We start from the raw sequence: 56929 nt of genomic DNA on the forward strand, positions 1-56929 counted from the left end.
CGCAGCAGCCCCAGAGCAACCAGCCCACCGGTATTTCCCCGAGTGGGCTCAATGGCCAGTCAGCCCCTGGGTCCATCCCTACCAAGGAAGACATGGAGCGTTACGTATCACGTCTAGAACAATCCTACAGTGCCGAAATAACTGTGCCAAGAGAAAAAGTCCAACAGCTACATGATAGAGCTGAGGTTGCAGATGCAGCACAAATTGTGATGCGAGATCAACTGGATTTCCACTTTGCCATGCTTTCTACTCATTCCTTTCAGCTTCAATACCTAACTGATCAATTTGATGATGCAGAAAATAGGGGCACAAGAAATAATATCCGAATCCGTAGTCTCCCTGAATCTGGAGGTTCCTGTAGATTCCCCAATGGACATGGATAGAGCACACAGAGCCCTTCAGGCCCGCCCTGAAGCAAATGGACCTCCTTGAGAGTCCACCGCTACCAGTTGAAAGAGGCTATTATGAATAAAGCCAGGTCCATGGAACAGATTGTTTACCAGGGAACTACTCTACAACTTCCTGATTTATCCAGATTGACTCTTCTTAAGCGGAAAGCTCTGCTCCACCAACAAAACATACCCTACACCTGATTCCTCTTCCGTCTCAAAATCAGTCAAGATGGTAATGCATACTTCATTCGACATCCTACTGACGTCCCATCTGTTGTGGTTGCCCTGGATATCCCCCCTCCGAAACCTGCCGGGCCCAACGGATCTAGCTCACCCCTTTTGTCAGCTGCGTCCGGGTTCTCAGTGCGAAGTGTGGGAGCTGCCGGTCGGAACAGAAACATCACAGCATAGACTGCTACCAGGTAGTGGGCCGGACACATCGGTGGTGCGAAACGGGTGCAGCGGGATACCTCCGAAGAGCGTGTGCAGGTGGCCGAAGGAAGACGGAGCTCCAGGTTTTCATGTGGTTCTGCTGGTTATGTCTACATATTTATTTTGTGCTGGACTCTGCCTATTGAGATGTGACACCCTGCAAGCTGTGATCCATAGATTGTGTGCTCTTCTCTGGGGGCTCGCCTGAGCTTATTGACCGTTACTGTGAGCCCTCCCAGAAAAGGAGCTTCTCTGCTAGTGTTCAAAGTACACTAAAATGCATCATCGAAACTCACAATGACTAGTCCAGGGTCTCAAAAAAAGAAAAGGAGGTGGCCGAAATACTCCCGCTAAACAAAGTGGAGAAGTCTCTGTTGCCCGAGAATATATTTATGACTACATCCACATGGGTGCGCAATCCCCCACAGCAGAAGAACCATTGCCGCAGTGCCAAAAAAAGATTTCTGAGACTCCTCTGCAGCCAGCAACAGTTGTGGAAACAGCAAATTCTCTACAGGCACCTGAAGAACCCACGCTTAAAGAAGTGTTCAGGGCAGTGGCACACTGTGGTAGTGCGATGTTAACCATGAGCACACACATTGGGGTCTCACACAGGACATCAATTAAATTTGACACGACAATAAGAAAGCCAATGACTGTTTTCAAGCAGTGGAAGACAGATTGAGTGAGGTGGAAGATCAGATACCATTAGATCAGGAGGTGAAGAGACTAAGCCATAATGTATCCCTACCTAAATCCAAATCTGATGACCTGGAAAACAGACTTGAGAGTGGTGGGGATACAGGAGAAGGCACAGGGTCAGGACCCTATGGGATTTTTGAAAAGCTGGCTGGGAGAAGAAAGGGTCAGGACACTCTTACCCCCCTTTTGGCCATAGGGTGCACAGTGTCCTGTCCAGATCGTTGCCACCGGTCGCACGGCTGAGAACGCTGCTACACAAGTTGCTCTACTATCATGTTCGAGACCAGATCTTGAGAAAGGCAAGGGATCATCCATAGAAGATAAAACAGTGCCCATTTATCCTGACTTCCTCATGGAGGTGCAGAAGAGGCCTGCCAGGTTCATGGACATAAAGCAACAACTGCGGAGACTACAGGTCCCATATTCCATCCTCTACCCAGCAAAGCTAAGAATGGTGGCCTTCAATACTACTTATTTTTTGGACACCCCAGGCGACAAGGTGCACTGGTTGGATGAGAGTGGCGGGCATCTACGTGGATGCAATATAGAGGAACTGTACAACATATCTACTTATCGGTGATATGCTATTTGACAGTTGATATACCCTGTTGCATTGTTATATTCATTGTGTTATGCTGGCATATATATCTTAACTCTTGCCCCCTAGTGTCAGGGCAATTGGGGACATGAAGGGGCAGAAGCTCTGATACTGTACAAGTCAGATGAAACTGTAGAGAAAAAGTGATTATATACTAGGCTAGTGACCTGTTTATACTATTTTATTTTTGGGGGGGGGGGGCGAGAGAGGGGGTGAGCCAGCTCCTAGATGGGGTACCAGATATGTGGTCTAAACATACTGAGGTATATAAGGTGTGAAGTAAATACAAGTACCCTATTTTTCGGCCTATAAGGCGCATCGGACTATAAGACGCGCCTCTAATAAATGCCTGCTAAGACATCTAGGTTCATATATAAGGCGCACTGGAGTATAAGGCGCAGGATCAAATGCAATACCTAAAAATGACCAGCAGGTGGCAGACCTGTGCACAGTTTAAGCCAGCTACACTTCCCGGGAAACTTGTCTTCAGCGTGTCAGAGAGCTCCGATCTCAGAGGTATGGGCTGCTGGGGGTTAATGCAGGGTGATGCAGCATGGGGTTAAGTGGACTCCCTCTGCCCCTTCTTCTTCCCTCCTCAGCCAGGGTGTTATTCCTGTGGGGTTCCCTGTGGCTCCTTCTCTTTCCCCTGTTACAGGGCTGGCAGGTATGGGGGATTTCTTACTGATGATGATGATGATGATTGACTCGTGGTCAGCACTATGGCGGCTCCGGTCTCTCCGTGCTAGGGGAGGGCAGGATGGGCACAATGTTAGTTGTGGTGCCAGGGCACTTCAGGAGCCAGGGACCCTGTATACTGTGTGGAAAGGTGCAGGAAATTTCTGGGGATGGAGCTATTAAACACTGGTAAATGTACAGTACATCTTGTCTGTAGTACATTTCTGTATAAGTTCATATATAAGGCGCACCTTTGATTTCTGAGAAAATTAAAGGATTTTTGGTGCGCCTTATAGGCCAAAAAATACGGTAAATGGTTAGTAAATACAATATAACATTCTGTAATACCAGAGGGCTGGGAAATACTAGTAAGTATTAGCAGTCTTCTCCATACTACAACAATATAGCGCGTCTTTTCTGGAGGAGGTGGGCTGGTATGACTTCTGGAGGAGACTATATTGAGAGGTCAGGCAGTATTCCTGCTTCTCCAGTTCTCATGGAAGACTTTCAAAAATAAACATGGTTGTAATATCACCGCATATGCACACCTATGTACAGGAAGTGAGGTACCTAACCCGTAGTATTTCAGCTCATTCTCCTATCCTAGTTGAACTATCTATTCCAACATTGCTTATCAGACCAGTGGGATCCTGAAAGTTAAACCCCTTCTGGCTGCAGTTAGCTGATAAGGGGAATGAGTTTCACAACGAAATAGAGGAATTTTTTAAAACAAAGGAGCTAGAAGTTATAGTGGGCGCTCTGTTAAATGTATATAAAAGGAGTGTACAAAGCATGCATCAGTACGCATAAATCTAAATCCAGGGCACTCGCTATACAATTACAAAAGAGGGTGTTGGAAACGGAGCAAGAATTTCTTAACTCCCCATCACCTGCTAAGGAAGTTAGTTGGAAGGAAGCCCAAGCCATGTTAAAGAGATCTGTGCCTCGGCTGATTACTTAGTAAACTCCGTCAGAGATATACTGAGTTTTCTACAACTTCTATCGCAACTTTTACACAGTAAGCTGGCTATGGATAAAGACAATGGGGCACATTTACTTACCCGTTCGTCGGAGTTCCCCAAAAGTGCATTGTCCGACGATAATGCACTGTGCCACGATTCACTAAGATCATGCACCCGATATCCAGCCCAATGGAGTTCACCATCATCTTCTTCCTGCTGCATGTAAGTGCTTGATCTTGCGACACAATTTTAAAGTTAAACCCGTGCTCGGTCCGATTCAGTCAGATCGTTCGAAATCACGCCCCCGATTTCTGTCGCATGAAAGCCAGCGCAGCCGCGACAGAACCTGATCGCGTGCAACACAATCCAGTTAAATATTTGTCACAGCCGCGCAAAACGTGAAAACGGCAGAAACCGGGGACCCTTCATAAATAAGCCCCAATATTACGCATTATATCTCTAATAATGATTTACTCAACCTTAGTCAGGAGCAGAGGAACCAGCTGAAAGCCCCGCTTTCGGTAGAGAAACTTGGTCTTTGTGTGAGGCTATGATTATCCTGCTTCCAAACCAGGCAAGGATCATAAGTATCCAGACTCCTACCTGCTGATATAGTTGCTACCAGCAGACGTCAAAATTATGGTCAAGGTTTTGGCACATTGTCCATTAAAATGGTACTGATGCCACAGTTGCTCTACAGGTTACCTAATTCACCAGTATGGTTGTAGCAGAAGTATTTCCATAGGATTCATGGATTATTTAGAAAACTGGTCTGGGTACGGCAGCAAGTTAAACACACTACAAAGGAGTAAGGTAAATGGAGGTCTAGCAATACCAAACTAATGGCTCTACTTCTTGGTATCACAGTTGCAGCATTTTAAAGGCTGGCGAGAGAACATAGAAGGGGGGGGGGGCAGTGAGTTCATGCTCTAGGGGGGCTATGGGCAGTAAACCAACACCATCTCTCATGTTAAAGGTGTGGTCTAAGGCCAAGAGTATTATCGGAATCCCTAAATTCACCTCCGACACTCCTCTCTGGCGAAATCCAGCCTTGCCAGAAATATTTAGTCTGAAAGGTTTTACTTCTTGGGAGTTGAAAGGGGTGAAGACATTGAAACATCTGCGCACAGATGGTTTGTGTAATACATACAATAAGTTAAAAGCTATTTCAGTTGCCGCATGCATGGTTTTACCAGTATTTAAAAATACATTTGATACACAGGTTCAGGTGGAACATATTGAGGTGGACTCCAGTGGGGCGCTGAACAGGTATAACAAGAAAACTGTACCAGAGGGTTAATTTCTTATTCTCATACTGTAGTGCTCAGCAACAGAGTAAAAGATATTCAGCTGAAAAGTCACGTTAAATGGGATCGACTTGGGTCCCATTGCGGATGAGCAATGGACTAATGCCTTAGAGATGGTTCTCTCTCCTACCAAAGCTTGTAGGATGTCCCATTTCTTTCTACTGCACATAGCATACAACTCTCTCCAGGTATTGTTCCAGATAGGATACTCGGAATAGGGTCTGATACCTAGGTGTGTAACTGAAGCAACTGATTAACTCACCATAATGTGGGAATATATAATATATATAAATTGACAGAACCTAACCAACATTGCAATTCAGCAATCTCTGTATCAAGCCACAAAGGTCATATCTGCTCACTGGATACAAGCCTGGCCGCCAGGTAAGCAGAAGTATGTTGACCGTATGATTGCGGTTAAACGCTTAGAATATTGCAAAGAAGAATTGTAATTTGCCAACTGGCATATTGAACCCATTTGTCAATGTTAAAAAGCAAATTTTATTTATGTATTTTAAATAATATAAAAGTTACTTTTATTAATGTATGATAAATATACATAAATAAAAGTTGCGTTTTAACATTGACAAATGGGTTCAGTATGCCTGTTTGCAAATTTTGGTCTGTTGAAGTTAAAATAAACCCAGTCATTGCATTAGATGTTTAGCACCTTTGTCTTGTAGCTTAATTTCTGATAGAGCTAATATTGCATTGAAATACAGGCAGTCCCCAGCCCAATTTTTTTTTGGTCTTTGTGACAATTGGTTATAAAAAAAAATTGTAAGAACTAGGATTAACAATAAAGCTTAATTGCAGATACCTTTAACAACTGTTATATCTGTTTATTGTAGCCTAAGGTACAGTAAATTACCAACATTCAGAGGTCCATTTGTAACCAGGGGTTGTCTGTAAGTCGGATGTTTTTAAGTAGGGGACAGGCTGTAATATTAACATATATACCCGATGATGTAATGTACATATGCTGCCTGCGGCAGTCTTCCTTTGTTTGTATTTGTTGGATAGAAAGGGGGAGATCTTCAATTAAAAAAACACCTGATTTTAAAGAATAAATAAAACTTTTAAAACTCTTATAAAGATGAATTGTCCTCTAAAATAATTGAACCTGAAATTTACTGCGATATCGCTGTTTGAACTGTAAGCCTTCTAACGACCTAATAAAATGGCATATTAAAAATTATGTCAACATAAAGCAGACATATAGTTAATGTTAGTTAGCAAATAATTTGGGTGGTTAGACTAACTGAATGATGAGCATAACATCTAGAAATCAGAAAAGTGCAAATTTTTTTTTCAGCAAATTTCCATTTTTTTTTTTTATAAATAAGTGAAAAAATTCTACTAAAATATAGCATCAGTGTGAAGTACAACATGTCATGAAAAAAAGTCTGAAAATTGTGTCAATAAGATAAAGTGTTGCAAAATTATAACTGCATATCATGACACATGGCAAATTAGAGAAATCATGGTGTGTCCTTAACCCCTTAAAGGGAACCTGTCACCAGGAGACCCATTTTTAGCACTCCCCCAGTCCCCACAGAACATAGTACATACGCTGCCAAATATATTTTGTATTAAAAATTGGTTTTACAGAAAAAAAAAATATGTTATATTGTACCTTTCATTAGCATCTGCTGTGTGACTAGGCAGTTGCCAATTGGGGGGGGCTGGAAAGGATCAGTCCCCCCCAACCCTGGGGAACATGTGACCTTTTCAAATATATGAATAAGTCCCCTCACTCGGGATTGGCTGTAGAGGAGCAGGGGGAGTCGCTAAGCCCAGTGATAGGTGTTTTCATATATTTGAAAAGGTCACATGGAGAAGCTGTTCCCCAAGGGTGGGGGGGGGGGGGAAACAGCTCCTTTCCAGACCCTCCCAAAAGGCAACTGCCTAGTCACACAGCAGATGCTAATGAAAGGTACAATTTAACATATCTTTTTTTCTGTAAAACCAATTTTTTATACAAAAACACTTTGGCAGTGTATGTACTATGTTCTGTGGGGACTGAGGGAGTGCTAAAAATGGGTCTCCTGGTGACAGGTTCCCTTTAACGACTTGGACTTTTTTAGTTTTTTCACTTCCATTTTTCACTCACCAACTTCAAAAATCTATAACTTTTTTATTTTTCCACATAAAGAGCTGTGTTATGGCTTATTTTCTGCGTAACAAATTGCACTTCATAGTGACGGTATTTAATATTCCATGGAGTGTACTGGGAAGCGGGAAAATGGTGAAAAACCACATTTGCGACGTTTTCTTTTGGGCTTGGATTTTACAGCTTTCACTCTGTGTCCCAAATGACATGTCTACTTTATTCTTTGGGTCGGTACGATCACGGGGATACCAAATTTGTATAATGTTTTCATACATTTAAAAAAATTAAAACCACCTGTACAAAATATTTTTTTTTTATTTTGCCATCTTCTGGCGCCAATAACTTTTTCATACTTTGTTGTACGGAGCTGTGGGTAGTGTCATTTTTTGCGAATTTTAATGGAGTTTTCATTGCTATAATTTTTGGGACTGTGAGACCTTTTGATCACTTTTTATGAATTTTTTTATATTTTTCAAAATGGCCAAAAAATGCCATTTTCGACTTTGGACGCTATTTTCCGTTACGGGGTTAAACGCAGTGAAAAAACTTTATTATATTTTGATAGATCAGGCATTTTCAGACGCGGCAATACCTAATGTGTTTATGATTTTTACTGTTTTGAAGGTGGGTGATTTGAATTTTTAGGTTTTTTTATTATAATTTTTTTAAAAACTTTTTTTTATTTTTACTTTTACTATTTTTCAGACTCCCTAGGGTACTCTAACCCTAGGTAGTCTGATTCATCCTATCATATACTGCCATACTACTGTATGGCAGTATATGTGGATTTTACTCCCCATGCATTACAATGTGCAATTAGCACATTGTAATTCATGGGTTAAAACGAAGTAGCCACGGGTATTCGGAACACCCGAGGCTACCATCTCTTTGAAGCCGTCGGCAGCATTGCCGGGGCGATCGAGGTGAAAACACCCGCGATCGGTTCTAGCACCGATCGCGGGTGTTACCAGTAAGACTTTGCTGCAATATGCAGCAAAGATTTACCGGCTATGGAGAGGGCTTGGCCCGCGAGCCCTCTCCATGCACTAGTACGGCGCGCGTCGGGAAGGGGTTAAAGAGGAGCTGTCACCCTGAAAAACTGCACTAGGAGCTGGTTACTGAAGTAAGCAGTTCCTAGTGCTAAAACAGTGTTACAGCAGTGTTACAATGTTAGCGTTATCGGAAACACTGCTGCGCTGTACACTGGAAACTACTTTAGTAAGCAGCTCTTAGTGACTTTTTCAGGGTGACAGGTCCTTTTTAAGCTGAAATGAGCTGTGTCCTTAAGGGGTTAAGATACTGAAGTAATTTTGTTCTGAAATTTTTTTGAATATGAATATTAAAAGCACTGTACGATTCTGGTATCCCATTGATCGTACGGATTTATAAAAAAAAGTTAATTATATTTTCAACGCATGGTGAAGACAATGACAAACTAGTAAGGAAATTGCACAACTACTTTTTTTCCATTCCTAACTTTTATGTGGTGCAATTAAAAAATACATAAAAAAGCCCTTATACAACTAACAAAAACATATGGCTCAAAACACCCTGTAAAACTGTACAACAACAAAAAAAAGAAATGGGCTGTTCTGAGAAACAGTTAAATTAACAGAGTTTTCTAATGTGAAAGATAGTTTTTATTTTTAATACATGATGGTACTTAATGTAGTAACCAGCTAATAAGTCATCCTGGGATGGGTCATGATGAGGCATGTGTGTCAAAATAGGAATTGGGGCAATAGTGAACTTTTCCTTCTACACATGTATGCAGGTTTCACAGAGTTAGACACAAGTTTCCATTCAACAACATTATGTAAAAGAAACAATTTATTCTTTTCCAAGAAAATAAATCATGGTGGAAAAAGAATATACAAACAATAAAGGCGTTCTCTTGATGGCTGGCATTGCACTTACATGTCACTTTCTGCTTTCAGTAACAAGCTAAGAAGGAACCGTATATTTACCACATCATTTAAAAAATAAAAAAAGGACCTTAGGAATGTAGGGGACTTTACAAAAAAATCACAATTCCGCTGCACTGCTCTAATACTGAATTACAAGTACAACTGGGTACACAATAGATACTGGCAGGAGGAGATCTTCCTTCCTTATTTCAGGAGTGGTTTGGGCTTTGCTGGCCAGAGAAGTGAAGTAGTGTTCATGGATACAGCTGTCAGGAGAGAAGACACAGGAGATGGTTAGATCACTATGGTAGACATTCCTGGACAAGCACAATAATCTTACAATTTTATTTTACCAAAAAGTAAATGAGACCACTGGGGTTATTAGAAGTACAGAATGACAATCGTAATCCTTATGCCGAAGCTTAAATAATTTACAAGTTACTGCTATTGGTATTCCAAGCAATGCTCTACAAAGTTACCTAGAGTCATGACATACCTTCTTAATTATATATAGTGGAATTACACCAAATATTGTATTTATTATGTGACAGACAACATAACTGGCCTTGATACGCACATAGTACTGGATGCAAATACACCTTTAGCTAAGCGCACTTTTTATTTTACTATTTCCCAAGGTAAAGTAAGGAAATAGATCCTCCTATTTTAATAACTATTCTGACCTTATATAATATTCAGCGCAGTAGTAGTTGTGGCAATATTGGGTTTATATGAATTATCTACTTAGGTAGATCATTTACTCGTCTTTTGTAAAACACAACAGACTGAACCAAAAGTTGATGCATGAACATAAGAGGAATTTATGTTCATGCACAGAACATTGCTATCATTTACATTTCTGAAACTCAAGAACAACATTAACATGCCTATATAGTATATACCCACAACATTATGTGCACATATGGCATTCATATGGCTGAAGTGTCAAAAAGCCCATTAAAGGAATTGTTCTTTAACCCCTTCACGCTCCGTGGCGGATATATCCGCCACGGAGCGCAGTGACTTAGCGCTCAGTGGCGGATATATCCGCCACGGCGCTTATGCCGGCCCGGCTCTGGATCAGAGCCGAACCGGCATGGGGAAACACGGGGTGCCGGCTGTAACTAATAGCCGGCACCCCAGTGTAACACCCGCGATCGGAGTCGGCTCCGATCGCGGGTGTGTAACCCGTTAAATGCCGCGGTCAGCACGACCGCGGCATCTAACATGTCTCTGGGGTGTCTTTCCCCCACGATCGGCCCCCCCGAACCGTTTTCGGGGGGCACCGATCGCTGCTATGGATGTGCTGGGGTCCGATCTGGTCCCCAGCACAGCCTGCAGGCACTGCCAGTAAGATGGCGTCTGTGACGTCATCTTACTGGCATAGTGCCAGCCTATGCAAGTGCATAGGCTGACACTGATAATACTCTGCAATACATGATTATTGCAGAGTATTATCATGAACAAGCAATCAGATGATTGCTTGGTCATTTCCCATGGTGGAAAAAGTGAAAAAGTTAAAAAAAAATGTTATTCAATAAAAAATAAAGTAATAAATCAATAAAAATGCCCATAAGCCCCATAACACATAAAGAGACATATAACCCCAAAAAAGTCTAAATCATAACAAAAACCCCACATATATAGTATCACCGCGTCCGTAACAACCCGTAGAATACAAGTAAATCATTATTGAACCCCCACGATAAACGCCGTAAAAAAAAACTGCTATAAACCTTCCAAAAATTATGATTTTTAGCTATTCAATCCCACAAAAAATGCTATAAAATGTGATCAAAAAACCATGTGTACTCCGACATGATACTGGTGCAAAGTACAACATGTCCCGCAAAAAATAAGCCATCAACCAGCTCCGTAGCCAAAAAAGTAACAATGTTATGCCACTTGGAAGACGGCAATACATAAATGATAGATTTTTCCCCACATTAGGGTTTTGTTTGACAAATTTAGTAAAACGTAAGAAAATATATTCATGTCTGGTATCCCCGTAATCGTATCGACCCATAGAATGAAGATAACAGGATTATTAGTCTATACGGTGAACACAAAAAAAAAAAAAAGTAAAAAATCCAGTACAGAATTGATGCTTTTCTACTCCTGCCCTCAAAAAAAGTTCCTAAATTTTCAACAATAGGTGATACTAACCCCAAAATGGTAACAATGGAAAAAGCATCTCATCGCGCAAAAAAAATGGCATCACATGGCCCAAATAACGAAAAAGCGAAAATTTTATAGCCTTCAAAAGGGGCCAATGAGGAAACTAAAATCCTGGCAGCTGCAGGGTGCTCCTTCCCTTCTGCGCCTCGCTGTGCCCCCATAACACAAGTAACGGCCACATGTGGGGGGTCTTTGTACTCAGGAGAAATTGTAGAACAAATTGTATGGTGGGTTTTCTCTTTTTATATTTTGGAAATGTGTAAATTTTAGTGCTAAATGAACGTATAAGGGAACAATTTGACCATTCTAAATTTCACCTCCATTTTGATTCAATTACTATGAAGATCTCAAGGGGTTAACAATCTTCGTAAAAGCGGTTTCTGATAGCTTGAGGGGTGCAGATTTGAAAATGGGTTGGTTATATAGGGGGTTTTGATGCTAAATATGTAAAATTTCATTCAAAACTGTATTTATCCCCAAAATAGTCAATTCTGAAAATCCGGAAAAGCGATATTCTTTTTGTAAGCCGCGTGACATCAAAATAAATTATCCAGACATTTCAGAAATTATGAAAATGTAAAGTAGACAAATGGGAAATGTTATTCAGCAAGTTATTTAGGTGGTAAATCTGTCTGCCTGAAAACGCAATGATTTTGAATTTCGAAAATGGCAAATTTTTCAAAAAATTTATCATATTTGCTTTTTTTTTGTAAGTAAACGCAAAACTTATCAGCCAAAATTTACCACTAAAATGAAGTACAACATGTGGGGAAAAAACAATCTCAGAATCGTTTTGATAAGTAACAGTGTTCAAAAGTTATAACCATATAAAGCGACGCAGGTCAGAATCCAAAAAATCGGGCTGAGCCTTAAGCTACAAAATGGCTGCGTCCTTAAGGGGTTAAGGCATCAGTGACAAATCACTGAAGCCAGGAAGAGAAAACCAATGTGTTCATACAGCCAAAATGGGTTCAGTGAACAAACAGTGATGTGAAATCACCGTAATGGCGTTGCATCAATTATGGTTAGTTGTATCTGCAACTTTGAGCACTTCAGAAGGAGGACAGACAGATCTAACGCTCTCATCTCCGGCCTGAACAAGGTAAAGATTACAAATGCACCATTAGCGGTATGTGTGACTACTCCCATAAAGCCTCCCCCAGAAAGGGAGCATTAAAGCAAAGAATCATTGTGACATGCAAAACATTCTGAAAACAGTGAAGGCAAGATTATTTTCTTTACTTTTGTCTTCCATGTCTCCATTTAGGGACGCTTTCCTTGAGGAATAGAACTATAGACACGGTGTCATTGTCTCTAAACACTTACGCGGAGTTGGTAGGAGACCAGGTTTGTCCCCCAACAATGGACGCTTTGCAGGTGAGTGAGATGGAAAACCAAGGAGTGGTGGTCTTTTAGGAGGCATTGCCAAAAGAGGTGGAGGTTTACCTTTGGCAGCAGAGATACCTAAACAGAGAGAAGACAATGCCATAAAACTAAAAAAGATGAGTAGATATTTGACATAATAAAGACAGATAAGAACATCAATTCTGCTACTGTTTGTCTGCCTTAGGCTGCATTCACACACATGTATGGGGGACGTATATACGGCCGATACACGTCCCCCATACACTTCTATGGGCTCATGGCGCCCTACGGCACCGTAACGCTCCGTAGCCCAGGAAAAGATAGGACATGTCCTATCTTTTCCCGTATTACAGCGCCGCGGCCTTATATCGCTATGGAGAGGGGCGGGGGTGAGCGGCGCTCACCTCCTCCTCCTCTCCCCGCGCTGCCGTGTGCCCGCCGTGCTACGGTGCGGCGGGCACACGGCAGTGTGCATGTAGCCTTAGGCTAAATTCAGCTCAACATGTGCCCGCCGTACTGTAGCACGGCAGACACACGTTGGCGCCTGGGAGAGGAGGAGGGGGTGAGCGTTCCATAGCGATGTATAGCACACCGCACCATATTCTGTGTAAAGATAGGAGATGTCCTATCTTTCTTCCGGGAACTGAACTGCTCCATACGGTGCGCCCATTGCAGGACTATGGGGGATGTAAATCCGACATATATACGTCCCTCACTGCAGTCGGAATGTAGTCTTAGAATGTTTGCTGTTGACCATGGAAAAATAATTTTGATAGCAAATATGCAAATAAGTTTTCCAAGATGCCTCTTATCTACCTTGTAAGGCAGCCCCATTAACATCGGGATTTTCATTATTACATCCTGGAAAACTTATTTGCACATTTACCAAAATCCCCTAGAGGAGCATCAAAGTCTCCACATGCCCACAAGGCGGTTTTACTTGGCAAAGTCTCCATAAGGAATGCTCTTACTACCTGACCTTAGTCAAAAGCCTCTCACTCAGCTAAAGAAGTTCCCCACACTGTACTGAAGAGATGCAACCACATCATTGCTGTCTACAGTTTGGAATACGGTCCTTCTAGAAAAGATTTACTGGTTTTGTTTAAATCCCGCATCATATCATGGGTGGTTGTGGCGCATTTGTAATCGGTGATCAGTGGGGTTCCTCACCTTGTTCTGCGCTATAGTGTGGATAGGGGCCAACTTCAAAACTTGGGACAAACCCTTTAACATAGGAATATCTTATGCCCGCATAGCAGGAGACATCAGGCAGCAATAAGATGAGGTAAATGGGGACCATATGGAGGAATTACACTGTTTGGCTATACACTATGGGGGAGGGTTATCAGAAGTGTCTAAGGTGTTCTTCAATCTAAGCACAGCTGTAATTTTATAAACAGCAGTTGGGAAAATGAAAGCTGAGCTCTGATTGGTTATCATGGGCAACTAGAACAGTTCTGCTCTCAGACACTGATAAATCTCCCCCTATATTCAGAATCCAATGCATTTGCAGGCTATATTTGGGGGAATCTATTACAACATCTATTCACATAATAATATGAATACATAGAATGGAAAGTGTGATCAGTGTCTAATAATCCACTAGCAAATATTCTATAGATAAAAAAAGCCAACCTGGTGTAGGTAAAAGTCCGGCTGAGGGTCTATCACGCAGCAGAGGTGGTTTTCCAATTGCCATTAGCGGTGTCCTGCCTGGAGTTGGAAGGAGTGGTGGAGGCTTGGCAAGTGCATCAGGAGAGACAACTGTTGGTATATTAGCTTCATACACAGCAGTGACACTGTCTTCTGTGTGATCTGCCTTCTTAAAGCCTATATAAAGACATTTAAAATGATTTATTCCCACAATGGCATCCGCAGAAATAATTTACATGTCACTTATTTACTACATATTAAAATAAAAATCACTCCAGATGTTTTCTACGATCTGTATGGGAATGTCAAATCTCATACACTACAATGTTACTGTATATTGTTGTGAATAATGTTGTATATTACTGTATAATGTTGTGAATATACCATGCAGCATCTCTGCAACTAATACATAGGTGATTTGTATTATAAAAAGTAGAGATCCAACAACCTTGACAGTCTACCAGCAAATGAATCTGATATTTAGTAATCAATACAAAGCCTAGAATATAAAATACAGAAAAAAAAAAGATTTGTCAATGCTCCCCTCATATTTATATTCAAGCCATAGACTTTCACCATGAACATTTGAATCATGAACTTATACATCATATTGTTTAAAAGAGAACAAGGTTTTACCTTCCTAAACTACTACATCTCTAAGGTAGGGTATGAAAACTCCTTTCTAGAATTCCCTCTTATGCGAAAGCTCTCCCATTTACACATAAAAAAATCTCCTCCAAAGTTATGGGAAAATTAGCGGATCAGGCCTGATGAAAATGTATGTGTGCCGAAAAAGGCTGCATAATGGGGAAATTTTGTGTCCTGTTGCAGTAGGGTGACAAAAGGAGGGGTGAGCTCCACTTAGCTCTACAATCTACTTTGGTGGCGGGTGGCTTTGCCGCAATCCATAATCCATAATTTTACAGCACAAATAAGTTTCACTTGTTAAAGGTGTGTTTTCAATTTCTAAGTTCAAACAAATATTTCAAATAAATGATAAAAAACAGGTAAAACAAGAGAGATACTACTTACCTGGTGTTGGAAGGAGACCAGCCCCTGAAGGTCTGTCACCAAGCAGAGAAGGTTTAGCCTGTGCTATATAGGAATTCCTGGCAGGAGTAGGAAGGAGAGGAGGTGGTTTCTCTAAAAGATGTGTTTTTGTGTTGGAGTGACTTGCCTTTGCCTGTTCAGTGGTATCTGCTTCTTCATAACCTGGAGTTTAATAATCATATTAAGCAGAGGAAAAAAAACATAACTTATCAGAAATATAAAGACATGGGGAAATTGTTGCCAGATAGCACACTGTAGCCTTCTTCAGCCACAACCAATATATCAGTAGCCCAAGTGTCATCGGTGTGTGCAGTCCACTCACGTGTCGATGACAGCAAAAAAGACTGACAGAGCTCAGGAGGGAAAAGGACTGGCCCTAATTTTACAGTCCAGAAACCACGGCCATCGGTTTGAGCCCACTGGAATGCATTAGGCCGCGTGCTGTTCATTGAAGCAAATGTCAAAAAACAACATTCCTATACAAGGGGCCTTGCATATCCAAAATCACAAGCAGTGACCAAACCACAACACTTGTAAACAAAAAAAAATTAAATATATCAATCATAATCCCTGAAATCTAAATTTTAATGTACAATGTATTTTTTCAATGATTTATAGTTTATTCATATGAAATAAAGCATTCCTACGTTCTGAACGGATTACAATCATCTTTTCTATTTTTTCCAGTGATAAACCCACAGGGTTCACATTAATCGCAGGAAACAGCATAACTTACACTGACCAGAACAGTGAAATTTTAAATTAATGTGTGGATTAGCTGAAATTCATTGTGTGATATGGGGATATATAACCATTGTTTTATTCAACATATTTACTTTTAAGCTGAGGGGCTAGGCCACTGAAGGGCGTCAGACCATATAGCTTTTTTTTTTTTATATGTGTGTCGGCGTGGGTAAATGAGGCTTTGTTTTTTTAACAATTTTGTTGCAACAATTTTTGATTTATTAACTTTATATATATATATATTTTTTTTTTTACAATTTGGGGGTATGCATACAATGAGAAAAAGTGAATATACTATAAGTATATGTTGTCACACAGTCAGTTATACCAAATAAGTGTTTTTTATTCAATGTATTATATGAAACATAATACTTTTTATTTTTAAAATGTGCTTTGTGTGCGCTTTTAATTTAAACTCAACTTATTTTTATTTACGGTACATTTATTTTTAATAACCATTATGCTGATATAATACTGCATATCTGCTTATTCATTAAATTCACTTTCATATCTGTGCTCAAAAATATGTACACGGGACAGTGAGCACCTCAGTGATCACATGTAGGAATGCTTAATTGTTGTATGGCAATTCACAGCAAATTAAGATGAGTTCAATCAGGTCAATTTTAGTTTTTCTGGTAAAGAATTTTATGATTTTTAATAAGCAGATTTTTTTATCATTTTTTTTTTCAGATGACTAATTTGATATGTCTCTGCTGTGTCTGAAACAAACTCAATACATTTGAATTCCACAGGTTTATACTTGGGGCACATAAGGGCAACGTGGAAGACGTAGAAAAATGGTGGCATGAAGAACACAGGTAAGAGCCGAGTTCCCGAGTAAAAGCAATTAGTTGAACAAACGTTGACAAGTGATTTGGTAGGACACGAGTGAGTTAGAAGAAATGTGGTTCCAGTGCAGGTGGTGGGAAAGAAGGAGTAGGGACAGGGCGTGTATGTGTGGTGGGGTCAAGATGGCAAACATTGAGTATACCTTCCAGCTCAGTAATCCTGGTCTTCAGGTAGTCACTGATTGCGTTCAGCTCTTCAGAATATAAATATTTGCCATCGCTTAAGAGGAAGAGAAGGTGTCTAATGTCCAGAGGGACATTGTAAGATTGATAGAGTTCCCTCTCCAGGTAGTCATCCGCCAGATCAGCCGCTTTGTGTGAAATCTCATTACGTTCCTGCTGTTCACGCTCGCCAAAAATTTTCCCAAATGCCTTAACTACCAGAGCCAGGGCATCCTCCATGGGCATATTACGGTGTACTACAGAGGAGAGACATAACTTACTGTGTCAGTCGGGAGCTCACATCTATTAAAAGCATTAAAAATCATGTAATGTGTTGACGCAATAATGTGATATGTGGAAGATATGCGGGTGTATTTAAAGTGTCATTTTTTTTCCCTTTACTTTGTGTACAGAGAAATTACTGCCATAAAAGCTTAGGAGTAAGCACTGTCAAAAAAAGGAATGTGAAGGGTATTTTTTTTTTTTGTAAATATAAAAAATAGTATTGCATTTTAGCAAATGTATTCTGTAGAATATTTTTTATCAATATTAGAGACAATAGTGATGTGTACAATAGGAGATATTAAGAGAGACTTTTACAAGCAATTACAATTAAGAAGCAACAATGTTACTTTCAACCATTATAGCGTTGGGCACGATAGTCTAGTGATGGCTTTTTATTCTAAGAATGGCTGGTAATTTAGAAATATCACATTGTGGTACAGAAAAATAAGGTCTTTACAACTCCAGCTGTGTATTGACAAAAAATGTAATTGTGAATTTGAGAGAATCAGGCATCCTTCTTGAGCCTCCTTGTTCCCACAGACGATAAATAGTATATTCCCAAACTATTTTTATAAAACCTCTGGCATTCGTGGTTAAAACCATAATTTATATTAAAGTTTACCTGGTTCACTGCCAGTTTATGTCCTGTGCCCCTGGAGAGCGTTTAGCACAATGCAAAATGCTCACAGTAAGAGTCCCTTGTTATCCATGTTTGAGTTTGATGGTAAGTTTCTGTTAATATTTAGGGGATATATGGCTGAGAAGTACCATAAATGCCTCAAAAGAGGTCAATCCCACACCGTGTTGTAAAGTGATGCCATGAGCATGCTAAAGGCCTTATCTCATGGTCAACTAGAGAGATAGATGCAATAGTTACTTAAATCTGGACATCAGTCTGCTCTGTAGATTAACAAGTATTTTGGAAGACATGGTAGGAATTAAATGGCTTTATAATTTTTAGCTAGGCATGGATGAATGGAACATATCACTGCATACTCTGTAATGATTTACAAGTCTGATAAAACAAAAAGAAACTTGTAATAGCCACCATATTAATCATCACCAGTATTGGAGTCAGACATTATTCATAAAAAATATGGAACCTAAAGGATTTTATTTTTTCACATTATGTCATTAAACCACAGCTGGAGTGTTGAAGACCAGTGATGCATTCATGAATGTGTTTTTATATGTTTTAGAATCTTGTGCAGCAAGGTGAACAGCGTTGAAGATCTTGCAGTGGGTCTTTATGTACAGCTACACTTACTTTTGATAGAGTCATGAAGAATGATTGCAGTGCAAGAGGACAGAGCTACATTTGACTGTTCAACTAGAATGCAAAACGGGGAGCCATCATTTTTAACCTCCTGGAGGGCGCGTGTGAGACCAGACTCTGATGTCAAGTATATCATCTCCACCACAAGGCCATGATCCTGTAATCGATGGCCTATGGCAGTGGCGTACTCCCTTTAAAAAGAGAAAATGATTGTTATTGGTAGAAGACAGACGATTTGTTGTAAGCAGTGAGAGCAGGTTGTGTGATGTACAGGGGTTGTGTTCATTGTGTTCTTTTATGATCATATAAAGAGATAAGAAATCTATATATTTTTATTTCTATCTGACCGGAGCTCCAGATATTCACAGAGGTTTTCACTCCAAACGTTCACAATAATTGTTCTCGTTTGTCCTCCGTTCTGCTCACAGCACAAATCCACAGATTCTCCAGATAAGAATAGCCCACTGTGGATGCAGTTTTCGTTGCTCCTATTGTTACCACCGTTCACCACAGCGGACCACTACCAAGAAACACGCACTCCAATCATTTAGAATGTCTTCATAAAATGCTTTAATAAAATTAAATACTACTCACAAACGTTTAGTAAAACTGCACATATCTATAGAAAGGGCACCAGCCTCACACAACCGCCCGACTCTGGGTTTCGCCGACACAGCTTCTTCCGGGGCGTAGCTGGTGTCTAACTCCCGTCCTCTCTTATGTGAGGTAATTAGACGGGAGTTAGACACCAGCTACGCCCCGGAAGAAGCTGTGTCAGCGAAACCCAGGGACGGGCGGTCGTGTGAGGCTGGTGTCCTTTTTATAGATATGCACATTTTTACTAAACGTTTGTGAGTAGTATTTAATTTTATTAAAGCATTTTATGAAGACATTCTACACGATTGGAGAGCGTGTTTCTGTGGTGAACAGTGGTAACAATATGAGCAACGAAAACTGCATCCACGTGGGTCTGAACAGTGGGCTATTCTTATCTGGAGAATCTGTGGATTTGTGCTGTGAGCAGAACGGAGGACAAACGAGAACAATTATTGTGAACGTTTGGAGTGAAATCCTCTGTGAACATCTGGAGCTCCGGTCAGATAAGAAATCTATATATTTTTATTTCTATCTCTTTATATTTTAACATTGGGACTTCTGGATCAGTCCTGGACCGTTGTTTTAGCTCCAAGAGGGTTAAAGTTAAGAGTGCAGCACTACACCCAAAGACTTTTATGATCATGTTCCTTTAATGTGTGTAAATCTATATATACACACAATGTCACCTACAGTGTAGTGTTTTTAATGGTTCTATTATTATGTTTGTATTCTGTGCCTGCTGTGTACCCATGCTTACAGGAAAAATAAAAAAAACAAAGTTATAAATAATGTGAAACAAAACTATAATTGGATAACCCAACTACTTTTTCCAGTAATTATTTTAAACGGTACCACCCTGTAAAATATACCAATAGCTACAAGCCGGTCATTGTAGCCATCCTGAGTAATCCTGAGTTGTTACTTGCGATGGAGCAGAAGATGAGATCATTTTAACTTTTCAGTTGAAATTTCATCTCATTCTCTTGTCCATGAAAATCTTGAAAAAAATCTTGATTTACTTTAACCAGATTCATCCTGGAAAATCCTCAAGGAGTGCAGCAGCCAAGAACATACACATAATAAAACTTGCATCTTCAGTTGTGCCAAATTGCACAACTATAAAAACGATTTTCCTTAATTCCATTACCAATTCACCCAAATAAATTTACGCATGAGGCTCCAACCTGGTCCTCCCTCTCAATCTTTTAAACATTGGAAGGCTGTATTCACACAAACGTGTGCCAATTGGCTATGACCGGGCGGGCGCAAGTCTGGCGCGCTGGAGAAGAGGAGAGAGCGCTGCTCACCCCTCCCCTCTCCATAGAAAATAGAGCCACATGGCTGTTCCTTTTATCTTTTTTTGTGGCCACAACTCGGAACAGTGAGTACTCATTCTGCTCACAGTACCGAGCCTGGGCGCCATAAACGACTATGGGGGACATTTATCCGGCGACAAGTTTGCGGCCATATATATGTCCCCCATACGTTCGTGTGAATGCAGCCCAATACTAGGTTTCATATGCATTTACTTTTTTGGTAAGTAAAAAAAAAATTATCAATTGTGGTCAATATATCGAATCAGTATTTGAAAGACAAACTCAGAAATGGATGCTACATACAGAAGATCTTTTCTCTGTAAGATCTACGTCTGATTTTGGGTTCAATTTACTGAAACAAAATGCTGACCAAAAAAACTCCTCCGCGAAACTGGGTTAATAGGTAAAGATACATGTAGTGAAAAAACTGCTAAAAGATCGTAAGGACAAACAGCATGATTTTCCACCTGAAAATTGCAGTTTGCTCTGAAGATACCTGCAGTTCAGTTATATTGTCGTGTTTTTGTCATGCGGCATTTGGATGGGATTTGTAAATCAGTGGCCTCTTTGGACCAGGAGGCGTCACTTGTGACGGAAAGAGGATAAGAGGAAATGACATCATGTGGTCAGTGTAAGTGTGAAGCAACAATCCATTGACTGCACTGGCCTACTGGAAGGAATCCTACAAAAAAAGGGAGCTTATTCTTTGTACAGCTAGTTGGCAAGATGCTCAGATTTGCATTTTCCACTATGATGTACTTTTCAACCTTTGTTTGTTCTGCTTGAATACATTTCCACCTTTTAAATCCATTTGGGTCTTGCATGAAACAATCAAAAAATGTTGTATTATGTTTCAAGAAAGGAAGAAAACTTGAGATCCTCAAATCAAAAGTAAGTTTTTACAATACAGTTAGATACAAGGCGTCTGTTAACATCTGCACTGTTACAATATTAACTCTATTCGGACCGCCACTTTAGATGTCAGCGTGCGCAGGTCAGTTTTCTACTGCTCCCGCGCGAGCAGGACCCGGTCTCTGGGTGTCAGAGACACTAGGGAGAGGAGAGATGCGGCTCGTTACCGATTCTCCCTTCTCATATCCTCATAGCATCTCGCTGAATGAGCACAATGCATAGAGGCACAGGCTCCATAGACTCGGCGGTCACATGACTACCAGGTCTAAAGGGGTTAAACAGAGCTGCTGGGTCTAAATAGACCTAGTTCAGCTCTATTCAGAATCCCCAGTCACAGGTGGTCATTTCCCTTGTAACTGAGGCTCTTATAGATACCTCAGTTACAAGGGAAAACTTATGGGGGGACATATAAAGTAAAAACACACACACACACAATAATATTCATAAAAATACTGACCTTTCCCCATATAATAAAAAAAAATCCCCCAATAAATTAGAAAAAAAACAGCCTTATTCCACTTTTAACCCGAAATGAAAAAAAAAAAAGTTTAAAAACTTTTATTACCTTTTTAACTAACTCTATATGTCCCGAAAAAAAACACTGCAAAAAATAAGGTAGCATGCAATAATAATAAAAAAAAAAAGTTATGGGCCTTAAACCACCGCTTACGAAAATCACCGCTTACGAAAATTTGCTAAAAATGCCTGGTCATTACAGCCTTTTCAGGCCGTGTCACTAAAGAGATAAAAAAAAACTATAAATATAAATTACTATCAATTTTAAGCCATTATTTTGAGGTATTTTTTACTTGGGAAAATGTATAAAATACCCAAACGATGATTTTTATAATACCACTGTTGGCCACTATAATGAACATCAACTGCTTACTGTTTCAATCCAAGGCACAGAACACAGATCCTTTTTTAATGTTAAACTTTTAATGTAATTACTGGGGGCGGAGAGGAGGGAGTGGGACCCTGCTCTTGTTTTCCTGAAGACAAATTTTGAAATCTGATTAGACCATACATGGAACTTTCCACCATGGCTTCTGTCCCTTTTCTTTATGCAAAAAACACAGTACACAGCTGAAGCACCCTCTGGTGGCCAACAGTAGGTAATCTTAAAAATTATTCATATTTAATGTTTCTTCAATTGAGCAATAAGCAATAAAAAGTCGTAAACAAAATGACAATTCACAATAAAAATTAGGTTTTTTTGGCGATACAGTTCCAAGATAGTAATTCAGATTTCTAGTCACTCCCTGTATCTACGTTCCAAATAAAATATACAATTCAAAGTGGTCATTCTATGCCTTTTTGTTACCTCAACTACTGCATATAATCTAAGCGTAACACATGAATTAAAAACTAGAAAAAGGGTCAGCAATGAGGCAAGCTGTTATTTCTCTAGTCTGCATTGTGCGCAGGGGTTAACTTCTCTTGGGTAGATGAAAGTCCCATTAGCTCACGGTTATGAGAAATGCCAGCACCCTGGTTTTATAAACACACAAGTGCCCCCAAAATGTAATGTCTGGCTGAGTGATACCATCACAGAGGCAAATAAAAATAGCTCAATATATGGTTTTAAGGAAATATACTACAGGATTGTAATTTAACAATTAAAAAAAACATTTTGTTCATTGGAACATGTCACTTGGTTTGAGAGCCCTAAAACGCCAGTATGCCTTTATCAAGCTGGGCTTTGGGGCCCCAAACCTGTTTAGCAGGTTTAGTCGTCTGAATCCACTGGAAAATTTGCAGTGATTTGAGTGCACTTTAGAATGTGCATTGCACGTGGTGAAGACCTTAAACTTTTCCAGACGCAATGTTCATATATGTTGAAGTTCATCAGACCCCCTGGCAGCTTTTTCCTGAATTATTTATGGATTTGGGTGAGGGGTTAGGGGTAAGCCAAATGATAACTGCATGCTAGTTGCTTAGGGTCCCCAAGGTAGGCAAGAAGTTGCAGATTGTCAAACGTTAAATCTTTTTCCCCCAATTGCACATAATTACAAACAACAATCTGCATCAAACTCACATCATGATGTGGATTTGATGCAGATTTTCACAAGACCATTGACTTCAATGTAAAAAAAAAATGCACACAAAAAGCAGAAGAAAAAGGGAAATTATCACTTTCTGTTTCACACAACTATTTTGGCACAAAAAAAAATATATTGCCTACAATGCTTGCAGATAATCCCCAATGTGTGCAGAAAGCCCAAAGGTTTCACTTTAAGAAACAATTCAAGCGTAATAAACAGCCGTTTCTGATGAATGGAAAAATTCAACAACTTATTTTAACAATGGTTCCCGATTAGTAATTTTATCAACCATTTTGTCAAAGGAAATGTACCACCAGGATCAAGGATTGTATACCAAGCACACTGACATACTGGTGTTTGCATCCTATGCAGCATCCCCTCTTCATTTAGCTTCTTATTCCCTTGTTTTAACAAAAAAAAAATTATATATATACAGTATGTATATATATATATATATATATATATATATATATATATATACAAATTTGCCTAATAAACATAATTTTTAAAGCCTTTTAAAAAAAACAAAACAAGGGCATACGAAGAAGATAAAAGAAAGGGATACTGGCAGAGGGGACACACATCTGGATGTAAGTGTTCTTGGTTTACAATCCTTTATCCTGGTTGTGGATTTCCTTTAATGATATATTATAATTCACCATAAATTGCACTGAACAATGAACAGTGACTAGAGTTAAATAAGAATGCTGCATCATACTTATATATTTAATTGCCAAGAAAATAAGCCTGAAATAGTACATTAAAACATAAAACTCTTACCTAAGGCCTGTATTTCTTATCATAAATCAAACTTGCTACATTCATAGCCCATGGCATACTCTAATACACTTACATCTGATCCTTGCTGATGGCAACAATCACACAGTCTGAAGGTCTCTCTTTGTGATATTCATCTTGAATCTGCTGATAAAACTTCAGATAAAGCTTCTCTCTGCGGTCATCAGAATTGTACTGATTGCCTGTGTAAAAAAAAAACATGTGAATACAACAAGAGCATAAAGAAATATATAGAAAAAATGGTATGGCTAAAGTGTCAAAGGAAATAATATAAGCACTGCTCTAGAAGAGGTGGAGATCTGCTATGATGTTTGCTCGTTCTGAGGAGCTCCTTCAGGTACTAGCAGTAGGTCCAGCAACCCATATTCTCTGCTCCTGCTTGAGATCGGAGACTAACATGTCAGATGTTTCCCCCAAACTGGTGGATCAAGCAAGATCAATGCGGACTGCAATATTAGGTACAAGTGACTACATGAGCCTTGTTTTCCTGCAAACTTTCCGGCCCTCTCTTCAACTCAATACCGTCTAAGCTGTTGGGTGGAACGGTCAGTAAGCACTGGCTTTAGCAATGCACTTTGATAGATAGTGCCAATTGGTGGGACAGTGAAGAAAAAGAAATGCATTTCTCTCAAAGATTCATTACGGAGTTTCTTAAATGAAACTGTATTATTGATTTATGCAAACCTCAAAACTAAATGTCCACTGACTTACTGTTTTGTGAATATTGGTATCTCTCACAGTATTCTTCTGTTCCTGTTGTAAAGTTATGTTTCTCCCCAAACAGTTCCTCAAAGCTGTTGAAACATAGTAAGTTACCATATTACACGCTATACAATTATATTCCTTTGAATACTACATACTAATACGCATGTATGTAGAATTGACTACTACATTCAAAGTACAATAATGCCTATCCAAGTACACCATGGTTTAGTTTGTATTCTAAGGGTCTTAGATTTTCTTCTCTAATATGCCTTGCACCCCTGTGAGATATATTACTAACTAACTTGTCCCCTCCTTCCTGGCTGCTACATGGTTATAACGCTCATATGGTTTGAAGGAACAGGAAGCCGTGCCTTTACACTGTCTTGCAATGACCCTCCTACTCAGGGTCACAGTCAGCACTTAATTTCATCATCCGACTGGATTCATGATGTTTTAATGAAAACATTCGGGACCCTCATTTCACAACGGGGGGTGCTTGGTTGCCAAATGTCTGACAGTCGCTGTGATTGAGGGGCTGGTATTCCTTTAACAGCAGCATGCATCCATCCTCCAGTCACAAGATACTATGACACGACTCTGGGAAGGGGAAGGGTCAGATCTTCATTGACAGGCAGTGTAAAGTCACTGCTTCCTGGTCCATCAAAAGAGCCGATACGTTGTCGAGTTCTATATACTCTGGATAACGCCATCAAAGATTTAGAACAAGCAGCCACGACAATCAGTATGCCTTTACAGCCAGGTGGTGGTCTATTGCAATGTGCGAAGCGTGGTTTACTACAATCTAACTTATCTATTTAACCACCAGTGACAGTCCAGATAAAAGAAAGCACACACTGGATGTCACATCATGTCAACAGCTGCATGTATTTAGAATACTCCCAACAAGTCGTACATTGCTGAAGCCTGGAAATCTACTGACTAATGTAGAAAGGAAGGGGAGCCGCTACTGTAATGGATAGTGAAAAAAGTCAAGGCCAGTTGACTTACTGGCTAGGTGGTGGGGGTTCTGTGTAATTGCTTATGAAGCAAAATTCTTACTATTAGAAGGGGAAGAATTAAGGACAATGCTGGTATCAGTAATAGTTTTTTTCTGGGTAAAAAAAAACAATGGTGACCGGGAAACAGCGTCTGCCTGCGCTACAGCACAGAATACTTATCCCTGGCGGACGTACCCCCAGTCCGGTCTGTTCACTTCACTTCCCTGGGCGGCCCCGCCTCTACACCGGGGCGAGGGGGAGGCCCCGCCTCTACACCGGGGCGAGGGGGAGGCCCCGCCTCTACACCGGGGCGAGGGGGAGGCCCCGCCTCTACACCGGGGCGAGGGGGAGGCCCCGCCTCTACACCGGGGCGAGGGGGAGGCCCCGCCTCTACACCGGGGCGAGGGGGAGGCCCCGCCTCTACACCGGGGCGAGGGGGAGGCCCCGCCTCTACACCGGGGCGAGGGGGAGGCCCCGCCTCTACACCGGGGCGAGGGGGAGGCCCCGCCTCTACACCGGGGCGAGGGGGAGGCCCCGCCTCTACACCGGGGCGAGGGGGAGGCCCCGCCTCTACACATGGAGCCACAGTACACAGCCATACATGATGCTATGGCCAATATATATTATACACAAAGGATTTTAAAATCAGAAAATTTACCAATTTGGTCACAACATGAACACATTACCTGTTTTGTTCTTCCAGGTCTCTACTATACTGTTCAGTAAATGTTTCTTTCTGCCTTGGCTTGTAGGGATTAATGCTGAAAAATAACAAATTTTTAACAATCCCATTATTTTCTGTAAATTATCTCCTTTCAAAGTTCTTCAACCTCACAAGTTTGTTTTCCCCTTTAACTTTAATTTGCTGTAGCAGTAATCTACCAAATATTCACATGACTACTGCAATCAATCACTGGCCTCATCAGTAATACTAGTAAATGACCTCTAAGGCCAGTGACCACACATTAACACTATAGATGGACATTAAAAACTGGTGCTAGAATGGAGTGTAAAAAAACAAAAATTTTATTTTAGAACTTTTATGCTGGCAGTGTAAAACTCCAAGTTAACCCGTACAATTCTACAGTAATTATTAGGAGCCCACAGAGCAGCTACAAACAACACCATCAGGGTAACTTCATTTTCAGCAGCTCTGTTCCATTCTAAAGTACTCTTAGAGTTAATTTGCACAATGCTATAAGTTTATTAATCTTTTCCAAACACACAGAGGATGAAAACTTACTCGAGAAGACGTGGAATCCAGCTTGGCTTCCTGAGGAAACAAAAACGCAATTAATGTGTTGCCCGAATTGATGGTTACTTAACAATGAGTGAATTGTAAGCCTGAGCAAACAGCAGCTATACAGTGGTGGCCAAAAGTATTGGCACCCCTGCAATTCTGTCAGATAATACTCGTTTTCTTCCAGAAAATGATTGCAATCACAAATTGTATGGTATTAATATTTTCAATTATTTTGCTTGCAACAAAAAAAAACACAAAAGAGAATGAAAAAAAGTCAAATCATTGATCATTTTACACAAAACTCTTACAATGCTCTGCTGGAATTTTAGACCATTGTTTTTTGGCAAACTGCTCCAGGTCCCTGAGATGTGAAGGCGCCTTCTCCAAACTGCCATTGTGAGATCTCTCCACAGCTGTTCTATGGGATTCTGGTCTGGACTCTTTGCTGGCCCCTTAGAAGTCTCCAGCGCTTTCTCTGAAACCATTTTCTAGTGCTTTTTGAAGTGTCTTTTGGGTCATTGTCCTGCTGGAAGACCCATGACCTCTGAGGGAGACCCACCTTTCTCACACTGGGCCCTACATTGTGCTGCAAAATGTGTTGATAGTCCTCAGACTTCATAATGCCATGCACACGGTCAAGCAGTACAGTGCCAGAGGCAGCAAAGCAACCCCAAATCATCAGGGAGCCTCCACCATGTTTTAATTGTAGGGACTGTGTTCTTTTCTTTGAAGGCCTCTTTTGTTTCCCGTAAACTCTATGTTGATGCCTTTTCCCAAAAAGCTCTACTTTTGTCTCATCTGACCAGAGAACATTCTCCCAAAACGTTTGAGGCTTTCTCAGGTAAGTTTTGGCGAACTCCAGCCTGGCTTTTTTATGTTTAAGAAGTGTATGAAGTGAGTTAACTTTAATCCATTTCAACTGGCTGCAAGTGTGATTTAGTTATTGCCACTGCCTGTTAGGTGCCACAGGTAAGTTACAGTTTCTGTTAATTACACAAACTATAGAAGAGTCGCGTGATTCTTCAAAAATTGTGCCAATGCTTTTGTCACAATTTTTTTATGGTTTTCCATTGAAGACAAATTACCCTATATACTCGAGTATAAGCCGACCCGAGTATAAGCGGAGACCCCTAATTTTAACACAAAAAACTGGAAAAACCTATTTACTCGAGTATAAGCCGAGGGTGGGAAATGCATTGGTCACAACCGCCCCAGTATATAGTCAGCAATACCCCTGTAGTATATAGCCTGCCAGCCCCTGCAGGAAAAAAACAAACAATGTACAGGCAGTCCCCGGGTTACATACAAGATAGGGTCTGTAGGTTTGTTCTTAATTTGAATTTGTATGTAAGTCGGAACTGTATATTTTATCATTGTAATGCCAGACAGATTTTTTTTGGTCTCTATGACAATTGGATTTTAAAAATGTTGGGTTGTCATAAGAATCAATATTAACACTAAAGCTTCATTACAGACACATTTGATAAATGTTACAGCTGTTTATTGTAGCCTAGGACTAAAGTACAATAAATTACCAATATCGAGAGGTCCGTTTGTAACTAGGGGTCGTATGTAAGTCGAGTGTTCTAAAGTAGGGGACCGCCTGTACTCAGCTTCCAACGCCCCCCTGCAGGTCCTCTTCTATACAGTGATGCTCCGGCATTGGCTCTGTTTTCCCCGCGCCGTCCGTCGCAGGCATCGTCGTCAGCTGCTCGCTGAGATCATAGTGTGTGCCGGCGCACACAGTAGAATGTCAGCGAGCGCCTGAAGTCACGATCCCTGCATAGAAGAGGACCTGCAGGGGGGCGTCGGAAGGTGAGTACACTGTTTTTTTATTTATTTTATTTTTTGTGATGAAAAACTTGGCTTATACTCGAATATATACAGTAAATTAAGATAATACCAAAGAATTTCTGATTGCAATATTTTTTTGGAAAAAAGTGTATTATCTGAAAGAATTGCAGGTGTGCCACCATTTTACTTTTGGCCACCACTGTATTTAAAGATTACTTTTGATGAGCCAATCCTCATGTAAGGATAGTTCACTACATAAGAGATACAAGAGATGTCAAAAGAAGTCAGTCAATTAGAGCAGATCAGCCACAAAGGCAGATGGTGCCACACAACAGCACAAAACCTCAATGAGATACTACTGCTTACCACTGCAGGTTTCGTATCCAGCATCTCCCATGTGCTTCTAACAAATGCCCCAAGTCTTACTATACTCCAAAGAACAGAACACAATCTTTTTATTATTGTCAGCTTTTAACCTATATGATTTTCCTGGACATATTGCTGACAATTTTCAGGATCTGCTGATTTAATGTCATTGGCAATACATCAGCATGCGTTGTATGGAGGAAATACAGTAGATTATATCTTAATCCTGATCAAGTTTGGTATATGCAATCCATTTATTTGTCTGGTGAAATGAAAGACATAGTTAGCATGGACAGATGTTGCAGGTTTATGTAAAAATCTTTTTTCTTTTTGTTTTCATTTCAGCTATCTTGGGATTCAGAAAGATCCATCTATATGTTAAAGGGGTTGTCCAACATTAATAAAAACTTTACTGGTGGGCTGGGGATAGGGGCTGCGAATAAAAATAAAAAAAAAAAACTGTACTTACCTCCCTTGTTGTTGCTGCCATGCTCCTGTTTGGCAACACTGTCCACCTGTTCCTGTGTCTCGGCGACAGGAGACGGGTGAGCTTGCCAGGCCATGGAAAGTTATTGGAGCGGAGCTATAGTGCCCCAGTAAATAAAAAGGGACACAGCATCGATGTAAGGCAGCATGGGACATCAGGGGCACAGAGGGAGGCAAGTATAGGTTTATTTTTGTTTCAGTCCTCAGCTGACAATAATCTGCCACTTAGAAACAGTTCACACAGAATTGGATAGTTCTGCACCAAACTGTCCAGTTCAGGTTGCCAATCACAGGGGAATAGCAATACTTGTAGTAAACATGTGTCAGTAACAAAACCACATTGTACTAGATACATTGGTTTGGTTGGTGGATACGTTGCCATGGTGCTGCAAGATAGCAAAGCCATAGGCATTGCAGCTAAAATACCATCTTCTCTAGGGAACTTCTACTCAAGGAGAATTCCCACTGGAGAAGGGTTTTTCCCCTGATGTAGTAAAGATAGACCTAAGATAGGAAGAAGAAAGTAATAAGGGCCCTATCTATAAATGATTAGTTTATCTAGTCCATTAACGCTGCAGAAAGGGCCGTTTCGATACTAGCAGGTTTCATCAAGGTGGGGGTTATTCTTTATACAGAATCACACTTCCCAAGTGAGAATTCCAGGTCATACATATCCTTCTTCCTATTTCTAAGAGCACCAGGCAATATTCACATCACTTAGCATATAATATGTATGCAACGTCTAAAACTGAAAATATATAACTTCTAGCAAATTCTTCTCTAATATTATGACTGTGCAATATATTATGTATTTATTAGTTTTACTGGTCCTCTGATGAAGCGCCAAATATATCATGTAATAAATACTCTCTGTGGAACTTTACACATTTGTGGTTACGTGTAGAAAACAGTAGTTGAATATAAAAAACACAGATCCCCTTTAAACGGAAACTAAATATGGAACTCCATCACTAGCAAAGGGCCCCTTAAGAGTAGCTGTGTGGCCATAGAGGAATTCACTATGTGTGTCATAGCCATCTTATTTTAGCAACACCTTCCCCAGCAACACTCTGCTCATAATGTGTTTATACAAGATAGAGCTCAGATCTAGGACTTCTAGCATCTTATTATTACTATGTCATTTTTTTCTGCCCTGCCACAGATGTATGGAGGTCAAGCAAATGGGCCATATTTTCTTTAGACTCTATAGTTCTCATGGCATAGACTAGATTTTGCTTGGTTTCATTTTCCTTTTTTTTGCATTACACCTCACATGGCTTATTAGCATAGGGCAACTAATGGCATAAATAGACATCCAATTTTTGATTATATTTTTAATCTATATTGATACCATAGTGGTACATGATGCAATTTGCATTTCTACTTCTACCTTGGTTGTAGCACTGCAGGAAGGTTGTTTTGCTAGAATGGGCACCCGATTTGTTATTAGCCCCTTAAGGACAACTCTTTTCAACAAGAATTATAGGGGCGAAATCTAGGTTTGATATGCATTTCCTTTTATTTTATGGTTTTGAGTTAGAAATCTACTACAGACAGCCTAGATTTATACATATTAGTATGGCCCCCTAAACTGAGACCCCTACCTCATTTTCTGTATTTTTTGTCTTGCATAATAATATTGAAATGAGTCAGTGGCTCCTGAGAATCATTGCCTGAGAATCTGCATTGTGACCCCTGAGGAAGCCCGTGCAGGTAATGTATACTCACACAACAATGTCCACACTATGAACTTTAGAACACATTAAACCAATTATACTGTGATTTGAGTATCCTATATATGGCTTTGTATATTTTGTATATTAGATCTACCACATTTATCATTGTATATTTTTCAATATATTTTTGGCTCTTGTCATCCATGGCCTCCTTCCCTCTAAAAGTATGCTAGTGAGATTGAAGGGCTCTGGGGGTGTTTACAGAGCCTCTCATGGTGCTGCTTCACCAGCCGTTACAATGAGTAAAGCAGGTCTCCCCTCCCACTGCACTGCTGCTGCTAGATAATGGAGGCAGAAAGCAGGGGTTGGGTGAGACATGTTCTGCTCAATGTAACAGCCTGTGAAGCTACAGCAATAAGTGGTTCTGATAAAGTCCCCTAACTCCTTAGGCTCCTTAGCAGAAATTTAAAAGCTGATTTAAATGAAGGAAACCTTGGATAACAAATATAAGATTACAACAGTCAAGGTGCATGGATCCACAAGTAAGTGTCCCTGGAGATAAAAGTAGAGAAGACACACATTAGAAAGCTTGTACATACAAAAAATTATCAGAACTTACTTTTTGTTTGCTACAGGTTTCTGTGGCTGACCCCTCTCGACTTTCACCCAAGACGACATATTAACCACCTACAAAAGGAAAAACTATTATTTGCAATACCCTTAAAAATATGCTCTTTCCAATGCAGCTGGGCCACAACTGGAATCAATTCAAATGGGTTGTTCAATACAAACACTACTGTAATATATAAGCTTAAAAAAATTCCTATTCATGGATTGGAGCTACAATAACAAGTACAGCACATGGACAAATGCAGTGCTGTTTTGGGATAAAGTGGCTGCATTTTTCTAAGTCTGCATATTTCCTATTAGGCCTGAGACACACAGCTAGATCATCCTGCAGCAAAATGTTGTAAACCTGTGTTTCATCTCCACATCATGATATTTTTATTGCTGTAAATTACATCATAATCTAGAGAACTGTAGAGTTAAGGTGGAACATCTGCATCGAAACCTCTGCAGCAGATTCCACAGGTGTTTCTCAAGGTCAGAATATACATGAACTTTACGTAGCATACAACATTAATGTCATATTGTGAAGGTCCAACTCTCAGTATAACATCAGGTGCTTAAAGGGGCCGCATCTGTCGATCTACCTAGTGTATTGCTCTTATACAGATGCGGTGACCCTTAATGCAGCAGACCAGTAAGGGTTCTAAAATGCGGAGCCCCCTGCTTCAATCTGATTTTCATGTGGTGGACTAGCACTCCTAGAAGGCACACTCTGAGAGGTTTAACTCCAAAACAGTAGGGAAACCACAACTCAAAGACCAGAAGCTAAAGTTGTGATCAGTATAGGGGTTAATGTGCACGTCCAATTTTAGCACCTCTCTCTCTCCAGTTGTTTATATAAAGAGTTTTCTAAGACTTAAAGGAAACCTACCACTTTGAAATAGTCATTATGACCCACACTAACCTGCACATAAGGCGAGATGAGCTGGGGCAGGCACATATTTTGGTTAATCAAATAACGAAAAGGATGGATTATAACTATAGATTGTGAACTTTGCTAATAACCCTATCAGCGCTTGACTCTACGTAACAGCACTTGGGCATTAGCATACTGGGGGAGGCATGCAGAGTGCCGTCTATCCTAGTATGCTAATGCCCAAGCACTGTGACGTAGGGTCAAGCCCCGAGTGGGTTATCAAAGTTCACGATCTATAGTTATAATCCATCCGTTTCGTTATTTGATTAACCAAAATATTTGCCTGCACCAGCTCAGCTCCGATTACGTGCAAGTTAGTCATAATAACCATTTCAAAGTGGTAGGTTTCCTTTAAAAAAAAAAACAAAAAAAAACTGAAGGCCCCACCAAATATAAAATGATAAAGAGCCACACAGTCATGGTAGCTCTCATCACTGTGGCTCCCCATCATATCTGAGATGTGACGTCAACACCATTGTGAAGGCTACAAATAATTTTGGGGCCCATCTCAAATTATTAAGCACCCCTATACAAGCATTTCCCTGTGTCTAAGGACCCGCGATTACTTCCTCCGTGCTACAGCGTCCCTGTCCATAGACCCACTGTGCAACCCGTGCAGTGCATTGTCTCCATTCATGCAGCACGGCATCGTGTACGTTACGTACACCGCCAATTACAGGGTCACTACTGCCCTGCCTGCACGGGCGAATACTGCAGCTCGCTAGAGGGCGTGCGCGTGACCCGGGCCCTACAAATACTTACCGCTCAGTTCTCCTTCCGCAGCACCAGGAACCGAACACAACGAGCGGCAGACACAGAACGAACGAGATCAGAACCGCAGGCTAGACAAGATAGAGCGAGCTTGGGCACTAGAGTAACTGAGCCCCAAACGCATACTGACCCCTAGCGGCCGGAGGAGAGAGGAGCTGCCTTTACATTATACTGTCGCGTGTGGTGGAGCTTTAGTGCCCTTCATTTTCGTGGAGGAATTGTGCAAATACATGTATATTTTTGTGTTATGCGCGTAATAAAAGTAATTGACTAGATAAAATCTCCCAAAAGTTGTGGCAAGCAAAGCCATCACTATATAACTTTCGTAGCAGCAAAATAGAGAAAACCGATGCAATGCAATTATCAAGGCACAGGATTTTTTTTGGCCTAAATCACACATTTTGCTCTGCCCTTTACAGTATAATTCCCCCTTAATGTCCCCATCTCTTCCTCACATTGTGTCTTCCCAAATCACTCATTGTAGCCCCACTGCTATTGTATCCCTTAGCAGCTCCCCCTCTTATTGTGCCACCCCAGCAGCTCCCCTCTTATCATAGCCCCTGAGATATTGTGCCCCTGTCAGCTGTCTGTCGAATAAATGTGGCGCACAGTTGGAATCAACACTGGAAGCCCCTTAAGGTGCAGAAATTTGTGGTATGGCGAACACAGTGCAGCCGCGCCACAAAACTGACGCAGACACTTCATAAATACATGTGCAAGCAGTTTGTACATTCTTTTCAGTGAAAATTCAGACAGAAAACTTTAATACAGACAGAAAACTTTAATAAATGTGCCAATGTCTTTAAGACACATATACCACTTACTAGAGAATGTGAATGATACCAAAGTCTGCGCCCCCTGTACGACATTTCCAGCAACAACACAATGATGATGTCGACACCAGGAGCACGGGGCCACAGGCAGACAAGGAAGCTTCAGGAGCATCGTCAGGTGAGTATTATTTTATTTTTAGTGTTATAGGCAGGATATCCCCAAAACGGGGTATTCCCTCAAAGACAAGATTATTAAATATACGTAGGATAACAAAATAACGCATTCTCTAATTAAATGTTATAAAAAAAAATACAGCATTCCACAGATATAATTCCAACCTGTCTCTCAGTCCTGGTTGCATCTGGACCCGTCCCTGAATCTTCTGACTTTTATTTTTAAATCAGAGTCTTCATTCAAGCATACATACAGTATCAAATTGTGTCACATGAACACATCAATTACAGTGTATGATTAGAACATTGTATAACTCCTTTGACAAAAAGGAAACAACTTCTCCATTCCCAGCAGTCCGTTCCCCCCTAACCAGAAGATGCCGCCCTTAATTTCTGTACCTCATCGTAGTTGCTATACCTCCCCGTCTCCTACCTCAACCCTGCCAATCCCCCTGGTCTCACTAGCATCCTCCTTCTAAGCCAGCGATGGCTAACCTTTTGCAGACTGAGTTTCCAAACTACAACCAGAATCCACTTATTTACCATGAAGTGCCAGCATGGCACTTTTTGCTGCAGTTCCAAACAGCCAATGAAGTATCACTTTCAAACAGCGCTGAGAGCAGCATCTTTTAAGTTGCTTGGGACTGCAGGAAGATTTGGTGGATTTGGTCCTGTTTGGTGAAATTGGGGCCCACAGAGAGGGCCCTGAGTGCCACATCTGGCACCCGTGCCATAGGTTCGCCACCACTGTTCTAAGCAATTCCTCCGGCCCTAGTCCTGGGCAATCCAATCCATTGCTTTTCAAGCCCCCCACTGCATTCCACTTTAAATATATACCTATTTCCATTCGAAGTGTATCATTAACCATTTTTTAACTTCTGTAATGCTAGGAGAGTCAGCATCCACCAAGTGTGTAGCAATAGTTTTTTCGCTATCGCCAACTGTTCTGCGCTGGTATGCAGACTTAGGTACGGTAGACTTTATGTAGTAAAAATAGCTGCGATCGGCTCTGTGCCACATTCAAAGATAACTTACACGAAGACTCCTGTACTACTACCCACTCTTCATCATCTAGCTCACCTACATCCTCCTCCCACTTCTACCGTATCCCGGCCATCTGATAAACATACTTGCCTATATAGTAAGGATATTAAACCTCTCATGTTCCTACCCTGGGCCACCCCCGTCATCACCCAGAGTGAAGATATCACCCAGACTCAAATTTGGACTGCAGGTTGTGTTTCAATTGTAAGTATTGGAAGAACATTTGCCTGGGGATATCAAATTCTTCCTCTAGCTGTTGGAACGACTTCAGTGTCGATACCTCATATAGCTGGTGTAGGTACTCAATCCCTTTCTGCTTCCACCATTGTATACCCTCAAGCATGTACACTTCTCCCAGATACGGGTTGTCCCACAAAGGGGTATATTTAGTCCTGGGGCCGACTCCCACTAATTGTTTGTATAGCCGCCACACCTTATTCATCAATTCCAATGTTGGGTATTGTCATGCCCTACCCTCTAACTTCCCTGCCTCCAACATCGTCATTGGGGTTAATGTTGGCACTCTGCCACTAAATAATACACCCATGCATCCAGACATCCAACCCTCCTTTAAACCTGGGCAGCTGCAACTTTGTTAGTTTAATTTGAGGGGCCGCTTGTTTCCAAATAAAATTTGCCCACAAATTCTCTAGAACCAGTATTTCGGTATCCACACTGAGGAATTGCGTAATATGTGAAGTAATTGTGGCATTATGGTCATTCTGCTAAGAATCACTTGCCCCAGAGGAGATAAAGGGAGTTTCGTCCACCTTGATTCCAAGGTACTTAAACTCCTTTACCACTGGAATGCCCCAACCACCATTCTGTAGCATATTTGTCTGAGCTAGTGGAGGACATCGTCCAATTAATACACAGCCCCAGTAGTCTCCAAACCGTGCAATAACCTCCATCACTACTGGGATTGATTGGTATACTTTAGAAAGAAAAAGCAAGACATTGCCCACATATAAGTCGAGTCTCCCCCCCCCCCCCAACTATACTAAAAGCTATGAATACCATCGTGTTGCCTAATCCAGCAAGCCATAGCCAGTGCAAGCAACACTGCTGCGTGCCCCACTGTAATGAGAACTGTTTAGAAATAGCCCCATTCACTCGGACACTCACTACCGGCGCTTCATATAGTAGGCGAACCAATCTGATAAAGTTGCATCCAACTCCCAGCCCACATGTAGCCCCACTCTATACAATCGAAGGCTTTAGCAGCTTCCCAAGAGACCACGACTGCTTCCTCCCGATCCTCTGTTCCCACCTGCAGATTCAAAAAAGCCTTCTTAGATTAATCACCGTAGATTTAGATGGAATAAATCCTGATTTTTATGTCTAATGTCAAAAGTGACACCGGCCTATAGGAGTCAGGGTGCTGTGCATCTTTGCCCTCCTTCAAAAGCACCACTATCAAAGCCTTATAGTACGAGGCCGGCAAACTACTCCCCTCAAAACTCTCTGTCATTGCGGCAGTAAGATATCCCCAAATTCCTTATATACTTCTGCCTGAAGCCCGTCCATCCCCAGGCCTTATCGTTCACCATACCTCCCACTCAGGGCCGATTCTAGCCTTTCTGCTGCCTGAGGCGAAAATGGAAATGGTGCCCCCCTCCCATGCAACGGACCCCTGATCCCTGCTACATTCCGGTCACCAACTTTATTGACACAGATCAGTGGCATCTAGTACCTTTATAGGATATGATTGTCACGGGTGCCTCTGTGACCCCCCTCCCGGGTCGCAGGGGCACCCGTGCCGCGGTCCATGGGTGCCCCGGTCCCCCGGCATCTTACTCACCCCGTCCCGTTCCCACGCCGACTCCGGCAGCACGGCGCGCGCGTCCCCGCCTCCTAGGGCGCGCACGCGCCACCTTTGGCAAATTTAAAGGGCCAGTGCGCCACTAATTGGCGCTGGCCATTTTCACCAAATCTACTTAAGCCTGCCTCTTCCTGTATCTCTTGCCGGCTCTTTGTGCCTCACAGCCTGAGAGAAAGCTTTACTGCGATTTGCCTGCGTTCCTGTGTATCGTGCGTTCCTGTGTATCCTGTGTCCCTCCGTGTTCCTGTGTTACCTGAGCTCCTCTGTGTTTCTGTGTTCCTGTGTTCCTCCGTGCTGCTGTTCTGTGTTCCCGTACCCCTCTGCTTGGACCTCCTGTTGCTGACCCCGGATTGAACCCTGACGCTGCATCTCTGCCGCCTGCCCTGACTCTATGCTTGGACTTTGACCACGAGATTGACTGCCGTTCTTGTACCTCAACCTTAGCCGCCACTGCAGACAAGTGGTGGTACCACGCCGCAGCTTGTCTAACCCGCTTTGCGGCGGGCTCTGGTGAAAACTGGGTACCACTTAGACTCCGGTCCCAGGTAGTGACTTGAGTCATCGTCTGCAGTGGTCCAGTGGATCCACTACCCGCTAACCTGACAGTAAGATCCGGCCATGGATCCCGCTGAGGTTCCGTCTCCCAGTTGGCCCGATCTGGGAACGATTGTGATGCATCAATCTCGGCAGATTGCCGCACAGCGCGAGCAGCTGGAGCAAGTCACCGCCATGCTGCAACAGTTGCTATCTACCCAGCATCAGCAACAGGTCCCTGAAGCTGTTCCTGCAACTCCTGCAACTCCGGCAGTCCTTCCTGCTACCGAACCCAGGCTACGACTTTCTATGCCCGGCAAGTATGATGGGGATCCCAAGTTATGCAGGGGCTTCATCACCCAGTGTTCTCTACACATAGAGCTCATGCCGTCCCAGTTCGTCACGGAGCGTTCCAAGGTGGCATTTATCCTCAGCCTCCTCTCCGGGAAAGCTCTGGCCTGGGCTACTCCGCTTTGGGACAGAGACGACCCGGTCACTGCTACACTTTCGGCATTTCTGGCAGAATTCCGGTCTGTTTTCGAAGAACCAGCACGGGCCTCCTCTGCTGAGACTGCATTGTTGAATCTGCGTCAGGGAGATTCATCTGTTGGAGAGTACGCCGTGCAGTTCCGTACCCTGGCCTCGGAGCTCACTTGGAACGACGCAGCCCTGTCCGCAGCTTTCAAAAAAGGACTCTCCTCCCATGTTAAAGACGCTCTTGATCTGCCGTCCACTCTGAGTGGTCTAATCTTTCTGGCCACCCGGATAGACGTGCGATTTAGAGAGCGTGCCGAAGAGTCTCTTCTCGAGCAGCCGCAAGCTCGTCCAAGACGTCTCTCTCGCCTGGCTCCTGTCTTCCAGAGGCCGCTCCAGTCACCAGTTGTACCGTCTGCCGAAGAGCCTATGGAGGTGGACAGAGCCAGACTCTCTTCCCAGGAACGCAACAGAAGACGACAGGGAGATCTCTGCCTCTATTGTGCGAGTCCTGAACATTTCATCAGGACGTGTCCTGTCCGTCCTCAACGTTCGGGAAACGCCACCACCTAGGGTTCTTGGGAGAAGCGTCCCTAGGTGTGTGCGAAGCTTCTCCACGTTTGACCATTCCTGTGCTCCTCAGCGTTGGTACGAGCAGCCAGTTCCAAGTGTGTGCCTTCTTGGAGTCCGGATCCGCAGGGAATTTTGTGAATGCTGCACTGGTCTCGCAGCATCACATTCCAGTGATCCGCCTCGACAAGCCCCTGGTCATCTCTTCGGTCAGTGGTCAGATCCTCTCTGATCCAGTCCAGTATCGCACTGAACCTCTGTGTCTGCAAGTTGGTGCCCTGCATATGGAGAGACTGTCTTTCTACGTACTTCCCCGTTCCACTTCCTCCATTCTGTTGGGGCTTCCGTGGCTGCCGAGACATGCACCTGTTCTTGACTGGCAGACTGGGGAGGTTCTTCGCTGGGGTCCTGGATGCCAGTCCCGCCGTCTCAGGGCTCTTCGTCCAGCCTCTACTATACCTTCCACCTTGTCTCCCAAGTCTTTGAAGGGTCTTCCCGCTGCTTACCTGGACTTTGCTGATGTCTTCTCTGAAAAGCAAGCGGAGACCTTGCCACCGCATCGTCCGTACGATTGTCCTATTGAACTGCTGCCAGGAACATCCCCGCCACGAGGTCGAGTTTACCCGCTGTCCGTGCCTGAAACTGCGGCCATGTCGGCCTATATTAAGGAAAATTTGCAGAAGGGATTCATCCGGAAGCCTTCTTCACCTGCCGGTGCTGGCTTCTTCTTTGTGGCCAAGAAGGATGGTTCCCTTCGTCCGTGTATAGATTACCGCGGACTCAACAAAGTCACAGTGAAAAACCGTTACCCTTTGCCTCTCATCACCGAACTTTTTGACCGTCTACGGGGTGCCAAGATCTTCACCAAGTTAGATCTGCAAGGGGCATATAATCTCATCCGCATACGTGAAGGTGATGAGTGGAAGACCGCCTTCAATACTCGAGATGGGCACTTCGAGTACCTTGTTATGCCTTTCGGTCTCTGTAATGCTCCAGCGGTATTTCAGGACTTTGTCAACAACATTTTCAGAGACTTGCTCTATACCTGTGTCGTGGTATACTTGGACGACATTCTGGTGTTCTCTGCGGACATTGCATCCCATCAGGCCCACGTACGGCAGGTTCTCAGGCGCCTAAGGACCAATCGTCTCTACGCTAAGCTGGAGAAGTGTCTGTTTAATCAGAAGAGTCTTCCGTACCTTGGATATATTGTTTCGGACAAGGGACTTCAGATTGACCCTGCTAAAGTGTCTGCAGTACTTCACTGGCCACGTCCAGTGGGGCTGCGAGCTATCCAGAGATTCCTGGGATTTGCCAATTATTACCGGCAGTTCATCCCACATTTTTCCTCCGTGGTGTCTCCCATTGTGGCCCTGACGAAGAAGAACGCCAACCCTAGACACTGGTCTCCGGCGGCAGAAGACGCCTTCTCTAAGTTAAAATCTGCTTTTTCATCTGCTCCCGTTCTTACTCGACCTGACTCTGAGAAGCCGTTCCTGCTTGAGGTTGACGCCTCATCCGTTGGTGCTGGAGCCGTACTCACACAGAAGGGCCCCAAGGGCAGAACTCTCTCTTGTGGGTTCTTCTCCAAGACCTTTTCGGCTGCGGAACGGAATTACTCTATTGGTGATCGTGAGCTTCTGGCAATAAAACTGGCCTTGGAGGAATGGCGTTATCTTCTGGAGGGTGCTCGTTTTCCAGTTAATATCTACACCGATCATAAAAACCTTCTGTACCTCCAGACTGCCCAGCATCTCAATCCAAGACAGGCTCGTTGGTCTCTCTTCTTCTCCCGTTTAAATTTTCTCATACATTTCCGTCCTGCAGAGAAGAATGTGAGGGCCGATGCTCTCTCCCGTGCCTCGGATGTGATTGGGGAGGATCCTGCTCCTAGACATATTGTTCCTCCTGAACGCTTGGTTCTTGCTGCTCCTGTGGATCTTCGGCAACTTCCTCCAGGCAAGATATATGTCCGACCTGCCCTTCGGAGGAGGATACTGACTTGGGGACATTGCTCCCGTGTGGCTGGGCATCCTGGGGTGCAGTGCTCTCTCGCCTTCAATTCCCGACACTACTGGTGGCCAGATATGGTCAAGGATGTACGAGACTTTGTGGGCGCTTGCACCTCCTGTGCTCGAAACAAGCCATCTCGTCTTAAACCAGCTGGTCTTCTCTTGCCGTTGCCGATACCCAGCTGCCCGTGGACTCACGTGGCAATGGACTTTATTACCGATCTTCCATGCTCTGTGGGTAATACCGTTATCTGGGTGGTGACCGACCGCTTCTCCAAGATGGCCCATTTTGTTCCCCTGCCAGGCCTGCCGTCAGCCCCACGTCTTGCCAGCCTGTTCTTTCAGCACATCTTCCATCTACATGGACTACCTCTGCACATAGTCTCGGACCGAGGGGTCCAGTTTGTTTCCCATTTCTGGCGGTCCCTGTACCATCAACTACAAGTGAAACTGGACTTCTCGTCTGCTTACCATCCTCAGTCCAACGGACAAGTTGAGAGGGTTAATCAAACCCTGGGCTGCTATCTTCGCCATTTTGTTTCCGCCCGACAGGACGACTGGTCCGCTCTGCTCCCATGGGCAGAATTTTCCTATAATTCCCTGGATTCGGAGTCTGCCGGCTCCGCCCCATTTTTCGTTGTGTATGGGAGACTTCCACGTCCACCCCTACCTCTCTCCGTGTCTGTTGATGTTCCTGCTGTAGAAGAGTTGTTAGTGGACCTTAAATCCATCTGGGAACAGACTCGACGGTCTTTGCTTCAGGCGTCTGCCCGCACTAAGACTCAGGCAGATAAAAGACGCAGATCTCCTCCCATCTTCTCTCCTGGAGATAAAGTGTGGCTCTCCTCCAGATATGTCCGGCTGAAGATCCCCAGTTACAAACTGGGTCCACGTTTCCTGGGTCCGTTCCAGGTGTTACAGCGTATTAATCCAGTGGCATATAAGCTCCGCCTTCCCTCCAGTATGCGGATCCCGAATTCTTTTCATGTCTCCCTGCTGAAACCTGTCGTCCTGGATCAATTCTCTCGGCATGTACCTTCTCCTGGTCCTGAAGCTGATACTTCTGATGTCTTTGAGGTGAAAGAAGTCCTTGATATGAAGACAGTCAGAGGGAGACGATTCTACCTTGTCGACTGGAGGGGGTTCGGCCCAGAGGAGAGGTCATGGGAACCCGAAGAGAACACACTGGATCGTGCTCTTCTCCACAGGTTCCTTCAGTCCAAGAGGAGGGGGAGGCCGAAGGGGAGGGGGTACTGTCATGGGTGCCTCTGTGACCCCCCTCCCGGGTCGCAGGGGCACCCGTGCCGCGGTCCATGGCTGCCCCGGTCCCCCGGCATCTTACTCACCCCGTCCCGTTCCCACGCCAACTCCGGCAGCACGGCACGCGCGTCCCCGCCTCCCAGGGCGCGCGCGCCACCTTTGGCAAGTTTAAAGGGCCAGTGCGCCACTAATTGGCGCTGGCCATTTTCACCAAATCTACTTAAGCCTGCCTCTTCCTGTATCTCTTGCCGGCTCTTTGTGCCTCACAGCCTGAGAGAAAGCTTTACTGCGATTTGCCTGCGTTCCTGTGTATCCTGCGTTCCTGTGTCTCCTGTGTCCCTCCGTGTTCCTGTGTTACCTGAGCTCCTCTGTGTTTCCGTGTTCCTGTGTTCCTCCGTACTGCTGTTCTGTGTTCCCGTACCCCTCTGCTTGGACCTCCTGTTGCTGACCCCGGATTGAACCCTGACATTGCATCTCTGCCGCCTGCCCTGACTCTGTGCTTGGACTTTGACCACGAGATTGACTGCCGTTCTTGTACCTCAACCTTAGCCTGGTACCACGCCGCAGCTTGTCTAACCCGCTTTGCGGCGGGCTCTGTTGAAAACCGGGTACCACTTAGACTCCGGTCGCAGGTAGTGACTTGAGTCATCGTCTGCAGTGGTCCAGTGGATCCACTACCCGCTAACCTGACAATGATCTATTCCATCATACAGAGGAATTCATCACAATTTCTCCCTCCTATGGTTTATCACTGCTGTGTTAATCTACAGTTGTATTTAGGTCCGTGCAGCACATTTCCGCACTGTGCATCCAAATATACCACAGTCAATTACAGTATAATGTCCCCTGGATAATACACCCCAAACAACAAAACTGACAACACAAATAAAACGTCCTATATATCACCTAATTAAAAAATAGATAGTATATACAGCCATACCCCCTCACAGATATGTATATACATGCAGAACCAGTCCCCAATTATAGTATATACAGGCAGGCGTCCCTCATAGATAGTATATACAGGCAGGCGTCCCTCATAGATAGTATATACAGGCAGGCGCCCCTCATAGATAGTATATACAGGCAGGATCACCACCACATATAGTATATACAGGCAAGATCCCCCATATTTAGTATATACAGGCAAGGCCCCCATAGATAGTATATACAGGCAGGCGTCTCTCACAGATTGTATGTACAGAGAAAAGCCCCATAGATAGTATACATAGGCAGGATCCCCACCATAGACAGTAAATACAGGTAAGTTCCCCAAAGATAGTATTCACATGCAGGACCACTCCCCGCAGATAGTATATACAGGCAAGAACCCTAAAGATAGTATATAGAGACAAGACCCCCATTAGATAGTTTATACAGGCAGGATCCCCACCATAGACAGTAAATACAGGTAAGTTCCCCAAAGATAGTATTCACATGCAGGACCACTCCCCACAGATAGTATATACAGGCAAGAACCCTAAAGATAGTATATAGAGACAAGACCCCCATTAGATAGTTTATACAGGCAGGATCTGCACCATAGACAGTAAATACAGGTAAGATCCCCATAGATAGTATTTACATACAGGACACACCCTATATACAAACATACAGTATATACACACATTTTATATAGTACATGCACATTATAAAGACATTATATACATAGACATACAGTATATACACACCCTATATACAAACATACAGTATAAACATACCATATAAAGACTGCCTATGAATAAAAATAGAATATACACACATAAGTACAGTATATAGAGATCATACATACATTATATACATGCACATACAGAACATACTCACATATATACAGTATATAGACATCATACAAAAATATATATAGTATACACACATATAGCATATACACAGCATACACACATATATATACAATATATTTACTTACCAGACTTGTAGTCTTCGTCTGCACCATGCTTCACTTGTAGATGTTGCCTGGCGGTTCAGGTCATGTGACCAGATGGCGGGCAAACGAGGTGGGCAGAGGTCCAGGTGGGAACGGATGAGGGGGGAACATCACTGGAGGCCTGGGCAGGGGCCGACTATGCTCCCTCCTCCTCTCTGCAAGGGGGGGAGGGGTTGTGGGAGTGAGCGGGTGCCCGGGCAGCCTAAGAGGGATAAACCTCCTCCTCTCCTACAGCGGATGCCGGGGCGGGACCGGAGGCGTGGGCGGTGGTTGTGGAGGGGTTTGATGCTCGGCCGGGCAGGAACGTGACGATGGATGGGCCTTGTGGGTGGAGACTCCTCTTCTCTACTGTCAGCGTGCCGGGGCCGCCGGCGACACTGTATGGGACCAAGCGGCTGTGATGCTAGCATGGTGTTCATGAAGATTAGGTGAGCGGCGATTGGTCTACGCGCCGCTTCTTAAAGGGCTCAGCAATCTGCCGCCTGAGGCTAGAATTTTCGTCCCGCCTCATGGCAGATGCGGCCCTGCTCCCACTACTACTCCCAACTCTTCTAGATTGATAGGGGCCTCAAGCAGCTCCCTCGTCTCTAGTCCCAACACCGGCATATCTATTCCCCTCAAAAATTCGGCCAACTGCGCCGCAGTGTAATCCTCCCTCGTTGCATACAGCTGCTTATAGAAGGTGCCAAACACTTCCAGTATCCCCCGTGTCAGAGGTACCTCCCATGGCCTTCAACCCATACACATAAGAATGTTCTTTTTGGGCTTGTGCCATTTTTGCCAGCAACCTACTTGACTGCTCCGCATAACGCTGTTCTTTCCTAAACATGTTTATTGTCTGCCTGTTCCAGTAAATGCTCAGTAAACCATTGCTGTGCGTCTACCCATGTTTTCTGCGACTCGAGCATTCCATTTCTAATGTGGTTTTCTTCCATTTCCACCACTCTCGTGTGCAGCTCCTGCCCCAATTGTCTAGACCTATCTTTAACCCTCTTTATTTCCCTGGCCATTGCCCCAAAAGAGAAAGATCTTCATTGCATCCCAGAGTACTACTCTCGGTACCGATCCCTCATTAATCTCTAAATACTCCCTCACCCGTTCTTTCACTGTCATACCATTAATCACCTGCAGCCAGAAGGCTTTCATCCTCCAACCTCCCTTGCACCAAATACACCTCCCCCACACAATTCCACCACAAGATAGGGAAATGATCCGACTTAGCATTTAATACAGCTGGTATTACTGTGTCAGACCCCAGAATCATATCTATCCTGAATGAAGAGCCATAAGTGGAGGACACACATGAGTATTGTTGAACATTCTCATTACGTTCCCGCCATAAATCATGGAGGCCCAGTTCCCTACATAGTTTCCCAAATGATGTCAGGGTAGTACTCCCCCTTCCCCCACCCGAGGTAAATCTTTTCTTTCACAGGTCACCATATTGAAATACCTCATCATTATGAAGGGCATATCTGGCAGCCTCGCCACTTTCTCCATTAAGCCTCTTAGGGGTACACTAGAGTATAGCAGGGGAATGTATTCAACCATTAAAACACATTCCAATCTGTATGTCTGGCCATGTACCCCTACATACTGGCCCTCCTCGTCTGTAAATGTAGAATAGCATATGTAGGGCAGTACCTTGTGTGTAAAGCATGGTACCCTTGAGTGAATCCCCCCCTTTTAAGTAAGTGCACCGTGTCCTTTGACAGATGCATCTCTTGTAGCCCCACAAACAGTTCTGATTTGTCTTTGACATAATCAAATAAAGCCGTTATCTTCCTAGCTGACCTACGGCCCCGGACATTCCAGGACAAACATGCAAATTTCTCAACTGTTGTTATACATCATCTCCTGTTTCTATCCTCCCCGAGCAAGTTCCAGGCTCCCAAATGCTAGGTACAGCGTATTCACCCCTAATCCAGCTTCCCCCCAGATCGCTTCTATCCCCCTCCCCCCTGAACAGTGACCACTACAATTAGCATCCTAGCAGACCTTGTAAGTGATAGCAGTACAAGACATTGGGGCACATTTACTTACCCGGTCCATTCGCGTTCCAGCGGCGGCTTCTCTGACGAGCGTTCGGGTCTTCCGGCGATTCTTGAAGGTCCTGCGCCCGATGTCCACCAGGTGGCACTGCTGCGCCGAAGTTCGCTGAGGTGCCCCGGAGTTCATTGTCTTCATCGTGGTGCATGTGAGTATGGCCCGTGCGACCAATTTTTTTTTTTAAAATGCGGCGTTTTTTTCCGAATCCGTTGGGTTACCTTTCAGCCACGCCCCCCGATTTCCGTTGCGTGCATGCCAGCGCCGATGCGCCACAATTTGATCGCGTGCGCCAAAATCCCAGGGCAATTCAGGGAAAATCGGCGCAATTCGGAAATATTCGGGTAACACATCGGGAAAACGCGAATCGGGCCCTTAGTAAATGACCCCCATTGTATTTCGTAGTCCCTCCAGAACTGCATTATACCTAATCCTACAACTCAGAAATACTCCATCCCTCCCTCCGCTATCAGGAAAAAACGAACATCTCCCTGCAGACATAACTATTTAACATTTATAAAACATACGACCTGGTTTCTGGTCTCAAGGCACTTATGCCCCCCCCCCCCCCCCCCCGCGCATCACACAGCTTTCTAGGTAAGTACAGGTCTTGTGAGAAAGTCCCACTGTGTTACACAGGCAAAAACAGTTCTCCTCTACTCTCCCGCCGGTTCCCCTGTTGGTCTTCTCAGGCGTCGTTCATTGGGATCTAGCTACTGCAGAACCGCTCGCTGTGTTTCGAACTGTGTGGTTCCAAAGTTACTACTCTCAGCCTCTCCAGGTACAGCATAGAATAAGGTATCTCCTGTGCTTGCAGTCGCCACTTAATATATATAAGAACTGCATCCGTTTCTTCTGGATCTCTGCCGAAAAGTCCTGAAAGAAGACCACTCTCACTCCATTAACTGTTATATCATTTAGATCAAGAGCCATCCTCAGAATACGGTCACGGTCCTTCTAGTGCAGTAATTTAACCAGTACTGGGATTGATGGTTTTTCCGGTGGTCCTGGCCTGGTAGGAACCTGGTGTGCCCTTTCACCACGAACAAAGGAGTGAGATTTTCTCGCCTGAATAAGTCCAGGAGCCATTTCTCGAAATATTCATCTGGATTCTGCCCCTCCACCTCCGGCATGCCTACTATTCTAACATTATTCTGGCGTAGCCGGTTCTCTAAATCATTGGCCTTGGCCTGTAAGGCCATCACTAATTGTGACTGGTATCGCACCTCCAGGCGTGGGGAGGGGAGAGTGTATCCACCACTTCCAACGCAGTGGTTCTTTCTGCCACTTTATGTATATCGTGGGGCATCACTAAAATAACCTCTCAGGCTATGCACACGGCCTGTGAGTTCAAGCAAAGTTGAAGTACTATGCTGCAAGCATGGGTTCTGCATCCTCCTCCTCCCCTCCAGCTTGGGCCTCCTCCACTTCCCCCTCATCTGCTGATATATCCTCCTCTCCAGACATAGACTCACTCAGCACAGAGAATCTGGACCCCAGTGATTTACCTTGCCTCTGATTTGCTTGCAGACCCCGTTGATCATGTGCATTCACTGTTTTTACTGAATGGACAAATCTGCTGAGTGTGGCGGCAGTTTGTGCTCTCAGCGCCTGCCCTCCCTCTGCCTGGCTGGAAGCTCTGGTCTGGCTGCCACCCCACGACTTCTGCCGCCTATTCCCAAGCATTTCCCCACAGGGGCTCCCAATTTGGCACTGCAGCTACCAGTACTCAGGGTCTGCGCCCTTCCACCGTGTCAGTTTGCTGCAGGACTTCAGGATGCTTATAGAGGAGTACAGAAACATTAACTTTAATAAGCCTTAATCATGGTTCTGTATCATCAGTTTGTATGTAGAGTATATTAGTATAGTACAAGAATATATATCACATATGTAAACCTGATCTATTTCCCCGTAGGAAATCTACCACACGGATGCCGTATTGTACACCAAGCAGCAGTGTGTGTCCCCTGAAATAGGATCCGTTCTTCTAATTTTAGAATAAATCGAGGCGAACCAGCCTCAGGGGCTGCCTTCAACACTGCACAAGCCCCTTGTGGCTCCGTTGTCTGCTAATTATGACGTCACTGGCTCTCTGACTGGGTTGGGAAGAGAAGAGGCAGATAGTAACGCCAAACATAATTAGTAGACGAGGTTGCTAGAAGGGACTTCTGTGACATAAACAAGAGCCCCTGAGGCTCATTTACTTAACTTTAAAAGACTATTTTCTTCAAAATGAGGCCAAAAGAAAATAAAAGATGAATGGGTCCTACTTCAGGGGGGAGACACCAGTGTAATTATGCACGGTGTGAAATACTGCATCCATGTGGTAGATATCCTTTAAAGGGAACCTGTCATCAGCAACTGCCCTAATAAACCACTACCAGCTTTACATCTTACAGATCATGTTTCTTTCATAGCACAGCATGGTTCCATCACCAAGAAAATCAAATGTGAAATGTAAATTGGTAGTATAAAATCAAGGAGGTGGAGAGTTCAGTAGTGAAGTCAAGCTTTCCCTGCCTCTGAATACCTCCTACCATGAATTACATCATGGACCTGACTTCAGTAGATCTGGATAGCAATGTCTCTGGGTGAAAGATCATCAATTACATTAAAGGGGGCATTCTGAGACAGAGCGAGCTTGAGTTCAGTGTTAAACTCTCCTTCATACAACAAATTTACGCTTACTTCAAAGTTACTTTTCTGGATTATGCCACTACCCTGGGCCATGAAAGAATAATGATCTGGAAAGTTTTCCCCTGCTTGGCAACCTACTGGTAGTGGTTTATTAGGTACATTTCTGCTGACAGGTTACTTTTAAACACTCTTTAATGTGTATGTGCCACCCCATCATTGAAAAAATCTTGCTTGAAAATGGTCAAGAAAAAATAGTAAAAATAAAGTGAAAATCAAACCAAGAAAACAAAAATAACAATAGTAAATAATTATACAAGTTAAACACGATATAATTTTTCAAATTTTTTTTAATTAAATTTTTAGGTCTAAGTAAGCCCTATGTATAGATCTCTTAAAGGGATAGGATTTGGCTTCTGAATACAAGTCAGCAAAATAACTTTTGAATGAGATGTAACCTATGAGCAAAACATAGTAATACACAATGTATTGAAATCTCCAGATGAGTAAATTATGGGCCCACAAGCTTTCTTTCACAGAGTATTTCCAGTGCATTACTCATGAAAATACATGGATAACAACCCAAGGCATCTTGCATATGTAAAACACATATTTATGTGAGCATCAAATCATTACATGAATGTTCACAGTGAATGATTGTGTTGTCAATGTGAAATGAGAGTATCTTCTCAAACCTATACCCTTAAGGTGCTGGCTGGCTTACAGGAGAGTCATCCATTGGTAATGTTGGAAATTCTAACTTTTCAAAGATTGTTTCTGTAATGGGCAAGTACTGAGAGATTTCATTAGGCTCGGTATACAGGGGTGGGGGAACATGACTTAGGTTGCTGATTTTACTTTCTCTTGATGTGTATTCTCTCAACATGAATGTCTTGTCAGATTCATGGTAAAGACGAGTGTCATTCATTCTGATAAGAACTCCATCCACCCTGAGGAAGAACCTGAGAAGGAGAAAAAAGCTAGAGGGCATGACACGGATCTTCACACTCAAGCTAGACACTCCGTGGTCATGGAGTTCATCTTCAAACAGTAGGACTTCCTCAAAGAACATGATCTGTTCCCTGGTCTTCAGTTTTTCTGTATTAATACGTTCTGTTGTAGGATCTATGCTAAATATTAGGTCATCGCCTAGCAAGGTTCCTTTGTAATCGGTTGTATATGTCCAGTCATAAGGCTTCACAACTTCCTTGCTATGCTCACTTTCGGAGCGACTTTCCTGCCATTCTTCAGCACAAGCTACTTTCACAATTCCCTGGTTTTTATTCACTCTTTTAAGTGCATCCTTTGCTGTGAACTCAATACCAAAACCGGCCGAGTGTTGAATTCTTAAGACGTTGTCCCCAAACATCATCTCGGGTAGACAAGGCATGTGCATTTCTTCAGCCAATTTCTCCACATCGGCTGACTTCATAATGTGAGTTTTGATGGCTGTGACTTTCCATGGTCCAAAACTGAAGTCCTGATTACTGCTTTTGAAACCGTGAATCATCATAGTGGGAACTGGTCAGGATCTGGGAATGGAGAAAATAGGAGCTGTTAGGATTACAGACTATGTACAGAATACACTGATCATAAAAATAAAGATCTGAATTGTTTAACAGTCGCCAGTCACTATATTACATGACTGCAGCCAACAGCTGAGAACAATGCTGGGAACAAGATTCCTTGCATCATAGTTATGTAAATTGCACAATGCACAGTGTCCTTTCTTCCCCACGGAGCAGCAGCAGCAAACTGTAATCGTCATTACAGTGTAATCGCTGCTGTATCGATGGGAATCTGTGCATCATTTATCACTATGATGCATGTAGTCTCTTCTCTCCCTGGCACTGTGCTCAGTCTGTGAAATCCTGCCAATGCTTAGTATTATTTTTTATCACACGGGATAGGGCCTAACTTGCTGATCAGTGATGAGACCCCCACAGATCACAAAAATATTTTGGACCCCTCGTCACTCTGTCAGACTAATGTAGCAGACGGCCGTGCTTGACCACTTGCAAAATGTTCTCCTATTTGAATCTCCTCTGAGGTCTCAGCACTGAGAACCCCACTTATGAGCAAGTAAGGCCCTATTCCATGGATAGGATGTAACTTTTGTTCGTGGGAAAACCCCTTTAAATCCATTTAGTTTCCCTCAAGTAAATCCGCTGCACAGTGCACATAATAGGATGTATATGGTGACTAGCCTGGCAGCTTCCATCACATGGAGGAACAGCTATTTCAGTTTCATATATCTAATAACTGATGGACACAATAATATTTCAAAATTGAAAAGGTTTATTGTACCAAGAGAAAATGTGCGATATGCATTAAAACAAAATTTGACAGGTGCAAAAGTATGGGCACCCTTATAATTTGCTTGATTTGAATACACACAACTACTTTTTACTGACTTACTGAAGCACTAAATTGATTTGGTAACCTCATTGAGCTTTGAGCTTCATAGCCAGGTGTATCCAACCATGAGAAAAGGTATTTAAGGGGGACACTTGCAAGTTGTTATCCTATTTGAATCTCATCTGAGTTCACACAGTTAAAACTGCATTGCAATCAGCTTTGAGGTGGTTTTAGGTGCAGTTTTGTCAATTTAACAGGTGAAAAACATGAACTGAATGGGTGAATGATATTTGTGGAGCAGGTTTCCCCTTCAAAATCAAATTCACTCTTTCAGTTAATGTCTTTCACCTGTTAAATTGACAAAACGGCACCTAAAACCACCTCAAAGCTGATTGCGATGCAGTTTTAACTGAGGGTGCGGTCACACGTCGCGTTTACCGCATGCGTTAAAAACCGCATTGGAATAGCTGGAGAGTGATTTGCCTAATTAAACACCTCTTAACACTTGTGTTTACAAAATGCATGCGTTAACCGCGATGTTAACGCATGCGTTAACAACCGCATGCGTTAACCGCGATGTTAACGGTTGCGTTTTGTAAACACAGGTGTTAGCAGCTGTTTAATTAGGCAAATCACTCTCCAGCTATTGCAATGCGTTTTTAAACGCATGCGGTAAACGCGACGTGTGACCGCACCCTGAAACGTGTGAACGCACCCTGAGGGTGCGGTCACACGTCGCGTTTACCGCATGCGTTAAAAAACGCATTGGAATAGCTGGAGAGTGATTTGCCTAATTAAACACCTCTTAACACTTGTGTTTACAAAACGCATGCGTTAACCGCGATGTTAACGCATGCGTTAACAACCGCATGCACAATGCGTTAACGGTTGCGTTTTGTAAACACAGGTGTTAGCAGCTGTTAAATTAGGCAAATCACTCTCCAGCTATTGCAATGCGTTTCTAAACGCATGCGGTAAACGCGACGTGTGACAGCACCCTGAGGAGTGGCATCATGGGCTCCTCAAAACAACTCTCAAATCATCTGAAAACATAGTTGTTCAGGGGAAGGATAGTTATCTCAGAGATTTGAACTGTCAGTTTCCACCGTGAGGAGCATAGTAAGGAAATGGAAGACCACAGGACAGTTCTTGTTAAGCCCAGAAGTGGCAGGCCAAGAATAATATCAGAAAGGCAGAGAAGAAGAATGGTGAGAACAGTCCAGGACAATCCACAGACCACCTCCAAAGACCTGCAGCATCATCTTGCTGAGGATGGTGTCACTGTGCATCGGTCAACAATACAGCGTACTTTGCAGAAGGAGAAGCTGTTTCTGCAGGCACGCCACAAACAGAGTCTCCTGAGGTATGAAAAAGCACATTTGGACAAGCCAGTGTCATTTTGGAAGAAGGTCCTGTGGACTGATGAAACAAAGATTGAGTTGTTTGGTCATACAAAAAGGCGTTATCCACCACGGCCAAAAAACACAGCATTCCAAGAAAAACACTTGCTGCCCACTGTAAAATTTGGTGGAGGTTCCATCATGCTTTGGGGCTGTGTGGCCAATGCTGGCACCGATAATCTTGTTAAAGTTGAGGGTCGCATGGATTCCTCTCAGTATCAGCAGATTCTTGAGAATAATGTTCAAGAATCAGTGACGAAGTTGAAGTTACGCCGGGGATGGATATTTCAGCAAAACAATGATCCAAAACACCGCTCCAAATCTACCCAGGCATCCATGCAGAGGAACAATTACAGTGTTCTGGAATGGCCATCCCAGTCCCCAGACGTGAATATCATTGAACATCTGTGGAATGATGTGAAGCGGACTGTCCATGCTCGGGGACCATCAAACTGAACTGGAATGGTTTTGGTAGAGAGCAATGGTAAAAAAAAATACCTTCATCCGGGATCCAGGATCTCATTAAAAGCTACAGGAAGCGACTAGAGGCAAAAGGAGGATCTACTAAATATTAATGTCACTTTTCTGTTGAGGTGCCCATACTTTTGCACCTGTCAAATTTTGTTTTATTGCATATTGCACATTTTCTGTTAGTACAATAAACCTCATTTCAATCCTGAAATATTACTGTGTCCATCAGTTATTAGATATATCAAACGGGTTAAGATTAATAGGGGTGCCCAAACTTTTTCATATGACTGTAGGTAACAAAGATAATAGGCAAAGTTGTTTTACACCCCAATGGCTATTGATTTGTGAAAAAAAACAACAACAAACTTTTAGTTACTATCTAAGTAACCCTCTATCCACAGGATAAAGCATAGGAAGGGAATAGGTGCGACTGCTGGATCCCCCAAAATCCGCATTTCCCACTAATGGCACGTTCATCCAGCCACTCAAGTCAATTGTAAGCAAATGATGGATACTGGCAAGCACAGGTATCTCCCACACTCCCATTCACTGTCTATGGAAGTGCTGGAGACAGCTGATAGTTGTGCTTGGCAAATACCGTCACCTACATACTACTGAAAGGAGTTTCAGGATGCTTGCTTGTTTTCAGGGACCCAGCAGTTAGATCCTTACTGGTCATCTCTATCATGTGTAAAAGTAAAAAAATTGGGAAAACACCTTTAATGTACAGTTAGCCAAGTGGGTGTGTCCCTGCAAAATTTGATCTCAATCAGTGCTGTGAGCGGCAGACTATGCAGGGACACATCCCATTTATTTATTAAAACAGAGCTATCAGCAGAGGTTTTCTTTTAAAGGGTTGTTCTAGATGAATACTTTCTTTTAAAAGCAGCACCATGTTGTCCTAATTCTGGACAATCCTTTAGGAGTAACTTTGTCTCAGATTTTTAAATGTCTATGTCATGTAACATGAGATGACCACTCTACAATGGCAGGTGCACCACACACGGTAATCACGTGGTTTACAGAATATGATCCAAGTTCAGGGTGAATCGTGTGTCACAAGCAGGCTATGGCATGGCTCCTTATGATGAAACACTGAAGAGGCGCATGATATCTCTGCAATGTGATAATAGTTACAGTGGGACCAAGCAGGCAGCATGCACACCGCACTCAGATGCCGCGACAGCAGTAACGCGGGATCTGCACAGATCCCGAGTCATTCATACATGCACACTCGGCAGCAAGAAGAAAAAGAATAATTCTTAGAAATTCGCCACATTTCCCAGTTACGGCCTGTACAATCCCATCAGCATACTGACCATCAGCGACGCTCTCCTCTTTTCCTGCGAGATATCCCACCCCGATACATTCCAACCAATCAGGGCCCTCCTCGCGGAGACAGACAGCTGTGCTCTCCAATCATATACGTCAAAGACGTTCAACATGTTCGACTAGCCACTGAGCGTTTGACGGAAGAGCAATGAAACCAAACAACATCAACGGGAGGCTCTATCGGAGCGGGGCATGAGCAGCCAATGAGATGAATGGGTTGGTGAGAACAGACCAATCACTTACGCTGTTACATAAGGTTTACATAAGGGGGCGGTGACCAAACAGGAACTAAGCCAGACATGAACTCCCTGGAGCAGGCAGAAGGTGGGGTGCAGGGGCTGGGAATGTGGGGTGCCCATGCGTGTGTGTACTAGCTGTGGATGCGCTTTTCAGCCTTTATGCTTCATCTGCATGTATTAAGTTTTTTATGAGAAGTGACACCACAAATGTTGATATCCCATAGTGTGCCTGATGTATAGGTGTCATTACTGTGCTACAGATCTAATAACCAGAGACCTCCAAGGATGCCACCAAAATCCCTAATTCATGTTAAGCGCATATTTTGGAACAACACTCCTTAGACATAGCCTGGCTACCAAGTCATCAGGGCGAACTGCAATGTTTACATTGATTGTTCTATATGTTCATGTGTGTTATCTAATCCTGTTACATTCTGCCACCACTCACTAGTAAGTGTCATTGACCCTTTCTAAAAAAAATAGTGATCTGACGCTGTCTGACAACTGTAACTTATTTCATATTCACAGGGTAGAAGCCTGTCGGCACACAACTGTTTTAGTTTTATGTTTTGGTGGTAGTTGACTTTTTTTAATTCTTTCACATGGCCACATTATGTTGTATGGTATCATTCTTGTGGCTACTGTCTTCACAGCCACAAGGATGAGCCGACTGCCAGGCTGCAAATGATAGACGAGGCCCAAGGTTTTGCATGATGAAATTTAGGCTGCAAACCATGCTCTGCAGGACTGATTGTGGTCCGAGGAACTGCACGTGTAGGTTAGGGATAAGTGTCAGACAGCTAGTGGTCCTCAAGAGAATAGGGGACCGAAGATCCCTATGGATCCTCCCTCTGAATAAAATGCCAGTGCACATTTGTTCCTAGTAAGATTGATGAAAGCCAGGTTGCTTCTTGCATTTTTCAATCAGCATCCTGAACTGAGGACTGCAATAACAATGGTTGATATGTGCAGCGTCTGCATTTTTTTTTTTTCCAAACCTGGTTTCTTTAATATGTGCTTTGCAATAGACAAGACAATGTGATTTGCTTGCATTGTACCTATGATGGGATCTTTAGTTTCTGATCTACATGTTCTCTGTCTAGATCTAAAAGCCTTTGAGCGCAGGCTTACAGAATATGTTTCATGTCTACAACCTGCCACTGGACGTTGGAGAAGTAAGTGACATGCGTTGTAATGTTTTCAGTCTTGCAATGTAATGGATGCAGTCAGCTGTAAACACAGGGCGTGGAGGCAGACGCAGTTGCTTCTGTGTCCCTGTAAGAAATGGCAGCTATAACTCCAGATATGGCTTCTGTTCACTTTCAATGGGTGATGCCTCTGCAATGACAGACCACTTAAGGAACACAAAGACAATTGTTTCTGGTCCTGTGCCTTTTGAATAGGCCATCAATAGTAATCCCTGGCCGACCCCTTTAAAGGGAACAGGAAGATCATCATGTAATGTTAAAGAAACAATTCAAAAGCGCTGAAATTATTCACGACAGGCACGACAATTGCATTTTTTAAATTAACATGCCAGAGGCTATTGGAACCTGTCAGCATGTAAAAATGGCCTCCTGATGAAGCCCCTTGCATTTCTTTATACGGCTCTCCACTTTTCATCAGTAACCTAACAGGTCTGTACAGTGTGAAAGTCTACAGTATCATCTAAAAAGTGTGTAGCAAGTCCTAGATCGTGTTCAAACGATGCGTTACATCATATTTTTGATGCATTCCCAAAGATTTATCCTTGATCACATGCTGAGGTTACATTGAGTTTTAGCAAATACTGTGAAAGCATATGACAAAGCCTTTGGAATGCATCAAAAAATGTGACGCACCACTTTTTTGTGAATGCGCCCTGACTAGTGGAGCTGGCACGATACAATTTCAGGATAGTACTAAAATTGCCTGTCAGCTCTTAATATAATTTTTTTAC

The 56929-nt window shown here is 43.0% G+C and overlaps 3 protein-coding genes across 12 annotated transcripts in view; 1 reads left to right on the forward strand and 2 right to left on the reverse strand.

Moving 5' to 3' along the window:
* Window positions 1–8993: 8993 nt before the first annotated feature.
* LOC140070780 (uncharacterized) lies at window positions 8994–34032 on the reverse strand. Of its 4 annotated transcripts, none has more exons than XM_072117671.1 (12): window positions 33897–34032; window positions 32208–32275; window positions 27267–27296; window positions 26710–26784; window positions 25032–25114; window positions 24376–24502; window positions 18644–18843; window positions 17073–17348; window positions 15317–15496; window positions 14267–14461; window positions 12593–12730; window positions 8994–9354 (listed from the first exon to the last, which is right to left on the reverse strand). In XM_072117671.1, the coding sequence occupies exons 2-12, from the start codon at window positions 32264–32266 to the stop codon at window positions 9293–9295; spliced, it is 1425 nt and encodes a 474-aa protein (XP_071973772.1). In that variant the 5' UTR covers window positions 32267–32275; window positions 33897–34032; the 3' UTR covers window positions 8994–9292. The 4 variants fall into 4 exon arrangements, with proteins under 4 accessions (XP_071973772.1, XP_071973774.1, XP_071973771.1 ...); XM_072117673.1 differs by lacking the exon at window positions 33897–34032 and adding an exon at window positions 33800–33819; XM_072117670.1 differs by lacking the exon at window positions 33897–34032 and adding an exon at window positions 33738–33782.
* Window positions 34033–49522: 15490 nt separating this feature from the next.
* On the reverse strand, window positions 49523–54896 carry TIPRL (TOR signaling pathway regulator). Of its 2 annotated transcripts, none has more exons than XM_072117674.1 (2): window positions 54739–54896; window positions 49523–50722 (listed from the first exon to the last, which is right to left on the reverse strand). In XM_072117674.1, exon 2 carries the CDS (start codon window positions 50701–50703, stop codon window positions 49894–49896), a length of 810 nt encoding a protein of 269 aa, XP_071973775.1. In that variant the 5' UTR covers window positions 50704–50722; window positions 54739–54896; the 3' UTR covers window positions 49523–49893. The 2 variants fall into 2 exon arrangements, with proteins under 2 accessions (XP_071973775.1, XP_071973776.1); XM_072117675.1 differs by lacking the exon at window positions 54739–54896 and adding an exon at window positions 52799–52820.
* The window catches only part of CNEP1R1 (CTD nuclear envelope phosphatase 1 regulatory subunit 1), an 11764-nt gene continuing 9393 nt past the window's right edge, over window positions 54559–56929 (forward strand). For 3 of the 6 annotated variants that reach the window (XM_072117677.1, XM_072117679.1, XM_072117680.1), the window contains exons 1-2: window positions 54966–55075; window positions 56094–56165. In XM_072117677.1, coding sequence (XP_071973778.1) covers window positions 55051–55075; window positions 56094–56165 — 97 coding nt within the window. In that variant the 5' untranslated portion in view covers window positions 54966–55050. The other 3 variants (XM_072117678.1, XM_072117681.1, XM_072117682.1) reach the window with 3 other exon arrangements.

This window comes from Engystomops pustulosus, chromosome 7 (genome assembly GCF_040894005.1).
Source record: "Engystomops pustulosus chromosome 7, aEngPut4.maternal, whole genome shotgun sequence".
Classification (NCBI taxonomy): domain Eukaryota; kingdom Metazoa; phylum Chordata; class Amphibia; order Anura; family Leptodactylidae; genus Engystomops; species Engystomops pustulosus.

Coding starts and splice junctions, on each gene's coding strand:
- LOC140070780 (XM_072117670.1), bottom strand. CDS start 33,767: ATGGAGACAATGCACTGCACGGGTTGCACA. Junction 32,276..33,737: donor TGCACTGCACGGGTTGCACA/GTGGGTCTATGG, acceptor TTCCTTTTGTAG/GTGGTTAATATGTCGTCTTG. Junction 18,844..24,375: donor GCCATCAGCAAGGATCAGAT/GTAAGTGTATTA, acceptor CTCTTTTTAAAG/GGAGTACGCCACTGCCATAG.
- TIPRL (XM_072117674.1), bottom strand. CDS start 50,703: ATGATGATTCACGGTTTCAAAAGCAGTAATCAGGACTTCAGTTTTGGA.